The sequence below is a fragment of the Arachis ipaensis genome, chromosome B9 (assembly GCF_059453495.1).
Source record: "Arachis ipaensis isolate K30076 ecotype BB chromosome B9, ASM5945349v1, whole genome shotgun sequence".
Classification (NCBI taxonomy): Eukaryota; Viridiplantae; Streptophyta; class Magnoliopsida; order Fabales; family Fabaceae; genus Arachis; species Arachis ipaensis.
This window is the reverse complement of record NC_142444.1, coordinates 135,232,758-135,296,387: the sequence shown is the minus strand read 5'-3', so window position 1 is coordinate 135,296,387 and position 63,630 is coordinate 135,232,758. Positions and strand designations below refer to the sequence as shown.

The window sequence follows — 63,630 nt, the reverse complement described above, 5'->3', positions numbered from 1 at the left end:
CAGAAATTATGCAAGGCTACTAAAGTACTTTGAGGTGATGTCGGGGTTAAATATCAATTTTGATAAATCTAGTTTGATCCAGTGAATTTATAACATGTGTGACTTATTGGGATGTAAGCAGACTAACCTTTTAGTCAGATATTTGGACATATCATTGGGAGTAAACCCAAGGTTAGTTAAGACTTGGAAGCCGATAATTGATAAAGTGGAGGAGAAGCTCAATTGGTAGAAAGCAAATATGCTCAATAAAACTGGTAAGTTTGTCCTTGTTAAATCAATATTAAATAGTTTTTTGGTGTACTATTTGAGTTTGTATAAGATGACAAAGACTATGGCCGAAAGTTGATTTCGTTGTAGAGAAAATTTTTGTGGAGTAAGGAAGAAGGAAGAAATGGTATGGCGTAGGTTAAGCGGGATGTGGTTTAAGCTCCAAAAAATTTGAGAAGGTTGGGAGTGAGTGATGCCGTCATTAGGAACACAATACCTCTATTCAAATGGTAATGGCGTTTTTCAAAAGAAGAGTGTCCAAAGAAGATCGTTTGCTCTTTGTAATAGTTTGAATCCCAAAGTGATATTGTCAAATCAGGCATTACTGGTTAGAGGGGACCCATGAAAGAATATTTGTAAACTACAGTTTAAGGATCAAAATGTGAGACATAAGATGATGTTTAGATTGTCTATGGAGATAGATGATGGTCGAAAGACTCAATTTTGAAAAAGATGTTTGACTATAAAATAGTTCGTTAAAAGATAGTTTTTTTAGGTTCTTCTCTATTTTAAACTCAAGAGGATCTGTAATAGGAGATTGTGAATTTTGGAATGTGTTAGAGTGGATTTGGAACTTTTAGTGGAGGCGAGACTTATACCAATAGAAGTTGGAATTAGTGTATCAGCTGCATAATGCTTTAAGATCTGCAAAGCTAGTAAACGATAAAGAGGATAAAGTTGTTTGAAAGTTTGACAAGGAAGGAGTTTTACTTCTAACTTTTTTGTTCAGGTGTTGCAGTCCGAAACGATTTGGCAGGATGTAACAAGTTATAGTTTCACTAGAACTATGGAAAAACTTGGTTCCACTAAGAGTGGAATTGTTCATTTATATTATTTTGATAGGTAAAGTGAATACTAAAGAAAGACTATGTAGGTTGGGAATCGTTAATCAGGATGATAAATATGTGTATTGTGTAAAAAAGATATCGAATATATTCACCAGTTATTTTTTGGTTGTGATTTTACTTGTTTGGTGTGTTGTGCATGGTTATCTATTTTTTGGGAGGTTGTGGGTTGTTTCCGAATTCACTGAAAAAATTATTTTAAGAGTTAGACAAATGTCTTTATTAAGAAGGAAGAGTGTAAGAAATGACTTATATTTTTTTTTTCAATTATTTGGAATGTCTAGTTAGAAAAGAATGAGCGAATTTTTCATAATAAAGAAGCAAGTGTAGAAGAAGTTTTGCACAGATCGGTTGCCAGTTATAAAGCGTTGAACAGTGTGGATCCCTTTGGAAAAACTACCATTTGTACTCATAAATTTTGCGAACGCTGACAAAAGTACCCATCAAACAAGAAAATTAACGTTGTACCCATAAAAGATGGGTTCCGTGAGACAATAGTACCCAAACCGTGATTTTTCGTTGACTTTTAATAAAATTCCCAAATTACCTCTTCTATCTTCTTCCCCAAATTCTAAATTTCACAACCCTCATCTTTCGTCTTTCTCTGCCACTGCCAGTCACCATTCCCTCAAGACCCAAGCACCTGATGTCTTCCTCCAACCTTTATCTTCAACTTCCATCTCTCTTTATTCCAATCTTAATTTGTTCCCCAAATCTAAATCCAAATCAACTTTAACATCATTACCCTTGTTGTTTCTTTCTTCTTTGGATGCAACAACAACACTAAGAAAGCACACCCTTGTCAAACTCTTCAACCTCTTCAACCTGAATATTGTTGTTCTTCTTATTTCAAAGCAATAAGTAGCAGAATTCAGCAATCAGAGCCAACAAGAGGCCGGTGGCCACGTTCTCTTTTCAACGGTGACTCCAAACACTGCTCAGCGCCGTCGATCTGTAGAAAAAGGGGCTGCTGTTAGAGTATCTTCATGCCATTTGGTGGACTGATATTCACATCGTAGCCGCCGCCGCTGCTCAGGCTAGGCTTCCGAGGCCACCGCAGAACCCTCTAGAAGGTTATGATGGTAGCAACGTTATTGTTGAAGGATCTTGTTTCACTTTGAGTACTACTGGAGAACAAGGAGGGATGATGGTGGCGGGGTACATTGATGAGGATGAGCTTCTGAACATGTCGAGTATGATTGAAGACATAGCCAGGAAAATGCAGGGTGAAGAAGGACCCACACTCCCAAGCCCACCTTCGACGACAACATCATCAGCAAGTGCTGCTCCTCCGGTGAGTTCCCAGCGAAACTTTTCCTCTACAACAAACTTCTTTTTCTTTTTCTACACCAGATCTACAAATCCATAATATTTGAACAATAACCTCAGATAATTAATAATCCACAGTTTTTAATCTTTTTAATTTTTTGGTGGCTGGCAGCAGCAGAGGAAGACGAAGGATGAGGATTGTGAAATTTGGAATTTAGGGAAGAAGATAGAAGGGGTAATTTAGGAATTTTATTAAAAAGTCAACCAAAAATCACGGTTTGGGTACTATTGTCACACGGAACCCATCTTTCATGGGTACAACGTTAGTTTTCTTGTTTGATGGGTACTTTTGTCAACGTTCGCAAAATTCATAGGTACAAATGGTAGTTTTTCCGGATCCCTTTTGTTGTTGATGGTAATGTCGGAGAGACATTGGAGATATTTCTTTTTTTTTTTAACTTAGTTGTCGTTATTTTGTGTCTTTAATTCTTCTTTTTGCTCTACTTTATTGTGTTGAGCACGTTTGTTTAAAAAAAAAAAACTAAATATAAGAGATCATTGAATTACGAAGGTCATTATTTATATACCTACTCCCAAAATATTGACACCAATTAAATTTAAAAAATATTTTTAAATAAAAAATTATTTTTTTACCTAATTATTAACTGTGATAGCACAAAATTTTAACTGCAAATCTGTTGTGTGTAACATTACAACTAGTGAATCTCAAAATTTTTCTAATAAACATGAATAGAACAATTGGATTTGTCAAGACATTTTTTTTGAAGTGTTGTAAAGTATTAGGAGTTTCACATTGAAATATTGTAAATTATCTACATTGATCTTGTGGTTGACCAAAACTTATAAATTTGAATTTACACAATATTTCCAATTGCTTATGTAAAAAAATTTATGTTAAATGAGAGATCTCTTATCTTTTCAAATAACATTAGCTCATTCTTTTCTTCATCGTTAAAGAATGATAATAGAATATAATACATATAAATTAAATTAAATTAATATTTTGAATGATCAACAATAAATATAGATTCATTTATTTTAATTTTTGTTTGAAAAATAGTACCTTTTTTAAATTAATTTATAATTAATTTAAAAAATACATAAAATAATTTTATATATAAATAATTAAATTTGAGATAAATAGACTAAAAATTTTAAAAATTAAAATGTATTACTTTAGAAATAATTATATATAAATAGTTCAAAAAGACTATGTTAAAATATTTTAAGAATTATTTTAAAATTTTTTAAATGGAATTAATTGTACTTCACTCTAGAGATTGTTTTATATTTTATTTCAGAAAATCTCCACATACAAGTTTTTTTATTATACAAGTCTTACAAGTCCTCAACATCCCTTATCCCTAAAACGCGCTTCTTATGGCACGTATGTTTCACGCGCCTCCTTAACTGATTTTTCAATCACTCAACGCGCGAATATATAACTTCCTTTTTTGAAAGAATTTCGTTTCCTTTTTCGAATTTCTTCAACATTTTCTTGCCTTCTCTCTTCGATCTTTTTTTAGCGTTTCTCTCTGCCTTCTCCTTCGTGTTTTACGTGCATTTCTCTCTGCCTTCTTCTTCTTCATTTACGTGCTTCAAATTTTTTGTTTTGTTTTGCGTTTATCCATTGTTTCTTGACATCAAGCTATGAAATCGTTTTTGAAGATAATGGATCATTCAACTTCAGATTCTCAGCTGAACCAGAGCGAAGTGGATTTTGAAATTGAATCAAATGAAGTTCTTGAGGTGTGATTTAATTTTAGTTAGTAATTGAATCTGAATTTGAATCTGATTAGTAGTTTTTGATTGTGTAGCTGAATAATCCATGAACCTTGCCTTTGATATTTGCTGTTTGTTCTTACTTATTTGAATTGAATCTAATACACTAGTTCTCATTAGAATTAAAATAATTTTGTCCATTTTATATCAGACATTCAGGTGTAGATCAGTAATAATTGGGTGCATTTAAAGAAAGTGTGGGTGCATTTACAGTTTATGACTTTTCATCTGACGGAGAGTGAGTTGTCTTTTTATTTTAGTTGAATTGTTTTAGTTTCTGTTTTAATATAGTGTATTTTGAGTGTATTTTTGCATACCTTTTGTGGTGTTGATGACCAGTTTATCCCCAAGGTTGGGATGACTTTTAACACCTTTGAAGATGCTGCAAAATTCTACAAGGATTATTCAAAAGTTGCAGGTTTTTCTACAACAGTTCGTTGCACAAATAAGAAGGGAAAAGAAATTAAGAATCAATTGATTACATGTAGCAGAGAGGGAAAATGAAAATAAAAAATATCTCCGACCGAAAAGACAAATCCCTCAACTGGTTTAAATTATCTTGCAAGAATTTATATACACGTATTGAAGGATGTTGGTATTTGGATCATTTCGAAGGTCGTGTTGCATCATTCACATCCTTGCTGTCCAGATCAAGCACATATGCTCAAACAGCACAGGGAACTAAGCATGTCCGTGTGTCGTACAATAGAGAATAATGAGGAAGCCAGTATCAGACCTAGCAAAACTTTCCAATCATTTGTTGCAGCAGCCGGAGTTCACCGCAAATTAAATTTTATCGAAAAAGACGTGAGGAATTACATCACTAGAGAAGTGCGGAATGTTTCGAAACAAGAGGATGCAAAAGAATTCGGGAAATACTTATTAAGAATGAAAGTGAAGAATCAGAATTTTTTTTCGAGCTAAACTCAAGGACGATCAGTCCATTAAGCTTGCTTTTTGGGTAGATGCAAGGAGCATAGCTGCTTATGAGTATTTCGGAGATGTTATTTCATTTGACACCACCTACAATACAAACAGGTAACATGCTGTTCTGGTTTATGATGTTGAATTAATGTTGTTTTATGATTCTACTGTAGAGGTGTATATTGGAGGTTTTTGGGTGCATAGGATCATTATTTGGGTGAATTTTTTAATTTTAATTCTGTTTTGTCGTAATCTGTTTCAGGTATAATCTGGTTTGTGGTTCTTTTGTCAGGGTGAATCACCACGGTCAGTCAACACTTCCTGGATGCGCTTTGATGAAAAACGAAGATATTGAATCATTCAAATGGTTGTTTCAATGTTGGCTTCGTTGCATGGGAGAAAATGCTCCGAAAGGGATTCTCACCGATCAATGTGCATCGATGCAAAGGGCTATCGAGACTTGTATGCCCACAACAATTCACCGTTGGTGTATTTGGCACATCATGAAGAAGATTCCAAGCACATTAAACAGCTACAAGGGACACACAAAAATCGAACAAGAAATGAGTCAAGTTGTTTGGAACTCTCATACCAAAGAATCATTTGATAGGAATTGGGATGATTTTCTACTGAAGTATGGTCTTGTGGACAACAAGTGGCTTTCAGGTAATGACGTTTAAAATCTGCAGCAGAGGTGCAAATTGCATGTTTTTGGGTGCATTATAGTCTGATTTGGGTGTATTTTACAGATCTTTATGAAGACCGTCATATATGGGTTCCAATTTATCTGGATCACCACTTCTGGATTGGGATGAGAAGCATACAAAGGAGCGAGAGCATGCATTCATTTTTCAACAAGTTCATTACCCGGAACAGCCCACTTATCCAATTTGTCAAACAATACGATAATTGCCTTGGAAGCAGGGAGCAAACAAAGAGAGAATTGGATGCTGTAGATTTTCACACGGTCATACCGTGTGCAACAAAATCCTCCATTGAAGCTCAGTTTCAACATGTGTACACTCACCAAAAGTTTAGGAAAGTCCAAGCATAATTCAGAGGGAAGGCGAATTACATCACAAGATTAATGAATTTCGCTCTAGGCTATTCAGTATACGAAGTTGGAGAACAAGTTTCCAGCTCAATATTCAACAAGTTTGCGGTTACTTACGACTTAGTAGCAGCCCAAGTGAAATGCCAATACTTATTATTCGAGTCAAGAGGGATATTGTGCCGTCACGCCCTAAGCGTGTTATGCTTTGAACGAGTAACCCAAGTGTCACCGAGATATATATTGGAACGATGGAGTAAGAAGGTAAAGAGGCGACACACTCACATCAAGAGCAGCTAGACGAGCCACTGTTGGAGCCAAGAAGCAAGAGGTTTGATGAATTGGTGTTTTGTTCGCAAAATATATGCGAATTTGCATCAGAATCTGAGGAGCTTACTGCCATTCTGCACCGTGCATACGATAACGTGATGGTTGAGATGGAAGAACTAAAAGCCAAAAGGAAGGGGACATGTTCATTATCTCACGAAGATGCAAACTTGGAATCCGTTAATGAGCTTCAAAGCCCTCCAAGGGTTCGAACAAGAGGACGTCCAAAAAATAGGCTAGGTTCAAAGTTTGACAAACAGATTGCAAATGCCTCAAAGAAGAAGAAAACAAAAGCTCTAAGCGAGGTAAAAGTGATGTTCTTTAAATAGGTGGTAATTGAGTTTAATTATTTTGTTAATAGTTTTGCTAATATGTGAGTTTATTATTTCTAGTTAAACCTTTTTGATGCTGCATCAGTGGTCTAAGCAAATTCCAGCCAATATCACAGACATGTTATGAATTATCAGTTCAGAGATCCAGCAGCAGCGGATAGGTTTTTGGGTGTATAGTTATAGGATATTGGTGTAACGCTCAGCTTTTTGGGTGCATTTCTGAATATTTTTGTGTTTGACATTTTAATTTTATATTTTTCAGATGCTGCTGTTTATGTTAGAAATTAGTGTTCTTTTTAGTTTTTATGGTTTAGGATTTTAGGGTTTTAGGGTTTAGAGTTTAGGGTTTAGGGTTTAGGGTATATATTTGGGTGTATACTGGTTATATTTGGGTGCATAATTAAGGTTTAAGGTTTGAGTTTTAGGGTTTTAGGGTTTAGGGTTTTAGGGTTTAGATGTTTAGGGTTTAGGGTTTAGGGTATTGGGTATTGGGTTTAGGGTTTATGGTTTATGGTTTAGAGTTTAGAGGTTTAGGGTTTAGGGTTTTAGGGTTTAGGGTTTATGGGTTTAGGTTTAGTGGTTTAGTGGTTTAGGGTTTAGGTGTTTAGGGTACATATTTGGGTGTATACGGGTTATATTTAGGGTGCATATTTAGGGTTAGGCTTTAGGGTTTAGGGGTTTAGGGGTTTAGGGTTTAGTGGGTTTAGGGTTTAGGGTTTAGGTGTTTAGGGTTTAGGGTTTAGAGGTTTAGGTGTTTAGGGTATATATTTGGGTGTATGCGGGTTATATTTAGGGTGCATATTTAGGGTTTAGGGTTTAGGGTTAGACTTTATGGATTTAGGGGTTTAGGGTGTAGGGTTTTAGGTTTTAGGGTTTAGGGCTTTGGTTTTAGGTTTTAGGGTTTAAGGTTTAGGATTTACGATTTTAGGGTTTAGGGTTTAAGGTTTAGAGTTTTATAGTTTAGGGTTTAGGGTTTAGGGTTTTATGGTTTAGGGTTATGGTTTAGGGTTATGGTTTAGGGTTTAGGGTTTTAAGGTTTAGGGTTTTAGGGTTTAGGGTTTTACGGTTTAGGGTTTAGGGGTTTAGGTGTTTAGGGTATATATTTGGGTGTATACGGGTTCTATTTAGGGTGTATATTTATGGTTTCGGAGTTTAGGGTTTAGGGTTTTAGGGTTTTTGGGGTTTAGGGTATATATTTGGGTGCATAATTAAAGTAATTGGGTGTATTAGTTGGTTTGATGTTGTTTTTCTTTATTTTCTATGTACCTGTAATTTACAGCTTTTGAATACAGCACAGACAGTTTATTTATGCAAACAAATTTTATAATACAACTGCATTAAATATTCACAAAATTTACAAGTGTTCAAATATTTCAAGACTAGATAAAACTGAAATCAATCACTATCACTGTTAATATCATACGAATCTACTTGACAATATGGACTCAACAAAGCTGCAGATGGCTTTGACAATCTCATTGCTTCACTTCCCCTTATTGCTGTATCTCTATCGGCATTCATCTCATGAAAAACAATTCGGAAAGCAAATTCGACTCTAAAGTGGTCCACCTCCGCCTACAGTTTGAAAGAATATTTTTTTAATCAACTCTGTTAATTTAGAAATGTAATAGAGAGTTATATAGTTTTAAATACAATTACTTGAGTCCAATTGTCCCACTCATATTTCCCCTTTTTAACGTTTTGAGGTTCGATTATTTCAAGCCATTTCATGACATAAACAGCACAATCATAGCTGAAAACCAAAAATAATTTAGCAAATTAAAATAGGACAGTAAGTGAAAACACAATTTTCAGAGTAAAAGATTTGTACGGTATTTTTTGGCCTGAAATGTCAATGTAAGGAGGCTCAATTTCACGATCTTTTATCTTGAGAGGTGCCCCCCGGCATATACCCTAATTCTCGAAATCACGTACCCCTAAAAACAAAAAACAAAGCCGAATATAAGAAGGAATAAGTCTAATAAATTAATACACCCAAAGGATCACAATATACACCTTACTTTAAATTGAAATGCACTCAAATTTCAAAATGCAAAAAACATAATCAACTTACAATAAATTTATTTAGCTTCATTCTGGGTTTAGAGGAACACGTCTTGTGATAGGGGTCAAGTATATAAAATTTTTTCTTTCTTATGTCAGCTACCCACATCCACCAATGCTCTGAATAGCAAATAGGTGCAAAAATCTGAAACATCTCCACATTGAACAGTGTTTTAGTTTAATTCATAGATAACCAAAGAATTGTGATTAGAAGTTTTAGAAATGAAAACTTACATATGGATGTGATGCTAATTTTTTCCGGTCCAAAAAGGGTATAAACATTGGGTAGTCTTCGACATTAAATGGCTTTTTGGATTTTGGCTGTAAGAACTCCCCACCTGGATGATTTCCAATGGCCATGTTCTGCAGCATTTGTGAAACACAAAAAAAAATCTTTTAATACACCCAAAAGATAACAAAATGCACCCAAATTTTAATACATTACACCTTACCACAATATTAGGTGGGAGACAGTAAATTTCGTCCTGGAATCTTTTCATATTTTCTTGGTTGAGGATCAGGTACATAGCAGTAACAATCTAGAAAAATAAAATAGCCAAATTAATTACATCAATCAATATTGCAGTCACATGTCATAACATAATCATTAATCTTATTCTAATCTTACGTTAGCTTCGATATGTGAAGTAGCTTTTAGAGATGCAAAGTGGACTCTTGACAACACCAACGGTTGTTGGGCGTTCAGTGTGCAAAGTGGATCATACTCATGAGTACTGTCGTCCGCGTATGTCCTTATACGTGTGGCCCAGAGGTAACATTTCTCTTTCATTTCGGCCGACATTAAATTTCTCCTTGCAGGAGTTTCAAACTTGTCAAATCTGGCCCGCAATCTGCTTTTCAGTTGGGGGATTTTTACCTTCTGAAAAATCTGATGTTGTCTTTTCTCCACTCTTTGCAATTTCTTCCACCAGCATATCTAATTCTTCTATTAGTATTGTGGTTTCCGGACTTTTTTCCACTTGAGGTTCTAGTTTCCCTACCCCCTCTTGGGTCTGTGTTTCTTCTTGGCTTGAATCAGTCAACCCAAGGCTGAATGATGAAAACGGTAATTCTCTAGGTACATAGGATGTTGTCCGGGCCATCATCAATAGTGCAGCAGCAGTGGCTTCAGGGTCTGGATCACTGCATGTTGACATATATCGTACTATAAGAATAAGAATAAATGAATAATATCGAAAATCAAGTTCTATTGTGATGAACTTACATTTTAGATGGAGCTGGTGGCACCGTTCGTGTGCTTTCATCAACTTTATGGGATTGTGGAGTGCTGCGGGGTTAGAGAAAATGAATCAGATTATAAAAAATTAATTACAGCTCAATTTTCAAGATATATACCCAAATAAGATAACAATATACCCAAACAATAATGAAATGCACCCAAATATTTTTGCGCACCTCTCTGTTGGGGGGTGATGGTACAAATGGTGGCACAGGGTTTGCTGATGTTGTCTGGGATGAAGGCAGACATAGTTGAATTAGAACTCTAAACAAGACAAAAATAAAATGTTAAGAAAGCCCTTTTAAAATAGATTATTAGAAGGTTGAAATTTAGTTATAAAACTTACATATTAAGCGATTGAGAGGATGGTCAAAAAACGATGATTTGTTGTTGAGCTGGGTCACTCAATGATTCTTCTTCCCGACTGAACCTGAAATACACCCAAATAAGATAACAATGCACCCAAATAATAACCAAATACACCTGGAAAGGCTCTTTTTTTGAGAACTTACGTAGTTGCAGATTTTTTTTTCCTGCCTTTTTTTTCTTGAATAAAATATTAAAGGGCTTTTTGTTCTAAAAAAAATATATACAAAATTAGAAGAATATGGTAAAAAAAGAATTTAGAAAATGGTATAAGAAAAAGAAATTACATAGAATCTGAAGATTTGTTTACACTGCTTTGCTCTGTTTGTCCTTGAAACAAAGGATCAGTATCGGTTGCTAGGCTCACCTCTGGCATTCTAAGTATAGAATAAATATCATTTAGTAAATAATACTATTTAGTTAAATCAGGATATCAAAATTCTATCAATTAAAGGAAGAATAATAATCAGCAACCAAAACACCTTAAAAAAGGTAATATACACCCAAATTCAACATACCCTTGCTGATGTTGTCTTAAAAATCCTTCTATTATTTCTGTTCCAATTTCAGTTCTGATAGTACATTCAAAAGTACATGTTAACAAAATATAGTTTTGATAATAGAGTGTAAGATAGGTTTAGAAAGTATCTTACCCATCATAGGAATGAATTTCTTCTTCTGAAGATGAATCCTCAATTATGTGCTTTCTTTTTTTAGATTGCGTCCTAAAAATCAAAAAATTATGAATCAAACAAATACAACAATATTGATGATGAGATACTCTCGAAAGCAGTGCATACTTTTTGGCGGCAGTGTGAATTTTTTTGTTTGATTTTTGTTTTTTAATTGGCAAGGATTCTTCACTCCTGAAATTAAATGAGAAACCCTCTGTTAATACATTAAATTTTGATAGAAACAGGAAAGAAAGTGATGATAATTTGAAAATCTTACTCATCATTGGATTCACTTTTGCTTTCTGAACCGGAATCCTCTAAAATCTGCTTCCTCTTTCTGGATTCCATTCTACAAAGCAAACAATCATTAAGAAAAAAACACCCTAAAACTGACAAAATGCACCCAAAAATATTACTTACTTTTTGGCCGCTCTTTTGGGTTGTTTCCTTCTAGGTTCCTCTGAGTCTTCTTCCGACTCAGACTCAGAGGAAAAATCAACGGTAGTCTCTGATGAATCACTCTCAAACGAAGAACTTGGTTTCTTTTTTTTTTTTATGTTTTTTCTTTTTTATTTCTTTTCTTTTTTTTTTCATTTCTTTCAATTTTTTTTTGTTTCTGCCATCTTGACGATGCCCTAAAACAGTAGAAATGTTAGTTTACAACATCTACAAAAATAAAACACACCCAAATTAGAGAAGGTATTCTGTTTGCTTACCATATGGCCATCTATCTCTGCTCTAATCCTTTCAACCAGCTGCTCTTTGTTCCATTTGCTAACCCAGGGCAGTCCAGGTTTTTCCTCTCCTTTCTTGTCCTTGTTTTTTGCGAGATGGAAATAAATTATCATTAAGGCATAGAGGCACCCTTCAATTGATTTTTTCTTTTTCAGACGGTAATTTGTTATGCCTTTAATGATGAAATTCAGCACATGGGCTCCCCAGTTGCCCTCTGTTATTTTCTCCATCTCAAAAATTAGAGCTATATGCACGGGAGATACTTTGGTTATTGTACTTGGTAACAAGAACGCCATCTGAATATAGAGGATGAAAATCCTCTTGAACATCAGCCGATCTTGTTCGTTTTCAACACCGATACTCATCATGTCATCGGTCAGCTTCTTTAGAGTGTTGCCTTGGAACCTTCTAAAAATGAGTTTGTTCTCTTCAGAAAGATTCTTATAACTCACTTTATCAGGAAATAGATCTCCTACAAAAAAGAAAATAATTTATTATTTGAAATGCACCCAAATATGATTCATATGCACCCAAATATCTCTTATATGCACCCAAATATCACTCATATGCATCCAAATATCACTCATGTGCACCAAATATCACTCATATGCACCTAAATTTATTACTTGATTACATGAAATCAGAATAAGATATTACGAAGAATATATTACAGAGAATAGAACTATAGAAATTTTTTGTAATAAGTTACCTGATGCATTGAGGCCAAAGGCAGTCTCTATTGTTTTGGGTTTAACCTTAAAGGAACCATAGTTTGTTTCCAGTGTGTTTTTACCCAATTTAAAGGAGTTAGCCAACTCCTTAATAGTTTGTGAGGCACATTCATTGGTGGGATGTGCATGAGTCCACCAAAACCTAATTCATGAATGATCGCTTTCTTTGGCTCGCTCATCTTTTCAAATTTTTCGCTCAGTAGTCTGGTGGCACACTTCAAGTATTTGGTTTGCTATAAACAAAGCAAAATTAGAGTCATTTAAATAACCTATATTTATATTAGGAAAAATTGACTTGTTCTAAGATATATATATATATATATATATATATATTCGCTTATGTTGTATTTTTTTTCAGCTTGGTTTTTGGTTGTCATTTTTACTGCAAGGAAAAAAATACTGTCAATAGATAAAAAATGCACCCAAATACCAGAGATATACACCCAAAAACCAGTCACGTACACCTAAATACCTGCCACATACACCCAAACCCAGTCCTATAAACATTTTGTTTTTTCAATTAAACGAAATTAAATGAGTTCAAATCATATTTAACTCAACCAAACAAGCAAAATCATAAATTAAACGAGTTCAGAATGATATTTAAGTTCAAAATGCCACTAGAAGCACAGTTACATTCAATACTAATATATACACCAAAAATGCGCCATACAGAATTTATATGTATACAAACCTACTTAAAAAATATCCAAACATTCACAAAACAGAGTTTATATGTAAACACCAAAAAATTATTTCACTAGAAGTAAGTAAAATAGCATAAACGACTTGAAGTGTTTCATCAGAACGGTAATATGAGATCTAAACCAAGAACAGTGAAACAGAGAGAGAAATACGACGATATAGTGCTTCGATTTCGAAATCAGAAACAGAAATGTGAAAAAACTAGAAGAAAAATGAAACAATACCTTGAATAATATTTGTTCGTTCTTTTTGGTGTTTTTTGATGGAGATTTGAATGTTTCCTTCTTGATTTCTTCTACTTTTCGCGAGAAGTTGGACGGTTTCTTAAGAGCTTTGTTTTGTTTCGAATGTGGATTGAATCTCGACGGTTTGGGTATTGATTGAGGAAGAAGAGGAAGAGTCTTTCATTATTAACACGCTTTAGAAAATGAAACGGTTGAGTAAGACGCGTGATTTTTACGTTCGAGTGTGAGGAGTGTGGTTCGCGTCGTTTTTGTTAGGTTTAGGGCAACTTGTAGAACTTGTAACTCAAAAAGACTTATATGTGTAGTAGAGTTTTATTTTTGTGATTAATTTATTCAGATCGTACATATATACACTTAATAATTACGTTGCAAATTAATGTCTTATATCAGTTGTCACCGATAATAACTAATGAAAAAAAAATATATTATCTATCATAAATAAATATTAGAAACCGTTTTATATATTTAAAATTTAAGATATTAAAATATCTAATTTTAAATATCCGTTTTGGATAATTTCTCTTATTTTAGAGCAAAACAACGGTAATAAAATATCTAAAATAATGTTTTTTTTGGTGATTATCTAAAATAATGTTTAATTTATGTATTTTTTGAAATAGAGACACAAAAATATAAATATTAAAAATATGAACACAAATTATATATATATATATATATATATATATATATATATATATATATATATAATAGACAAAAAAAACCTGTTTAAAAATACAATAGTACTACTAATCTTTTAATAAAATCGAAGCAAGGCTAGGTCATTCTAAATTCCAATACATAAAAGAAAGAAGAATGCTAGGGGACAATAATTTTAGTGTTTTGTAACTATTAATTGGTTATTAATAGTATTTTTAATGGTGTGAGATTATATTTAATAATAAAAAATTACTCAATTTTATTTTAATAGTTAAGTGTTGGTCAGAAAACACAAAAATTACTGACCTCCTAAATTTTTATTAAAAAAAATATAATAGATACTCTTATAATAATATTTTTACATAAAAATAATATTATAAATAATTAAATTAATTGATATATTTAAATAAATATATTTAATTAATTATCTAAAAATTTATAATTGTCATCTTTATATAAAGATATCATGCTGTGAATATTCCCAAGAAATATAGCCTAGCCTACTAATCTCTTGACAGATTCACTCACTCCCAGCCCCTCGTCGTCTCCCTCACTGGTTGCGGTGTCTTGCCCTCACCCACGACCCAACCACTCCTCAGTACTCACACACACTGCCCCTGGTTCTTTGGGTGCCGCCGCTCGCGTCTGCTCCACCGTGCTCTGCCTTGCTTGCTCGTCTTCCTTGTCGTCAGTCCCCTTCTCTTCGCCCTCTAAACTTAACTTCCTCCATAACCGCCGTGCTTACATCCGGTAATCTCTCTCCCCTCTCTCCCTCCTCTGATTTGTGTTGGATTTTAATAGATTTATTTGTGGTCTCTTAGAACATCCACGGCAGACAATAATAACTAGACTACACCTTATAGTTTGTACTTGTAATTTATTGGAGTGCTTCATCTCTCTTTTGCTAATTATACTTTCAGTTAAACATCTTTCTTCATTTTTATTTAATTAGATTGTGTAAATTGTAATATTATATATTGTATATATACCCAATTAATAAGAATTATGGAGAGAATTGGGGAATGGGAAATGGGATCCGTGTGGGGACTGCAGGGAGACGGGGAATGGGGATAGGGTTCAATTATCTCCCGCGGCGGGGATTGGGCCGGAATGGGGAGGGTTTTGGGGTTCTGGGACGGGGAGCAGGGAGGCCTCCCCCGCCCTCGCCCGGCCATGTTGACATCCCTAAAGCAACATATGACGGTGTTAAAGGTGTGTCTTGATTAAAGGGTGCTCATAGTTGCGATTTTATTACCATGATTGAATAATGTTTGGATGTAGATTAGTTTGGTTTTGATAGTAACTTTATGTTGTTTCCTCATCTGGTTTACCTTGAATTCCCCTTCTTTGTATTGGCTTTTCTCATTTTCCTTCCTAGATTTTTCAGTAAAACGAATTATTCTTTTTTATCTTCCTTCGGAGTTGATGTAAAAACTATGAGTTTACTACCTTGGCAGTTTGGCAATTGTGTGAGCGACATATGAAGGTGTTAAAGGTGTGTCTTGATTAAAGGAGTGCCCAGCGGATACTGATAGTTGCGATTTTATTACCATGATTGAATAATTTTGGATGTAGATTAGTTTGGTTTTGATAGTAACTTTAGGTTGTTTTCTCTTCTGTTTTGCCCTGAATTCCCCTTCTTTGTATTGCCTTTGCTCATTTTCCTTCCTAGATTTTTCAATAAAACGAATTATGCTTTATCTTCCTTCGAAGTTGATGTAAAAACTGAGAGTTTATTACCTTGGCAGTTTGGTGAATCTGAGAGAGCAATGACATACCTGCTTCCTCCACCACTGATATTACCATGCCCATGTGGATGGTGGAATCACATCCTTGCACCACCAAGCTCAACCGCAACAACAATGAACCCTGTTCAGAGGCGTGGTCTTAGTGGAAGTGGGCAGCCAGGGGAGGATTTTGTTGGTAGGAGTAGGAGTAGGAGCGTGAGGTGCATGGCCAATCCTAGGAGAGTGAAGATGGTGGCGAAGCAGATTCAGAGGGAGCTTTCTGATATGCTCCTCACAGACAAAGTCTTGCAGTTCGCGGTTCTTCCAGAAGCTTCCTTGGGCGCTGACCGCTACCTCTCATCTCTGACCACCATAAGTGATGTTGAAGTCTCTTCCGACTTGCAGGTATACTGTTTTGTGTCTTTTCCATCATCAACAACTTATATTTGGATGATTCCTTGCTCACCTAATTGATTTGGAACAGCATCAATTTCTGTGCTTTGTTTACGTGTAATTTGATTGCTCAACAATGATAGGTGGTTAAGGTGTATGTGTCCGTTTTTGGAGATGAAAGAGGGAAGGAAGTTGCGATGGCTGGATTGAAGTCTAAGGCCAAATACGTCCGCAGTGTGCTCGGCAGGCGTATGAAGCTTCGCTTGACTCCTGAGATACGCTTTATAGAGGATGAGTCTTTTGAGAGAGGAAGCAGGGTAAGATTATATGGTTACACATCTGTTGCTCCTTCCACATTCTCTTCCTCCTCTCTTCTTTATCAAGATCCCAAATTTTGCAATTTTCTTTAGAATATATGTAACATAGCTCATAATAAACTTGCTTGTTACTCTTTCTTGTATTCTGGTATAAACATATATGTCATCATTCACCAGCATGCTTCTGTAGCAAGTGCTCACTTATGCATGGCATTTTTTTGCCCCAAGTTTGAGCAACTTTTAGGACACTTTTGTTTTCTTTTCTGTGAGCGATTACTGATTTGATGCATCCACCATTTCAAAATTTCAGGTGATTGCAATATTAGATAAAATAAAAAATGAGAAGAGTTTGGAGAATCAAAACGGGGAGCTCTTGGATTCATCAGCGCATGATGATGATAATTGGGATGATGTAGATCCTGATGAAGGTATCATTTACGTGGACTAGCTGCCTCTCACGGTGCGTCATTATTTTGGCTGTTGATAGACAAACCATTCAGAGTTGATAGGTATGTTTAATCAAGCATTCATGATTAATTTCTGATGGCTAGTTTTAGTTTACTTTTATTAACTAGACTAGACTTTCTTTTGGGGTTGGAGGGGAGGGGAGGGGCGTTGTGCGACGTACGAGTTTGCTTAGCTTTAGAATGTCCGATTATGGCACCCCAATAGTGTCGTTGCTGTTGCTATTGAAGTTTTCCTACAACTGTAGAGGTCTCTGCATAACCAGAATTTAGTGCAAGAGATTTCGTCATATGTTCAGTACTGAATTCATTACTTATTTGAAGTGCAGGGAAAGTTGGCTATAGAGTGGGGCTATAAGTTTGGTAGAGATTGATGCCATGCCATTACCCGATCATGAAGCCAACCCAATGTCAACACAGTTGCCCACCCTCGCTAAGAATCATATCGTAAGGTTTTCTTCTCCTTATGTAACTGTTACCCAGGTTTGGGATGTCAGTATACAAATAGTTTTTCTTTGGTAAGTGGAAACTGGAAATGATAATATTTGCATTTCCCAAGAACTTTATGGTTAATATTGCTGACCAGATTTAGGTGTCTAACAATATTGCATGTAAATTGTAATTCTAGAGTTTATTTGGTTGTGATTTGGTCTTGAGTTCTCAGGATTAGCCACTTGTTACTTTTCGATGGCGGCTTATGGGATACAGATAGTAGCAGAAAATCGGAAGAGGGTATATGATCAAATGTGAAGAACACTAGGGAATGAGATCACCATCGATAAATAGCGTTAAAGAATTGTAACTTAAAAACTCCCGAGACAGCAAGACCTCTTTCTGACCACCGGAACTTGTCTCTTGAAGAAGCAATTTCTCATTCGAACTAAAATTAGAAAATATTCTGCTTGCATTTTAAAACTTAACTCTTAAGTATAAATTTTAAAATTTATATTTAATCGTTTTAATTGCATAAATACGAAAATCGGTAAGCATGTTACTAGTTCCTAATAATTGTGAATAGTGATAAATATTTGGTTACATCTCTTGCTTTGAAAATATACTAACACAACTTTGCTTTTGTGAATAATATTTATATCAAAATAACATTGTTTGTCAACATAAAATAATAAACAATCACCATATAAAAATATTTTATGAAAGGTTTTAGAAAGGAAGAGAATAAGGATTGCATATATCTTATAATTAAAGACATGTATAATGAGCTATAACTAGTGTGAAGACTCAATGTGGTGTAATAGAGAGATTTTTTATTGATATAAGATTACATCAGGGATTATCTTTAAGTCTTTACTTTTTTACATTAGTCTTGAGAGTACTCACAGAGCATATCGAAGAGCTTGTGCTATGGTGTATATTTTTTGCTGATGATATCGTTTTTATGGAAGAGTCAAGGGAAGACCTAAATAAGAAGTTGGATTTATGGAGAGAAGCTGTAGAAGTGTATGATCTGCGCATAAGCCGTAGTAAGAGTCAAGGGAAGAGTCAAGGGAAGACCTAAATAAGAAGTTGGATTTATGAAGAGAAACTATAGAAGTGTATGGTCTGCGCATAAGCCGTAGTAAGACAAAATATATGGAATGTAAGTTCGGCCGCCAAAGGAAAAACTCATACAGAGGTGTAGATTGGAGAAAACATCATACGAATAGTTAAAAATTTTAAGTATCTTAAGTGCATCATACAGGATAATGGAGAGATTGAACATGATGTAAATAATAGGATCCAGTCAAATTAATGGAGTGTGTTTGGTTTTATATGTGACAAAAAAATGTCTTTAAAACATAAAGGTAAATTCTATCGCACTGCTATCAGACTGACTATGTTTTATGGTACAGAGTGTTGGGTGGTTAAAGAGGAGTACAAACATAAACGTGACAGAGATGAAAATGTTGAGATGAATGAGTGATCATATGCGATAGGATAGAATAAAGAACGAAGATATAAGAAAGAGAGTCAGAGTAGCACCTATTGTGGAAAAGATGGTAGAACCGCGTCTCAGGTAATTTAGACATGTGAGAAGAAGACCGATAGAGTGTACTTAGTCAGGAGAGTGGATGAGATGGAAAATAGACAAGAGGTGAAAGATAGAGGAAGATCATCAATGAGATGGTAAACGGGATCTATATGTAAATGATTTCTCTGTAGACATGATATATGATAGAGTTTAATAATGTCATTTAATTAATGTAACCAATCTAATTTAGTGGAATAAAGTTTTGTTGTTGTTGTTGTATTACCAATACTAACAAAATAAACGATTATGAAAGATACCCTTACGGATATATGTTCCTATCTTTATTGTCTATCCTCTATCTCCTATGGTCCTTATGATTGCTGCCCACTTTTCCTATTTGGGACTCTCTCGGATCACTAAATGGCAAGACCTCTTTATCCAAAGATTCTTATCGCTTTAACATTAGTTGAGATTCTTTTTGGGTTTATTGCAAAGCATCTCCAGTCAACAATAGTAATACCAATAACATTATTTGAGAAAGTTCAGGACATGCAGTTCTTGACGTGACCTTCCATGTATTCTTACTGCACTAGCTCCCCGTGAGCCCATGTCTCCAATAAAAGAATCAATATGATTCTTTCCTTCAAAATAAGCAGTCCACACCTGGTTTCACAAATGTACACACACGTTGAGCAAACTCGTTGAGAAAAATTTAAAAGTAATATTTAGGGTTAAGTACGATTTTGATTTCTAAGGTATAGGTTAAAAAATTTTTTCGTTCTCAATATTTTTTTGCATACAAAATCGTCTTTAAGATTTAACTTAATTTTAAAATCGTCATTCGAACCAAAATATCCTTCTTCTTCTACACTAAATTTCCCAATTTTTTCTTTCCATCACAGCAGCATCTCTTTTTTTTTCTTCTTTTTCATCATTAATAGCACAATAAGAACATATCAAAAAAACACAAGAAATCAAAGAACAATGAAATCAGAAGAACAATAAAATTAGAAACACAACAACAAATTCAAAGAAATAGAATCAGAATCAGAAGCATAGCAACAATAAAAGTAGAATCAAAATCAAAAGCAGAAGAAACAGAAGCCATCAACCTCTGGCCGCTGCCGCCCTTAATGCGCTGGTTCTACCCTCCTTTTTTTCTTCTTCTGCTTCCTTCCAACCGCCACCCACCGTCGATGTCCGTCGAAAGCCAGCAGCCACCACAAGCGCCGCCTCTCCCTTCACAGAACACGTCACAGCGCCGCGTGCCATGTCGAGGGATTCGAAGCTGAAAACGACAAACTCGAAAACGCTTCTATCGATCCCACCATTCTCCACTCTCTACCTTCCCAATCTCTCACAACTGACCTCACTCTTCCTACCCCCATCGATCCCCAACACAATCCCAAACCCGCACCCTCCGATCTCCCGAAACTGCTGCCCACCACCTTCGATTTCTGGGACAAGGATGAATTCAAAGGCCTCCCATCGAACATCCCTCCTCTGATCACAATGCTTCCCACTCCAATCCTACTTCCCTTCCCACTTATTATAAATCCCACATAATTAGTGAATAATTAGATAATAAATTAATTATTAATAAAAGAAATTAGAAAATTGAATTTTACAATTTAATGAAGTAGAATTAATTAGAATATGAATTTTGACACTAATTTTAAAGATTTTGGCCTAAAATTAGGCCGAGCAGACCGAATTAGATCCAAACTGGGTCCAAGGGCCAAAGCAATCCACTTATGCATATAAGCTTGAGCTCATTTGCCTTTTTCTTCATATGAGAAGCACTGGAACGCTCAGCAAAAGGGGGGGGGGGGGGGGAAGAACACTCCCAAGTTACAAACCCTTGAATTGAATTCAAATCCACATAACTCTCAACTTCGAGTTTCGATTGCCGCACCGTTTGCAGCCACGCATTCACCGCGTCGAGCTCTACAAAGCCCAGTAACTAATTTCGGTAAGAAAACTTGTTTTCATCTCAGCCTCTCATCCTCCCTAATTTTCAAAAATTTAGGAGTTTGGTTATTGAAATTTGATGTTTGGTATTTAGGCTCAAATTAAGCTTGAGGGATTAGCGGGTTTTGTTCAATTGAGGCACGGGTAAGGTAAGAATTCTCAAACCCTAGTAAATTCCATAATTATTTGTGTTTGAGTATTGAAATTTTATATATGGATGTAATAAAATGTATTAGAAAGTGTATATGTGATTTTGGAACACAATTGTGGAGGTTGGAAGATTGGTTGAACCGTGAGTGTTGAAATCTTGGAGGTTGAACCGTGAGTGTTGAAATCTTGGAGGCTGAGTTTTGGTGCCAATTTGAGGTGTCTTTGGTTTAGGGAGAAATTGTTCAATGTATGGTTTTGGTTTTCCGTATGTAATATATAATGTTTTGTGAAAACTTAGGCTAGACGACCGGATGGGTTGAATTGTGTGTTTTGTGCATATTTAGTGCTTTTAGTTAATGTAATATGTGTTGATTTGATGTGGATATTCGTTAGGTTGGTGAATGATATGAATGTGGTGGATGGTTGATGAAATGATGATTTTAATGCACAAGAATGATATATTGATGATTTAGCACAAGGTTGTATTGAATGTGAATTTGTTGAGGTTAAACTTGTTGAAGTTGTGTATTGGGGTGCTATGAAATGAATGTGAGTATTGGGATGTGGTTTGGTATATTTTGATGCTGTTTAAAAGCTTGGAGTGCTGGTTTTGAGCTATGGAATTGTTAAAAATAGAGGTTTGAGATTTGTTGAGAAAAGCTGATTTTTGACCGAACTTCGGCGAGCTATAACTCGGCTCACGGACTCCCAGACTTTTTCAAACTTGTCATAAATGAAAATTGGGTCCGTGAAGTTGACGCCGTTCGAAGAATGAACTAAAAATGGTTTCTAATGGAAAAGTTATATGCGTTGGAAGTTTGGTGTGTAAAGGCGGATTCTGCAGCACTTAACAAGTTATACGCGAGCACACACGCGACGTGGGCATTTTATTCTGTTTAATGTCCCGCGTACGCGAGAGGGTGCATGCGTATGCGAGAATGTAAATGTAAGGGGTTGTTTATGCGAACACTTGCACGCGACGCGGGCATTTTATTCTGTTTTAATGTCCCGCGTACGCGGGAGTGTATATGCGTATGCAAGCAGGGTAAAAATGCACCCCGCGTACGCGAGACCATCCATGCGTACGCAGGACCCTGTTTTTCAGCAACATTTTATATTGTGATTTTAACATGATTTCAAACTTCTAAACTCTTATTTTTTACTCTCCAAGACCCTAAAACTTAATTGTAATGATAATGAAGGGTGTTGAACTATGAAGAGGGTGGTAACTTGGAAGTGAAGAAAGTTTGAGATATGATGAATTATGATTGAAAAGTGCGAAAATGTTATATAATTGATGAATATTGGCCACAATGATATTGAATAAATGAATATGAATGATATATTGGCTTGTGCACTTCTTATTATCTGAGATACGAGTTTTTCTGGGTAGATGCAGTGGCTTGCCCGTACTTGCTCTAGGTCGAGACTCGACACTCTGTTGATCCTACGTCGCAAGATGTGGCTGGAAACTTTAACTCCCCGGAAATTCTCCCAATGAGCTGAATTTGATTATGATTGAGAAAAAACTATGCATAGACTCTTGGGGATGCGCGCACTAGGGACTGTCCAGGGTTAGCTATCGGACATGTCGGGCTGGCTTTATAACCGACAGATGAGACTCATCAGCTATATGACAGGCCTACATCATATGCATATGTGTGTTTTGTTTGATTGTGCATTAATTGGGCTTGCCTATGTGATTATTATGCTTACCTACTATATTTGCTACTTGCCGTATCTATATCCTACTTGTGTTTGCTTTGTCTGTATTGCTTGTCTGTGTACCGGAGTTTTGGAGGATTGGAAGAAGGCGAGAAGTTGAGGGAATAAATAAAATTGAGTTAGACTTAGGAACCTTAGATAGCTCACCTTGTATTAAGGTTTTAAACTTTAACTCTAAGCTTTATATCTGAAAGTCGGAGTTCTAGGATCGCCTCTAGCTTTTTCGGGACTTTATATATTATGTATGCTGACACCATTACTATGCTGAGAGATCTGAGACACTGATTAGAGGTAATTGTAAAATGACTGGTAAAACTTTAAATGCCTTATTTGATACTGGAGCATCACACTTGTTTATAGCATTCGAGAAGGCTAGTGAGTTAGGACTGAAGATAGTTGTATTAGCCTATGAATTGAGAGTGCATAATGCTACTTCTAAAGCTATTGTGACTAGATTAGGCTGTCCCCAAGTTCCGTTCTGAGTTAAACAACGAGATTTTGTCTATGATCTGATTTGTCTGCCGATGACTGGTCTTGATCTCATTTTATGATTGGATTGGTTATCTAAGAATCGTGTTCTGCTTGATTATTTTGAACGGTCGTTGCAATTTATTTCGGAAGGGTCGGAAGGATCGGTTATGGCGAAGGGTTACTATCTGAAATCCGTTATAATAAACTATAGTGGGTGTGAATGTCAGGGTGTTATGCTATTAGCTGCAAATGTGTCGGGAAAGGAGTAAAGTTTAGATCGGATTCTGATTGTGAACGAATTTCCTGAAATATTTTCAGACGACATTCCCGAATTTCCTCCTTCTCGAGAAATTGAATTTGCGATTGAGTTGGTGCTTGGAGCTGGGCCAATCTCAATTGCTCCTTATCGAATGTCGCCGTTGGAATTGACTGAACTTAAATCTTAGCTGGAAGAACTGATGAGTAAAATTCCATCTGATCGAGTGTTTCTCCGTGGGGAGTGCCAGTATTACTAGTGAAAAAGAAGGATGGGAGTATGAGTTCGTGTGTGGATTATTGACAACTGAACAAGGTCACTGTGAAAAATAAATATCTATTACCAAGAATCGACGATCTGATGGACCAACTGCAGGGTGCTGGAGTATTTTCTAAGATTGACCTTAGATCTGGTTATCACCAGATAAGGGTAAGAGACGAAGACATTCCGAAGACTGCTTTTAGAACTCGTTACAGCCACTATGAATATACGGTAATGTCTTTCGGGTTAACCAATGCCCCGTTGGTGTTTATGGACTACATGAACCGGATTTATTGTCCGTTCTTGGACAAATTCGTCGTCGTCTTCATTGATGACATCCTCATCTATTCCAAAATCGAAGAAGAATATGCAGAGCACTTGCGAATTGTGCTACAGATTCTGAAGGAAAGAAAATTGTACTTGAAGCTATCTAAATACGAATTCTGGAAGGATAAGGTGAAGTTTCTTGGTCATGTGGTAAGTCAACAAGGAATTGTTGTGGATCCTACTAAAGTTGAGGCGGTAATGGACTGGGGGTGACCAACTTCTGTGATGAAAATCAGGAGTTTCTTAGGTTTGGCGGGTTATTACCAAAGGTTTATCAAAGGTTTTTCACAACTTGCGTTGCCTTTAACTAAGCTGACCAGGAAAGACGCGTCGTTTGCACCTCTGAATACGAGAAAATTTTTCAAGCATTGAAGCAGAAATTAACTACATCGCCTGTGTTGGTGTTGCCTGAGCCTAACGAACCTTTTAAGGTATACTGTAACGCATCATTGAAGGGTCTGGGGTGTGTGCTGATGCAACACCATAATGTCGTGGCATACGCTTCACGGCAGTTGAGACCGCACGAAACGAATTATTTGACTCACGATCTAGAACTTACTGCGGTTGTGTTTGCTCTGAAAGCTTGGAGACATTATCTATATGGCATCAAGTTTCAAGTCTTCTTGGACCACAAGAGTTTAAAGTATCTTTTCGATCAGAAAGAACTAAATATGGGTTAGAGGAGGCGAATGGAGTTGCTAAAGAATTATGATTTCGAGTTAAACTACCACCCAGGAAAAGATAATATCGTGGCAGACGCTTTGAGCCGAAAGTCGTTATGTGTTGCTTGGATGATACTTCGAGAAGAATAGTTGCTAAAAGCGTTTGAGAATCTGAACTTGGGTGCCAGAGAAGTGTCTGAAACTATGTGTTTAAGTCAATTGCAAGTTTCAAGTGATTTTAAGTCTGAAATCTTAAAAGCTTAACAAGACGATTAGGAGTTACAGAAAATGTTGTCAGCAATTGAGAAAGGAAAGTGATGGGGAGTTTCGTGGGATGGAGACGGAATATGGAGGTACAAGGGTTGGATTTGCGTGCCGAATGTTGGGAATTTGAGGCAAGATATCTTGAAGGAGGCACAAAGGAGCGGGTTCTCTATCCACCTGGGAAGTACCAAGATGTACCATGATCTGAAGGCGATGTTTTGGTGGCCAGGAATGAAGGGTGATGTAGCGTCGCACGTTTCTAAGTGCTTAACCTGTCAGAAAGTCAAAATTGGACACCAGAAACCATATGGAACCCTTCAACCTTTAGAAATTTCACAATGGAAATGGGAGAGCATCGCAATAGATTTTTCGTCAGGTTTGCCAAGAACTCGAGCTGGATTTGACACTGTTTGGGTGATTGTGGATCGACTGACAAAGTCGGCTCACTTTTTACCCGTTTGAATGAATTGTACCTTAGAAGAGCTAGCATGTTTGTACATCAAGAAAATTGTAAGGTTGCATGGCGTGCCTACCATCATAATCTCCGAGATAGATCCTGGTTTCAATTCTAGATTCTGGGGAGCTTTCCAACGGGCGTTTGGGACTCAGTTGAGCTTAAGTACGGCGTACCATTCTCAAACTGATGGCCTATCAGAAAGGACAATCCAAACGTTAGAGGATATATTGAGGGCTTGTGTTTTGGACCAGCTGGCGAGCTAGGATCGGTATATGCCGCTAGTGGAGTTTGCGTATAACAACAGTTACCATGCGAGCATCGGAATGACTCCGTATGAGGCGCTGTATGGAAAAAAGTCCCAATCTCTGCTAAGCTGGTATGAAGCTGGGAAAACAAGCTTGTTAGGGCCTGAGTATGTAGCTGAAACTATCGAACAAATCAAGAAATTATGAAACTGAATGCTTACTGCTCAGAGCCGCTAGAAAAGCTACGCCAATCAAAGGCAAAAGCCTTTAGAGTTTGAGGAAGGAGAGCATGTTTTCCTAAAGGTCACACCAACAACCGGATTGGGTAGAGCGATAAAAACCAAGAAGCTAAACCCTCGTTATATCGGTTCGTTTCAGATTCTAAAGAGAATTGGACCGGTAGCTTTCTGAATAGCCTTACCCCCGCATCTTTCGAACCTGCACAACGTGTTTCACGTGTCGCAGCTTCGGAAGTATACTCCTGATGCCAGTCATGTCCTGGAACCTGAATCGGTTCAAGTAAGAGAAGATTTGACACTTCAAGTAATTCCGGTTAGAATTGACGACACCAGCATCAAATGATTACGCAGAAAAGAGGTTTCATTGGTTAAAGTCGCTTGGAGTCAGGATGGAATTGAGAAACATACTTGGGAATTCGAATCCGAAATGCGGAAGGATTATCCATATTTATTTTCAGGTAACTAAATTTGATTTTGTGAGCAAAATTCTTATTTAGGTGGGTAGGATGTAAACCCCGCGTAATTAGTGAATAATTAGCTATTAATTATTAAACAAAGAAATTAAAAAATTAAATTTTATAATTTAATGAGGTAGATTTAATTAAAATATAAATTTTGACAATAATTTTAAAGATTTTAGTCCAAAATTAGGCCGAATCGAGTCCAAACCGAGCCCAAGGGCCCAACCAATCCACTTATGCATATGAGCTTCAGCTCATTTGCCTTCTTCTTCATATGAGAAATGCTAAAACGCTCAGCAAAAGAGGGGAAGAACACTCCCAAATTACAAACCCTTGAATTGAATTCAAATCCACATAACTCTTAATTCTGAGCTCCGATCGCTGCACCGTCTGCGGCCACACATTCACTGCATCAAGCTCTACAAAGCCCGGTAACTAATTTCGGTAAAGAACCTTGTTTCATCTCAGCCTCTCATCCCCCCCTAATTTTAAAAAATTTGGGAGTTTAGTTATTGAAATTTGATGTCTTGGTATTTAGGCTCAAATTAAGCTTGAGGGATTAGCGGATTTTGTTCAATTGAAGCATGGGTAAGTTAAGGGTTCTCAAACCTTAGTAAATTCCTTGATTATTTGTGGTTGAGTATTGAAATTTTATATATGGATGTAATAATATGTATTAGGAAGTATATATGTAATTTTGGAACACAATTGTGGAGGTTGGAAGCTTGGTTGAACCTTGAGTGCTGAAATCTTGGAGGTTGGGAACTTTAGAGGCTGGGTTTTAGTTCCAATTTAAGGTGTCTCTGGTTTACGGAGAAATTGGTCAAGGTATGATTTTGGTTTCTCGTATGTAATATATAATGTTTTGTGAAAACTTAGGATAGGTTGAATTGTGTGTTTGGTGCATATTTAGTGGTTTTAGTTAATGTAATATGTGTTGTTTGATGTGGATATTCGTTAGGTTGGTGAATGATATGAATGTGGTGGATGGTTGATGAAATGATGATTTTAATGAACAAGAATGATATACTGATGATTGAGTATAAGGTTTTATTGAATGTGAATTGTTGAGGTTAAACTTGTTGAAGTTGTGTATTGGGGTGCTATGAAATGAATGTGAGTATTGGTATGTGGTTTGGTATATTTTGATGCTGTTTAAAAGCTTGGAGTGCTGGTTTTGAGCTATGGAATTGGTAAAAATAGAGGTTTGAGATTTGTTGAGAAAAATTGATTTTTCACCTAATTTCCGCAAGCTATAACTCGGCTCACGGACTCCCAAACTTTTCCAAACTTGTCTTAAATGAAAATTGGATCCGTAAAGTTTACGCCATTCGAAGAACGGACTAAAAAGATTTCTAACAAAAAAGTTATGCGCGTCGAAAGTTTGATGTGTAAAGGTTGATTCTGCAGCACTTAACAAATTTTTGCCATTGTGCAGAACTCGCGTACGCAAACACAGACGTGACGTGGGCATTTTATTCTGTTTTGATGTCCTGCGTACGCGAGAAGGTGCATGCGTACGCCAGAATATAAATGTAAGGGGTTGCGTACGCAGACACTCGCACGCGATGCGGGCATTTTATTCTGTTTTAATAACCTGCGTACGCAGGAGTGTACATGCGTATGCAAGTAGGGTTAAAATACACCCCCTCGTACGCAAGACCATTCATGCGTACGCAGGACCTTGTTTTTCGGCAACATTGTATTTTGTGATTTTAACATGATCTCAAACTTCTTAACCTCTATTTTTTACTCTACAAGATCCTAAAACTTATTTGTGATGATAATAAAGGGGGTTGAACTATGAAGGGGTGGTAACTTGGAAGTGAAGAAAGTTTGAGATATGATGAATTATGATTGAGAAGTGCATAAATGTTATATAATTGATAAATATTGGCCACAATGATATTGAATGAATGAATATGAATGATATATTGGCTTGTGCACTTCTTATTATCTGAGATACAAGTTTCCTTGATAGATGCAGTGGCTTGCCACCACTTGCTCCAGGTCAAGACTCGATACTCTGTTGACCCTACGTCGCAAGATGTGGTTGGACATTTTAACTCTCCGAAAATTTTTCCAATGAGCTGAATTTGATTATGATTGAGAAAAAGCTATATATAGATTCTTGGGGATGCGCGCATGAGGGACTGTCCAAGGTTAGCTACCGGACATGTCGGGCTGGCTTTATAACTGATAGATGAGACTCATCAGCCATAGGGTAGGCATACATCATATGTATGTGTGTTTTGTTTGATTGTGCATTAATTGGGCTTGCCTTTGTGATTATTATGCTTACCTGCTATATTTGCTACTTGCCGTATCTGTATCCTACTTGTATTTGCTTTGTCTGTGTTGCTTGTCTATGTACCGGAGTTTTGGAGAATTGGAGGAAGGCGAGAAGTTGAGGGAATAAGTAGAATTGAGTTAGACTTAGGAACCTTAAATAGCTCACCTTGTATTAAGGTTTTAAACTTTAACTCTAAGCTTTATATCTGAGTGTCGGAGTTCTAGGATCGCCTTTAACTTTTGCGGGACCTTATATATTATGCATGCTGGCACCATTACCATGCTGAGAACCCCGGTTCTCATCTCATGCGTCTTTTTCAGATGCAGGTCGAGAACCACCTCACTAGGCGTCTGGACTTACTCTGCAGCGAAGTGGGGCTCTTGGATGTTGTATCTTGTTATGTTTAAATATATCTATATGCATAGAACTCTCCGTATATATATGTTTTACTTTTATGCCTCATAAAGGTTTGATGGAGACATAGGGTATGTTTTGAGCATTTTGTATCTTGGGATTATATATATATATATTCTCCGGCCAACCGTAGTTTCGCAGGTTGAGCCTGGAGCTTGACTATTTTGTATCCTTGACACTCCGATCCTATTATATATGTATGTATCTAAACTTTCTTTGTATGCAAGTAATCATTGTCTTGAGCGTTGTGCTTTTATTTTTCACGATTTGCTTAAACCAACTTTCAAAAGCTTTATGTGGTAGGGTGTTACATTATGGTATCAGAGCAGTTCGTTCCTGTAGAGCTTGAGGGACGGACTGACTATATTTCTGAACATACTCTGGGTGTTTATACATGCTAAATTAGGTTATCTAACTGATATATGTGGCATGAATGTTCATGAGCATGTACTTGGGACTTTGAAGTACTAGACTTATGATATTGAAACTGATTAACTTGATATCACTTGTTTAGTGTGAACAGGGACCAATTCAACTTTATATCTCCAATGTCACAACACACTCACCAATTGGAAAATGAAACGTGTGAGTCTCGCGTCGCCATCTCTCAATCAGAGCATTAACCAATGCCGACTGACATTGGATTACTTCAATATGAAAAACATGATAAAAATCAGTCTCCCGTAAAATGCCCCTCCACAATTTGATTGTACGGATCCGGTAGCATTAAATGATCACATATTAACATCCGTAAACTCTACAAATGTAGACATATATCACATTAATCAAATATAACCATAATTAATTAATTAATAATATTTAACATCTCATTCTCATTATCACATAAACAATAAAATATAATTATATTAACAATTATATTATTAACTACTCAAAATATATTACATTTATATTTCAAAAATTTCACATTCTACTTATTAGCTTCTAACAATAATTAATAAAACTAAAATAAATCTAAAATATAAATCTAATTATTATTATTACATCCATTAAAACTATATTTTCTAATATCTAAATCCTATTTATTTTATAATAATAATTATTCATTATTTTATATTTATATAACTAGAATATAAGATTAAACTCCTCAATATTATTGTTATATATATATATATATATATATATATATATATATATATATATTATGTACCGCAAAAAAATTTGTTTATAATCATAAATAATTTATTAAATTCATATTTATAATTTACTGTTATTAACATAATTAATTTACTACCTAAACTAGACTAAACTAACTGTCACAATAATAATAATAATAATAATAATAATAATAATAATAATAATAATAATAATAATATACCGCAGTTAATTAATACTTACTCACTTCACTAACTAAATTATTATATTTAAACAACTTCAAAATTTTAACTAACTTTCAGTCCAATGCAATAAAATAAATATTAATTACACATCTATCTAATAACAATACACACTAATTAATAATTAAATATCTAAATAATATATTTATAATAAAAATTAATTTAATTATTATTCAAAAATCTTTAAAATTTATTTTATTTTGCTGTTGGCTTCTAACAATTAATAACAATATTAATATTAATATTAATACATACCTACAATCTATTTAATAATAATTACTACAATAAACTAATCTTTAATGTTATCATTATTATTTATATTAAATCAAATTATTTGGTAATAAAAAATTTATATAATTAAGATGACTAAAATAATTAATAATGTAAAATTTTGGATTATTAACTTTTTTTTTTATTTTTGGTCTCCTTGACATTGTTAATTGTTGATTTTTGGTTTTTCTTGCAGCTGCTTCTTGTTGAATTTTTTTAGGTTCAATGAAAGAAGAGAAGGGAGAAATGTGGGATTGGGTTGCTGGAGAGTGAAGAGATGAGTGGGTGGGGTTAGTTGGTTTCAAAGTGGGTCTACGGACTTGGGCCTACATACAAGATGCGTGGCTGTTGGTATGCAAATCAGATGGTCCGATTTGTGTACTCCAAATCCTGTAATCGGACCATCCGATTACTCTCCCTCAAATCAGACTGTCCGATTTCTTCATCGCAGTCACTACACCTCTGTGAAACACGCCGACCCCAATAACGCAGCTATACACCATGCTTACCTCCATATCAAAATTAAAAAAGTGTACAGTTGTGTTTATAAAAAATTGATAGTTAAAAATCGTTATATGATAATTCAGTTAAATTTATTAAATTATTTGACGGTTATTAAATATTAATTTTATATAAAGATAATTGTATGTAAATTTTTATTTTTATTTTTTAGGACTTAACTATGTTATATCTTTACTCTTTAGACATAAATTAAGATAGTTATTAATAAAATTTTTTAATTTTTATTTAAGAAATATCTAATAAATATATTAAAAATTTAATTTTTTATTTTTTAAATTAATAAATTTACCTTATGTGAATATTTGTCAGCTGAATCATATTTTTAGGGGTAAGTATTATTTTGGTCCCTAACGTTTAGAGTCGGAATTAAATTTGTCCCAGCGTTATTTTGGATTTAAAATCGTCCCCAACGTTTTAAAACGGTATTAAAATCGTTCTTTTTAATTTTTTTTAAATGACAAAAATTCCCATTTTTCACCGGTTCACTACTCCTCTTCTTCTTATTCTATTAACAAAATTAAAACTACAAATCCTTCTTCTTCTATTAACAAAATTTAAAATTATAAATCCTTAAATATAATTAACAAAACTCAAGATTGTGATGAAAAAAATAAGAACAAAAATTAAGAAATTAGAAATTGTGATGAACAATATCAAATTCTCAAATTCAACAACAACAACAACAATATGTTCAGATTTAAAAACAAAAACAAAAAGAATGAGAAAAACAACAGCATCTAGAAGCAATCCAGAAACAACAACAGAATAAAAATAAGAACAAAAATTATTTTTCAAATCCAATAACAACAACAATAACAACAACAACAACAACAAATTCGGATTAAAAAAATAAAAACAGAAAATGAAAAAAGCAACAGCAATCCGGAAACAAGAACATAACAAAAACAAGAACAATGATTAGAGAAGGTGGTTGCAATAGCAGCAGCGACGTAGGGAGGGGAGCAGCTCGGCAACGATCTCCTTCAGCCTCGACGGAAACCGTTGCAGGATTTGTGATGAATTTGAAAATTAGGGATTGTAATGAATTTGAAAATTAGGGATTGTGATGTATAAGAACAGGAATTAGGAACTTGAATCTTAATTTACCTGTGATGGTAGTGACTGTGGAGCTGCGTGGTGGTGGTGATAGTGAATCTAGATAGCGGAGAGTAGGGAAGGAAGGGAAAGGGAGGTGATAAACCCCAATTTTGTGGTTTATCTTGTGCTTAATTTAGGGAATTTTATCGACTTTTCTCCCATTTATTCAATGAAATAGCATGATTTTGTAATTCTCCCTTAATTTGTGCTTAAGTGTAAAAATATACTTTTTAGGCCATTAATTTGCTAATTTTAATTCACCTTTGATTCCACTAGATGCCTTAATGTGTTTGTTAGTGAATTCAGGTTGAAAAGGCTAGGAATGGATCAAAGGAGGGAAGAGAAAAGCATGCAAAGTGAAAAATTCATGGAAAAATAAGGATTTGGAGTGCATATATCGACGCGCACACGTGACAGACGTGCACGCGTGATAGATGCGCACGCGTGGAGATGAGGTCGCCAGGCGATGCATATGCGTGACATGACGTGTACGCGTGACCCATGCGTACGCGTCACAGCAGGCACGTGACCTCATTAAAGTGAAAACACTGGGGGAAATTTCTGAGCTTCCCAGGCCCAAATCCAACTGATTCTAGAGACTATTTCATGCAGAATTGAAGATTGGACAAGGTGAGAGCACTTAGATTAGTTATGATGAGCCTTTAGTTAGTTTTCTAGAGAGAGAAGCTCCCTCTTCTCTCTAGAATTAGGTTAGGATTAGGTTAAATTCTCTTAGATCTAAGTTTAATTTCATGTCTTATCTTGTTTTCTTTATAATTTCTTGTTCTATTGTCTTGATTTCCCTATTTCCTGTAAAACCCAGTTAATTAATGACTAATTAATCCGCAAATTAAAATATATTCTAGAAAATGAGAAAATGAAGTTTTTTGGTTTAATGTGATAGAGAAATTTAAAATGAGAATTTTGACATCAATTTTAAAGAAATCGGCCCAAGATTGGGCCGAATGGGCCGAACCAGGCCAACCAGACCCAAGTTGGGCCCAAGGGCCTAGCCAAGCCCTCATTCATTAAAGAGAGTTCAACTCTCTCTCTCCCTCAAACAAACACACACGCTGAACATAAAGGGAGAGGGGGAGAAGAAACATAAACCCTTGTTCCAACTTCCATTGATCACAAATTTTGATCCGGAGCTCCGATTGACACACTGTTTACGGTCACGCGACCGTGGTGTTGAGCTCTACAAAACCCACACAATCAATTTTGAGGTAAGCCATAGTTTCATCTTCGAACTCACAGCCCTAGATTTCAAATTTATTGGGCAACAATGTTGAAATTGTGAGCTTCTTTGTGTTATAGGATCAAATTAACTTGAAGGAAAGGCTTGTTCTTGCTCCCTTGATCCTTACGTAAGGTAAGAGATCTCAAACCCTAGTGAAAATGTTGAATTTAAGGTGTTGGGTACTGAGTTATTGTGTTTTGGTGTGATATTGTGGCTTAGGTATTATATATATATGTGTGTTATATGTGTGTGTGTGTGTGTGTGTGTGTGTGTGTGTGTGTGTGTGTGTGTGTGTGTGTGTGTGTGTGTATTTGAGAAGTTTGGGAAGGAGCTTTGTGCTTGGAAATCTGATTTTGGGAGCTTTGAAACATTAGAAGTTGAGAAAAAAGTGAAAATTGAAGTGTTTCGGGTGGAACGGGAATCAGTCAAGGTATGGTTTCTGGTTCACGAAATTGTGATCTCTAAAACGGCGCCAAAAACTTGGTACGCACGAATGTAATCTCAACTCTTTGTCACTACTCCGCACAACTAACCAGCAAGTGCACTGGGTCGTCCAAGTAATAAACCTTACGTGAGTAAGGGTCGATCCCACGGAGATTGTGGGCTTGAAGCAAGCTATGGTCATCTTGTAAATCTCAGTCAGGCGGATTCAAATGGTTATGGAGAATTGATAATTAAAAGATGAATAAAATATAAAATAAGATAGAGATACTTATTGGTGCACGAAATTGTGATCATCAATGGCGCCATCAACATGGTACGCTCAATTGTAATCTCAACTTTTTATCACAACTTCGCACAACTAACCAGCAAGTGCACTGGGTCGTCCAAGTAATAAACCTTACGTGAGTAAGGGTCGATCCCACGGAGATTGTTGGTATGAAGCAAGCTATGGTCACCTTGTAAATCTCAGTCAGGCGGATATAAAATAGTTATGGAGTTTTCGAACATAAATAATAATAAATAGAAAGTAAAGATAGAAATACTTATGTAAATCATTGGTGAGAATTTCAGATAAGCGTATAGAGATGCTTTCATTCCTCTAAACCTCTGCTTTCCTGCTGTCTTCATCCAATCAGTCTTACTCCTTTCCATGGCAAGCTTTCTGTAAGGGCATCACCGTTGTCAATGGCTACATCCCATCCTCTTGTGAAAATGGTCCAAATGCTCTGTCACGGCACGGCTAATCATCTGAGGTTCTCGATCATACTGGAATAGGATTCACCCTCCTTTTGCGTCTGTCACTACACCCAGCACTCGCGAGTTTGAAGATCGTCACAGCCATCCCTTCCGAGATCCTACTCGGAATACCACAGACAAGGTTTAGACTTTTCGGATCTCAGGAATGGCCATCCATGGGTTCTAACTTATACCACGAAGACACTAATAACTTGGACTCGGTCCCCTGTATTAGATATCCAAGAGATAATCATCCAATCTAATGTGGAACGGAAGTGGTTGTCAGGCACGCGTTCGTGGGGGAATGATGATGATTGTCACGTTCATCACATTCATGTTGAAGTGCGAATGAATATCATAGAAGCGGAATAAGTTGAATTGAATAGAAAAACAGTAGTACTTTGCATTAATTCATGAGGAACAGCAGAGCTCCACACCTTAATCTATGGAGTGTAGAAACTCTACCGTTGAAAATACATAAGTGAAAGGTTCAGGCATGGCCGAATGGCCAGCCCTCATAATCTAAGAACCAGGCGTCCAAAGATGATCCAAAGATGATCCAAAGATGTCTAATACAATAGTAAAAAGTCCTATTTATACTAAACTAGTTACTAGGGTTTACAGAAGTAAGTAATTGATGCATAAATCCACTTCCGGGGCCCACTTGGTGTGTGCTTGGGCTGAGCTTGAATGTTACACATGTAGAGGTCAATCTTGGAGTTGAACGCTAGCTTGTAACGTATTTCTGGCGTTCAACTCTGGCTTGTGACGTGTTTCTGGCGTTTAACTCCAGACAGCAGCGTAGAACTGGCGTTAAACGCCCTTTTACATCGTCTAAACTCGGCCAAAGTATAGATTATTATATATTGCTGGAAAGCCCTGGATGTCTACTTTCCAACGCAATTGGAAGCGCACCATTTTGAGTTCTGTAGCTCCAGAAAAGCAACTTTGAGTGCAGGGAGGTCAGAATCCAACAGCATCAGCAGTCCTTCTTCAACCTCTGAATCTGATTTTTGCTCAAATCCCTCAATTTCAGCCAGAAAATACCTGAAATCACAAAAAAACACACAAACTCATAGTAAAGTCCAGAAATATAAATTTAACATAAAAACTAATAAAAACATCCCTAAAAGTAACTAGATCCTACTAAAAACATACTAAAAACAATGCCAAAAAGCGTATAAATTATCCGCTCATCACAACACCAAACTTAAATTGTTGCTTGTCCCCAAGCAACTGAAAATCAAATAGGATAAAAAGAAGAGAATATACTATAAATTCCAAACTATCAATGAAACATAGCTCCAATTAGATGAGCGGGACTTGTAGCTTTTTGCCTCTTGAATAGTTTTGGCATCTCACTTTATCCATTGAGGTTCAGAATGATTGGCATCTATAGGAACTCAGAGTTCAGATAGTGTTATTGATTCTCCTAGTTCAGTATGATGATTCTTGAACACAGCTATTTTATGAGTCTTGGCTGTGGCCCTAAGCACTTTGTTTTCCAGTATTACCACCGGATACATAAATGCCACAGACACATAATTGGGTGAACCTTTTCAGATTGTGACTCAGCTTTGCCAAAGTCCCCAATTAGAGGTGTCCAGGGTTCTTAAGCACACTCTTCTTTTTGCTTTGGACCATGACTTTAACCGCTCAGTCTCAAGTTTTCACTTGACACCTACACGCCACAAGCACGTGGTTAGGGACAGCTTGGTTTAGCCGCTTAGGCCCGGATTTTATTCCTTTAGGCCCTCCTATCCACTGATGCTCAAAGCCTTGGGATCCTTTTTATTACCCTTGCCTTTTGGTTTTAAGGGCTATTGGCTTTTTGCTCTTACCTTTTGGTTTTAAGAGCTTTGGCTTTTTCTGCTTGCTTTTTCTCTCTTTTTTTTTCTATTTTTTTTTCTCGCTATTTTTTTCTGCAAGCTTTGTTCTTTGCTGCTTTTTCTTGCTTCAAGAATTATTTTTATGATTTTTCAGATTATCAAATAACATGTCTCCTTATCATCATTCTTTCAAGAGCCAACATATTTAACATTCTTAAACAACAACTTCAAAAGACATATGCACTGTTCAAGCATACATTCAGAAAACAAGAAGCATTGTCACCACATCAATATAATTAAACTAAGTTGAATGATAAGTTCGAAACTCATGTACTTCTTGTTCTTTTGAATTAAAACAGTTTTCATTTAAGAGAGGTGATGGATTCATAGGACATTCATAACTTTAAGACAAAGTTACTAAATACTAATGATCATGTAATGAAGACACAAATAGATAAGCACTTAACATAGAGAAAACGAAAAACAGAGAAAGTAAGAACAAGGAATGAGTCCACCTTAGTGATGGGTGCGTTTCCTTCTTGAGGAACCAATGATGTCCTTGAGCTCTTCTATGTCTCTTCCTTGTCTTCGTTGCTCCTCCCTCATTGCTTTTTGATCTTCTCTTATTTCATGAAGGATGATGGAGTGCTCTTGATGTTCCACCCTTAATTGTCCCATGTTGGAACTTAATTCTCCTAGGGAGGTGTTGATTTGCTCCCAATAGTTTTGTGGAGGAAAATGCATTTGAGGCATCTTCGGGATCTCATGGTGATGAGCTTCATGTGCCTCTTGAGCTCCATGAATGGGCTCTCTTGCTTGCTCCATCCTTTTCTTAGTGATGGGCTTCTCTTCCTCAATGGGAATGTCTCCTTCTATGAAAGCTCCAGCTGAGTAACATAGATGGCAAATAAGATGAGAAAAAGCTAGCCTTGCCATGGGGGAGGACTTTTCGGCTATTTTGTAGAGTTCAAGGGAGATGACTTCATGAACTTCTACTTCTTCTCCAATCATTATGCTATGAATCATGATGGCCCGATCCACAGTAACTTCGGATCGGTTGCTAGTGGGGATGATGGAGCGTTGTATGAACTCTAACCATCCTCTAGCTACAGGCTTGAGGTCCAGTCTTCTTAGTTGAACCGGCTTGCCTTTGGAGTCAATCTTCCATTGAGCTCCTTCCATACATATGTCCATGAGGACTTGGTCCAACCTTTGATTAAAGTTGACCCTTCTAGTGTAGGGGCGTGCATCTCCTTGCATCATAGGCAAGTTAAATGCCAACCTCACATTTTCCGGACTAAAATCTAAGTATTTCCCCCGAACCATGGTGAGATAATTCTTTGGGTCCGGGTTCTTACTTTGATCATGGTTCCTAGTGATCCATGCATTGGCATAGAACTCTTGAACCATTAGGATGCCGACTTGTTGGATGGGTTTTGTTAGAACTTCCCAACCTCTTCTTGGATTTCATGTCGGATCTCCGGATACTCATTCTTCTTGAGCTTGAAAGGGACCTCAGGGATCACCTTCTTCTTGGCCACAACATCATAGAAGTGGTCTTGATGAGCTTTGGAGATGAATCTTTCCATCTCCCATGACTTAGAGGTGGAAGCTTTTGTCTTCCCTTTCCCTTTTCTAGAGGATTCTCCGGTCTTAGGTGCCATCAATGGTAATGGAAAAACAAAAAGCTTATGCTTTTACCACACCAAACTTAGAATATTGCTCGCCCTCGAGCAAGAGAAGAAAGAAAGGATGAAGAAGAAGAAGAAAATATGGAGAAGAGGGGGAGAGGTGTATTCGGCCAAGAAGAGAAGAGAGGGTTGTGTTGTGTGAAAATGAGGAAGAATGGAGGGCTTTATATAGGGAAGAGAGGGGGGGTTAGGTTCGGCCATTTAGGGTGGGTTGGGTGGGAAATTGATTTTGAATTTTGAAGGTAGGTGGAGTTTATGAGGTAGGTTTATGGGGAAGAGTGGATGGATGTGAGTGGTGAAGTGGTGATAGGGAAGAGAGATTGAGGTGATTGGTGAAGAATTTTGGGAAAGAGTGTTTATGGGATTGTGTGAAAGAAGGGTGAGAAGAAGTGAGTGGAGGTAGGTGGGGATCCTGTGGGGTCCACAGATCCTGAGGTGATCCTGTGGGGTCCACAGATCCTGAGGTGTTCAAGGATTTACAACCTTGCACCAAATTAGGCATGTAAAATGCCTTTGCACATAACTCTGGGCGTTCAGCGCCAGATTGGTGCTTGTTCTGGGCGTTGAACGCCCATTTGTTGCCCATTTCTGGCGTTGAACGCCAGAACCATGCTTGTTCTGGGCGTTCAGCGCCAGCTCTTCTCCAGGGTGCAATTCTGGCATTCAAACGCCCAGATGCGGCCCATTTGGGCGTTCAGCGCCAGAACCATGCTCTGTGCTGGCGTTTAATGCCAGCCAGGTGCTTCTTACTGGTGTTTAAACGCCAGTAAGGTCTTCCTCCAGGGTGTGATTTTTCTTCTGCTGTTTTTGATTCCGTTTTCAATTTTTATATTTATTTTGTGACTCCACATGATCATGAACCTAATAAAACATGAAAGAACAAGAAAATAAAAATTGGGTTGCCTCCCAACAAGCGCTTCTTTAATGTCAATAGCTTGACAGTGGGCTCTCATGGAGCCTCACAGATGTTCAGAGCATTGTTGAGACTCCCCAACACCAAACTTAGAGTTTGGATATGGGAGTTCAACACCAAACTTAGAGTTTGGTTGTGGCCTCCCAACACCAAACTTAGAGTTTGACTGTGGGGGCTCTGGTTAACTCTGTAATGAGAGAAGCTTACTGTGCTTCCTCTCCATGGGTACAGAGAGAGATCCTTGAGTTTTAAACACAAGGTTGTCCTCATTTAATTGAAGGATCAATTCTCCTCTGTCCACATCAATCACAGCTCTTGCTGTGGCTAGGAAGAGTCTTCCAAGGATGATGAATTCATCCTCATCCTTCCCAGTATCAAGGACTATGAAATCAGCAGGGATGTAAAGGCCTTCAACCTTTACTAACACGTCCTCTACTTGTCCATAAGCCTATTTTCTTGAATTGTCTGCCATCTCTAATGAGATTTTAGTGGCTTGCACCCCATAGATTCCCGGTTTCTCTATTACAGAGAGGGGCATGAGGTTTATCCCTGAACCAAGGTCACACAGAGCCTTTTCAAAGATCATGTTGGCTATGGTACAAGGTATTACGAACTTTCCAGGATCCTGTTTCTTCTGAGGCAATGTCAGTTGATCCAGATCACTTAGTTCATTAGTGAATAAGGGAGGTTCATCTTCCCAAGTCTCAATACCAAATAGTTTGGCATTCAGCTTCATGATTGCACCAAGGTACTTAGTAACTTGCTCTTCAGTAACATCCTCATTCTCTTCAGAAGAGGAATACTCATCAGAGCTTATGAATGGCATAAGGAGATTTAATGGAATCTCTATGGTCTCTAGATGAGTCTCAGATTCCTTTGGTTCCTCAAAGGAAAACTCCTTATTGATCACTGGACGTCCCAGGAGGTCTTCCTCACTGGAATTTACGTCCTCTCCTTCCCTTACAGGTTCGGCCATGGTGATCATGTCAATGGCCTTGCACTCTCCTTTTGGATTTTCTTCTGTATTGCTTGGGAGAGTACTAGGAGGGATTTCAGTGATCCTTTTACTCAGCTGGCCCACTTGTGCCTCCAAATTTCTAATGGAGGACCTTGTTTCATTCATGAAACTTACAGTGGCCTTAGATAGATCAGAGACTAAGTTTGCTAAATTAGAGGTATTTTGTTCAAAGTTCTCTGTCTGTTGCTGAGTGGATGATGGAAAAGGTTTACTATTGTTAAACCTGTTTCTTCCACCATTATTAAAGCCTTGTTGAGGCTTTTGTTGATCCTTCCATGAGAAATTTGGATGATTTCTCCAGGATGAGTTATAGGTGTTTCCATAAGGTTCACCTAAGTAATTTACCTCTGCTATTGCAGGGTTCTCAGGATCATAAGCTTCTTCTTCAGAAGATGCCTCTTGAGTACTGTTGGATGCAGCTTGCATTCCATTCAGACTCTGAGAAATCATATTGACTTGCTGAGTCAATATTTTATTCTGAGCCAGTATGGCATTCAGAGTATCAATTTCAAGAACTCCTTTCTTCATAGGCGTCCCATTACTCACAGGATTCCTCTCAGAAGTGTACATGAACTGGTTATTAGCAACCATGTCAATGAGTTCTTGAGCTTCTGTAGGCGTTTTCTTTAGGTGAATGGATCCACCTGCAGAAGTATCCAATGACATCTTAGCTAATTCAGACAGACCATCATAGAATATATCCAGGATGGTCCATTCTGAAAGCATGTCAGAAGGACACTTTTTGGTCAGTCCTTTGTATCTCTCCCAAGCTTCATAGAGGGATTCACTTTCTTTCTGTCTGAAGGTCTGAACATCCACTCTAAGCTTACTCAGCTTTTGAGGAGGAAAGAACTTGGCTAAGAAAGCCTTGACCAGCTTATCCCAAGAGTTCAGGCTATCCTTAGGTTGAGAGTCCAACCATACTCTAGCTCTGTCTCTTACAGCAAAAGGGAAAAGCATGAGCCTGTAGACTTCAGGATCTACTCCATTAGTCTTAACAGTATCACATATCTGTAAGAATTCAGTTAAGAACTGAAAAGGATCTTCAGATGGAAGTCCATGAAACTTGCAGTTCTGCTGCATCAAAGAAACTAATTGAGGTTTCAGCTCAAAATTATTTGCTCCAATGGTAGGAATGGAGATGCTTCTTCCATGTAAATTGGAATTAGGTGCAGTAAAGTCACCAAGTATTCTCCTTGCATTATTATTATTTTTGGCTGCCATCTCCTCTTCTTGTTCGAAAATTCTTGAAAGGTTGTCTCTGGACTGTTGTATTTTAGCTTCTCTTAGTTTCCTTTTCAGAGTCCTTTCAGGTTCTTGATCTGCTTCAACAAGAATATTCTTGTCTTTGCTCCTGCTCATATGAAAAAGAGGGACAGAAAAATAATAATAATAATAGGGATCCTTTTTACCATAGTATAGAGGTCCCTGTGTGAATAGAAGAAAAGAAGAAGAAAAAATTTGAACTCAGAAAGAGAGAGGGGGTTCGGATTTTTGGTGAGTGAGGAAGAGATGTTAGTAAATAAATAAACAAATAGAAGAAGATGAGAGGGGGAAGTGAATTTTCGAAAATAATTTTTGAAAAAGAGTTAGTGGTTTTCGAAAATAGTTTTGAAAAAGGTTAGTAATTTTCGAAATTTTTAAAATCAAAAATTAAAATAATTAGTTAATTAAAAAGAAATTTTGAAAAAGAGGGAAGATATTTTCGAAAATTAGAGAGAGAGAGAGGGAGTTAGTTAGGTAGTTTTGAAAAAGATAAGAAATAAACAAAAAGTTAGTTAGTTAGTTGAAACAAATTTGAAAATCAATTTTGAAGAGATAAGAGTATAAGAAGTTAGAAAAGATATTTTAAAATTAAATTTTTTGAAAAAAGATAAGATAAGAAGATATTTTTGAAAAGATATGATTAGTCTTGAAAAAGATTTGATTTTTAAAATCACAATTAATGACTTGATTCACAAGAAATCACAAGATATGATTCTAGAACTCAAAGTTTGAATCTTTCTTAACAAGCAAGTAACAAACTTGAAATTTTTGAATCAAAACATTAATTGATGATGTTATTTTCGAAAATTAGGAGATAAATATAAGAAAAAGATTTTTTGAAAAATATTTTTAAAATTTTCGAAAATGAATAAGAAAAATGAAAAAGATTTGATTTTTGAAAAAGATTTTGAAAAAGATAAGATTTTTAAATTGAAAATTTGATTTGACTCATAAGAAACAACTAGATTTTAAAAAGTTTTGAAAAAGTCAACTCAAATTTTCGAAATTTATGAGTGAAAAAGGGAAAGATATTTTTTTGATTTTTGAATTTTTAATGATGAGAGGGAAAAACATGAAAAAGACTCAATGCATGAAAATTTTGGATCAAAACAATGAATGCATGCAAGAATGCTATGAATGTCAAGATGAACACCAAGAACACTTTGAATGTCAAGATGAACATCAAGAACTTATTTTTTGGAAAATTTTTTATATGCAAAGAAAACATGCAAGACACCAAACTTAGAAATCTTTCATGTTTAGACACTATGAATGCAAGAATGCATATGAAAAATAAGAAAAGACACAAAACATGAAAACATCAAGATCAAACAAGAAGACTTACCAAGAACAACTTGAAGATCATGAAGAACACTATGAATGCATGAATTTTCGAAAAATGCAAGATGAATATGCAATTGACACCAAACTTATAACATGACACATGACTCAAACAAGAAACACAGAAAATATTTTTTTGATTTTTATGATTTTCTAAATTTTTTTTTGAAAATTGATTGAAAAAGAAAAATAAGGATTCCAAAATTTTTAATATGAATTCCAGGAATCTTATGCTCTTTAGTCTAAAGCTCCAATCAAAGGGTCAGGCATGGCTTAATAGCCAGCCAAGCTTTAGCATGAATATGAGTGTAATTCATTCAATTTTAAGCCAAAACCTCAGTCCAAAAGAATTTAGACATGGCTCTACAGCCAGCCAGGCTTCAACATGCTTCATGAAACACTAGAATTCATTCTTAAAAATTCTGAAGAAAAATATATTTTTAAAAACAAATTTTTTATTTTTTATTTTTTTTCGAAAACAGATGAGAAATTTTTGAAAGGTTTTTGAAAATTTTTTTTTTGAAAAGAAAACGAGAAGAAAGTTACCCAATCTGAGAAACAAAATGAACCGTCAGTTGTCCAAACTCGAACAATCCCCAGCAACGGCGCCAAAAACTTGGTGCACGAAATTGTGATCATCAATGGCGCCATCAACATGGTACGATCAATTGTAATCTCAAATTTTTATCACAACTTCGCACAACTAACCAGCAAGTGCATTGGGTCGTCCAAGTAATAAACCTTACGTGAGTAAGGGTCGATCCCACGGAGATTGTTGGTATGAAGCAAGCTATGGTCACCTTGTAAATCTCAGTCAGGCGGATATAAAATAGTTATGGAGTTTTCGAACATAAATAATAATAAATAGAAAGTAAAGATAGAAATACTTATGTAAATCATTGGTGAGAATTTCAGATAAGCGTATAGAGATGCTTTCGTTCCTCTGAACCTCTGCTTTCCTACTGTCTTCATCCAATCAGTCTTACTCCTTTCCATGGCAAGCTTTCTGTAAGGGCATCACCGTTGTCAATGGCTACATCCCATCCTCTTGTGAAAATGGTCCAAATGCTCTGTCACGGCACAGCTAATCATCTGAGGTTCTCGATCATACAGGAATAGGATTTACCCTCCTTTTGCGTCTATCACTACGCCCAGCACTCGCGAGTTTGAAGATCGTCACAGCCATCCCTTCCCAGATCCTACTCGGAATACCACAGACAAGGTTTAGACTTTCCAGATCTCAGGAATGGCCATCCATGGGTTCTAACTTATACCACGAAGACACTAATAACTCGGACTCGGTCCCCTGTATTAGATATCCAAGAGATAATCATCCAATCTAATGTGGAACAGAAGTGGTTGTCAGGCACGCATTCGTGGGGGAATGATGATGATTGTCATGTTCATCACATTCATGTTGAAGTGCGAATGAATATCATAGAAGCGGAATAAGTTGAATTGAATAGAAAAACAGTAGTACTTTGCATTAATTCATGAGGAACAGCAGAGCTCCACACTTTAATCTATGGAGTGTAGAAACTCTACCGTTGAAAATACATAAGTGAAAGGTTCAGGCATGGCCGAATGGCCAGCCCTCATAATCTAAGAACCAGGCGTCCAAAGATGATCCAAAGATGTCTAATACAATAGTAAAAAGTCCTATTTATACTAAACTAGTTACTAGGGTTTACAGAAGTAAGTAATTGATGCATAAATCCACTAACGGGGCCCACTTGGTGTGTGCTTGGGCTGAGCTTGAATGTTACACGTGTAGAGGTCAATCTTGGAGTTGAACGCCAGCTTGTAACGTATTTTTGGCGTTCAACTCTGGCTTGTGACGTGTTTCTGGCGTTTAACTCCAGACAGCAGCGTAGAACTGGTATTCAACACCCTTTTACGTCATCTAAACTCGGCCAAAGTATGAACTATTATATATTGCTAGAAAGCCCTGGATGTCTACTTTCCAACGCAATTAGAAGCGCGCCATTTTGAGTTCTGTAGCTCCAGAAAATCTACTTTGAGTGCAGGGAGGTCAGAATCCAACAGCATCAGCAGTCCTTCTTCAACCTCTGAATCTGATTTTTGCTCAAGTCCCTCAATTTCAGCCAGAAAATACCTAAAGTCACAGAAAAATACACAAACTCATAGTAAAGTCCAGAAATGTGAATTTAACATAAAAACTAATAAAAACATCCCTAAAAGTAACTAGATCCTACTAAAAACATACTAAAAACAATGCCAAAAAGCGTATAAATTATCCGCTCATCACTTATGCACTTCATTGGTGAGAATTTCAGATAAGCATATGAAGATGCTTTGTTCCTCCTGAACTTCTGCTTTTCTATTGTCTTCATCCAATCATTCATACTCCTTTCTATGGCAAGCTGTATGTTGGGTATCACCGTTGTCAATGGCTACCTCCCGTCCTCTCAGTGAAAATGGTCCAAATGCGCTGTCACCGACGACTAATCAGCTGTTGGTTCTCGATCATGTTGGAATAGGACCCATTGATCCTTTTGTGTCTGTCACTACGCCTAACACTAGCGAGTTTGAAGCTCGTCACAGTCATCCCATCCCAGATCCTACTCGGAATACCACAGACAAGGTTTAGACTTTTCGGATCTCAATAATGGCCGCCAATAATTCTAGCCTATATCATGAAGGTTTTAATCTTAGATTAGAAACCCAAGAGATACACATTCAAGCTTGTTTGCATGTAGAACGGAAGTGGTTATCAGGCACGCGTTCATAGGTGAGAATGGTGATGAGTGTCACATAATCATCACATTCATCATGTTCTTGTATGCGAATGAATATCTTAGAGAAGAAATAGGCTTGAGTTGAATAGAGAAACAATAGTACTTTGCATTAATTCATGAAGAACAGCAGAGCTCCACACTTTAATTTATGGTGTGTAGAAACTCCATCGTTGAAAATACATAAGTGATGAAGGTCCAGGCATGGCCGAATGGCCAGCCCCCATAAAGATCTAAGATAGCATAAGACCTATCAAAGATTGATCAAAAGATGAAAATACAATAGCAAAAGGTCCTATTTATAGAGAACTAGTAACCTAGGGTTTACAGAAATGAGCAAATGATGCAGAAATCCACTTCCGGGGCCCACTTGGTGTGTGCTTCGGCTGAGCATTGAAGCTTTCACATATATAGACTTTTCTTGGAGTTAAACGCCAGCTTTGGTGCCAGTTTGGGCGTTTAACTCCAGCTTTTATGCCAGTTCTGGCGTTTTGATGCCAAAATTTTTATGCTGACTTGAAACGCCAGTTTGGGCCATCAAATCTCGGGGAAAGTATAAACTATTATATATTGCTCAAAAGCCCAGGATGTCTACTTTCCAACGCAATTGAGAGCGTGCTAATTGGGCTTCTCTAGCTCCAGAAAATCTACTTCGAGTGCAGAGAGGTCAGAATCCAACAGCATCTGCAGTCCTTTTTCAGCCTCTGAATCAGATTTTTGCTCAGGTCCCTCAATTTCAGCCAGAAAATACCTGAAATCACAGAAAAACACACAAACTCATAGTAAAGTCCAGAAATGTGAATTTTGAATAAAAACTAATAAAAATATACTAAAAAGTAATTAAAACATACTGAAAACTACCTAAAAACAATGCCAAAAAGCGTATAAATTATCCGCTCATCACAACACCAAACTTAAATTGTTGCTTGTCCCCAAGCAACTGAAAATCAAATAGGATAAAAAGAAGAGAATATACTATAAATTCCAAAATATCAATGAAACTTAGCTCCAATTAGATGAGCGGGACTAGTAGCTTTTTACCTCTGAACAGTTTTGGCATTTCACTTTATCCTTTGAAGTTTAGAATGATTGGCATCTATAGGAACTCAGAATTTAGATAGTGTTATTGATTCTCCTAGTTCAGTATGTTGATTCTTGAACACAGCTACTTTATGAGTCTTGGCCGTGGCCCTAAGCACTTTATTTTCCAGTATTACCACCGGATACATAAATGTCACAGACACATAACTGGGTGAACCTTTTCAGATTGTGACTCAGCTTTGCTAGAGTCCCCAATTAGAGGTGTCCAGGGTTCTTAAGCTCACTCTTTTTACTTTGGATCACGACTTTAACCGCTCAGTCTCAAGCTTTTGGCTTGACACCTTCACGCCACAAGCACATGGTTAAGGACAGCTTAGTTTAGCCGCTTAGGCCAGGATTTTATTCCTTTGGGCCCTCCTATCCATTAATGCTCAAAGCCTTGGATCTTTTTTACCCTTGCCTTTTGGTTTAAAGGTTTACTGGCTTTTTCTTTTTCTTTCTTTTTCTTTTCGCCATTTTTTTCACAAGCTTCTTATTTTTCATTGCTTTTTCTTGCTTCAAGAATCAATTTTATGATTTTTCAGATCATCAATAACATTTCTCCTTTTTCATTATTCTTTCAAGAGCCAACAATTTTAACATTCATTAACAACAATATCAAAAATATGCACTGTTCAAGCATTCATTCAGAAAACAAAAAGTATTGTCACCACATCAAAATAATTAAACTAGTTTCAAGGATGAATTCGAAATCATGTACTTCTTGTTCTTTTGTTTTTAGATCATTTTTCTTTTTAAGAAAGGTGATGGATTCATAGGACATTCATAGCTTTAAGGCATAGACACTTAGACACTAGTGATCATGTAATAAGACACAAACATAAATAAAACATAAAGCATAATTTTCGAAAAATAGAAAAATAAGACCAAGGAAATTAAAGAACGGGTCCACCTTAGTGATGGCGGCTTGTTATTCCTCTTAAAGATCTTATGGAGTACTTGAGCTCCTCAATGTCTCTTCCTTGCCTCTGTTGCTCCTCCCTCATGACTCTTTGGTCTTCTCTAATTTCATGGAGGAGGATGGAATGCTCTTGGTGCTCCATCCTTAGTTGTCCCATATTGGAACTTAATTCTCTTATGGAGGTGTTGATTTGCTCCCAATAGTTTTGTGGAGGAAAGTGCATCCCTTGAGGCATCTCAGGGATTTCATGATGAGGAATTTCCTCATGCTCTTGGTGAGGTTCATGAGTGGGCTCTCTTGTTTGCTCCATCCTTTTCTTAGTGATGGGCTTGTCCTCATCAATGAGGATGTCTTCCTTTATGTCAATTCCAGCTAAATTACAGAGGTGACAAATGAAATGAGGGAAGGCTAACCTTGCCAAAGTAGAGGACTTGTCCGCCACCTTGTAGAGTTCTAGGATATAACCTCATGAAATTCTACTTCCTCTTCAATCATGATTCTATGGATCATGATAGCCTGGTCTATAGTAACTTCAGCCCGGTTGCTAGTGGGAATGATTGAGCGTTGGATGAACTCCAACCATCCCCTAGCCACAGGCTTGAGGTCATGCCTTCTTAGTTGAACTGGCTTCCCTCTTGAATCTCTCTTCCATTGAGCGCCCTCTTCACAAATGTCTATGAGGACTTGGTCCAACCTTTGATCAAAGTTGACCCTTCTAGTGTTTGGGCGTGCATCTCCTTGCATCATGGGCAAGTTGAATGCCAACCTTACATTTTCCGGACTGAAATCTAAGCATTTCTCCCGGACCATTGTAAGCCAATTCTTTGGATCCGGGTTTACACTTTGATCATGGTTCTTGGTGATCCATGCATTGGCATAGAACTCTTGAACCATTAAGATCCTAACTTGTTGAATAGAGTTGGTGAGAATTTCTCAACCTCTTCTTCGAATATCATGTCGGATCTCCGGATATTCACCCTTTCTGAGCTTAAAGGGGACCTCGGGGATCACCTTCTTCTTGGCCACAACTTCATAGAAGTGGTCTTGATGCACCCTTGAGATGAATCTCTCCATCTCCCATGACTCAGAAGAGGAAGCAATTGCCTTTCCTTTCCTCTTTCTAGAGGTTTTTCCGGCCTTTGGTGCCATAAATGGTTATGGAAAAACAAAAAGCAACGTTTTTACCACACCAAACTTAGAAGGTTTGCTCGTCCTCGAGCAAATGAAGAAAGAAAAGAGTAGAAGAAGAAAATGGAGGAGATGGAGGGGGTTTAGTAGTTCAGCCAAGGGGGAGAAGTATTGTGTATGATGTGTGAAAATGAAGGAGTGAAGATTGGTTTATATAGGAGTGGAGAGAAGGGTAGGGTTCGGCCATGTATGGGTGGGTTTGGGAGGGAAAGTGGTTTGAATTTGAATGGTGAGGTAGGTGGGGTTTTATGATGGATGGATGTGGATTGGTGAAGAGATTATGGAGAAGAGAGTAGGATTTGATAGGTGAGGGGTTTTTGCGGAAGGGTGTTATGGGAAGGTGTGAAGAAGAGAGAGAGAGAGATGAGGTAGGTGGGGATCCTGTGGGGTCCACAGATACTGAGGTGTCAAATATTTCTCATCCCTGCATCATGTGGCATGTAAACGCCCCCTTGATTGCCAATCCTGGCGTTAAACACCAGGTTGCTGCCCATTTCTGGTGTTTAACGCCAGCTTATCTTCCCTTTTTGGCGTTAAACGCCAGCTTTTTGCCCTTTTTCTGGCGTTAAACGCCAGTCTGGTGCCCATTTCTGGCATTAAACTCCCAGAATGGTGCCAGACTGGGCGTTTAATGCCCATTCTGCTACCTGGTGCACGAAATCGTGATTGGTCATTCCCTAGTAACGGCGCCAAAAACTTGGTACGCATGTTTATAATCTCAATTCTTTTTCACAACTTCGCACAACTAACCAGCAAGTGCACTGGGTCGCCCAAGTAATAAAACTTACGTGAGTAAGGGTCGATCCCACGGAGATTGTCAGCTTGAAGCAAGCTATGGTCACCTTGTAAATCTCAGTCAGGCGGATTCAAATGGTTATGGAGATTTGATAATTAAAATATAACTAAAATATAAAATAAGATAGAAATACTTATGTAATTCATTGGTGAGAATTTCAGATAAGCGTATCGAGATGCTTTTGTTCCTTCTGAACATCTGCTTTCCTACTGCTTTCATCCAATCATTCATACTCCTTTCCATGGCAAGCTGTATGTTGGGCATCACCGTTGTCAATGGCTACTTCCCGTCCTCTCAGTGAAAATGGTCCAAATGCGCTGTCACCGCATGGCTAATCGTCTCTCGGTTCTCGATCATATTGGAATATGATCCATTTAACTTCTTGCGTCTGTCACACGCCCAACACTCACGAGTTTGAAGCTCGTCACAGTCATCCCATCCCAGATCCTACTCGGAATACCACAGACAAGGTTTAGACTTTCCGAATCTCAAGAATGCTGCCAATAATTCTAGCTTATACCACAAAGACTCCGATCTTTCGGAATGGAGGCTAGGAGATAAACACTCAATCCAAGGTAGAACGGAAGTGGTTGTCAGGCACGCGTTCATAGGTTGAGAATAGTGATGAGTCTCACGAATCATCATATTCATCATGTTGAAGTGCAAGCGAATATCTTAGAATAGGAATAAGCTTGAATTGAATAAGAAAAAAATAGTACTTCGCATTAATTCATGAGGAACAGCAGAGCTCCACACCTTAATATATGGTGTGTAGGAACTCTATCGTTGAAAATACATAAGTGATGATGGTCCAGGCATGGCCGTGAGGCCAGCCTCCATTGTCTAAGGACTAAACATTCCAAAGATGATCCGAAGATCTAAAATGATCCAAAGATGTAAATACAATAGTCAGAAGTCCTATTTATACTAAACTAGTTACTAGGGTTTACAGAGATAAGTAAATGATGCAGAAATCCACTTCCGGGCCCACTTGGTGTGTGCTTGGGTTGAGCATTGAGCTTTCATGTGTAGAGACTCTTTTTGGAGTTAAATTCCAGGTTGTAGCCTGTTTCTGGCGTTTAACTCTCATTTGCAACCTGTTTCTGGCGTTTAACTCCAGAATAGGGCAGGAAGTTGGCATTTGAACGCCAGTTTGCGTCGTCAAAACTCGTGCAAAGTATAGACTATTATATATTGCTGGAAAGCCCTAGATGTCTACGTTCCAACGCAATTGAGAGCGCGCCAATTGGGTTTCTGTAGCTCCAGAAAATTCATTTTGAGTTCAGGGAGGTCAGAATCCAACAGCATCTGCAGTCCTTCTTCAGCCTCTGAATCAGATTTTTGCTCAAGTCCCTCAATTTCAGCCAGAAAATACCTGAAATCACAGAAAAACATACAAACTCATAGTAAAGTCCAGAAATGTGATTTTTATTTAAAAAATAATAAAAATATACTAAAAACTAACTAAATCATACTAAAAACTACTTAAAAACAATGCCAAAAAGCGTATAAATTATCCGCTCATCACAACACCAAACTTAAATTGTTGCTTATCCCCAAGCAACTGAAAATCAAATAGGATAAAATGAAGAGAGTATATTATAAATTCCAAAATATCAATGAGACTTAGTTCCAATTAGATGAGCAGGATTAGTAGCTTTTTGCCTCTGAACAGTTTTGGCATCTCACTTTATCCTTTGAAGTTCAGAATGATTGGCATCTATAGGAACTTAGAGTTTAGATAGTGTTATTGATTCTCCTAGTTCAGTATGTTGATTCTTGAACACAACTACTTTATGAGTCTTGGCCGTGGCCCTAAGCACTCTGTTTTCCAGTATTACCACCGGATACATACATGGCACAGACACATAACTGGGTGAACCTTTTCAGATTGTGACTCAGCTTTGCTAGAGTCCCCAATTAGAGGTGTCCAAGGTTCTTAATCACACTCTTTTGCTTTGGATCTCGACTTTAACCGCTCAGTCTCAAGTTTTTCACTTGACACCTTCACGCCACAATCACATGGTTAGGGACAACTTGGTTTAGCCGCTTATGCCAGGATTTTATTCCTTTGGGCCCTCCTATCCACTGATGCTCAAAGCCTTGGATTCTTTTTACCCTTGCCTTTTGGTTTAAAGGGTTACTAGCTTTTTTGCTCTTGCCTTTTGGTTTTAAGAGCTTTTGGCTTTTTCTGCTTGCTTTTTCTTTTTCTTTCTTTTTTTTTCTTTTATTTTCGCCATTTTTTTTCGCAAGCTTTGTTTTTCACTACTTTTTCTTGCTTCAAGAATCAATTTTATGATTTTTCAGATTATCAATAACATTTCTCCTTTTTCCTTATTCTTTCAAGAGCCAACATATTTAACATTCATAAACAACAAATTCAGAAATATGCACTGTTCAAGCATTCATTCAGAAAACAAAAGTGTTGCCACCACATCAAAATAATTAAGCTAATTTTAAAGATGAATTTGAAATCCATGTACCTGTTGTTCTTTTTTTTTAGAACATTTTTCATTTAAGAAAGGTGATGGATTCGTAGGACATTCATAGCTTTAAGGCATAGACACTAGACACTAATGATCATGTAATAAGACACAAACATAAACATAAAGCATAGAGAATGAAAATAGAAAAATAAATAGACAAGGAGATTAAGGAATGGGTCCACCTTAGTGGGGGTGGCGCCTTCTTCCTCATGAAGAACCAATGGTGTTCTTGAGCTCCTCTATGTCTCTTCCTTGCCTTTGTTGCTCCTCCCTCAGAGCTCTTTGATCTTCTCTAATTTCATGGAGAATGATGGAGTGCTCTTGGTGCTCCATCCTTAGTTGTCCCATGTTGGAACTTAATTCTCCTAGGGAGGTGTTAATTTGCTCCCAATAGTTTTGTGGAGGAAAGTGCATCTCTTGAGGCATCTCAGGAATTTCATGATGAGGAATTTTCTCATGCTTTTGTTGAGGTCCATGAGTGGGCTCTCTTGTTTGCTCCATCCTTTTCTTAGTGATGGGCTTGTCCTTATCAATGAGGATGTCTCGGCCACAACTTCATAGAAGTGGTCTTGATGGACATTTGAGATGAATCTCTCCATCTCCCATGACTCAGAGGTGGAAGCAATTGCCTTCCCTTTCCTCTTTCTTGAGGTTTCTCTGGCCTTAGGTACCATTAATGGTTATGGAAAAATAAAAAGCAACACTTTTACCACACCAAACTTAAAAGGTTTGCTCGTTCTCGAGCAAAAGAAGAATGAAAGGATGAGAAAAAGAAGAGATGGTGGAGATTGAGGTGTGTGAATGGTTCGGCTAGGGGGGTTTTGGTGGTTATGATGTGTGAAAAGGAAAAAGTGATGGTTTGAATTTGAGTGGGTGGGTGGAGGTTGGTTGTATGATGGTTTTGGAGGAGTAATGGAGGTGATTGGTGGAGGTTATTTTGGGGAAGAGAGATAGAGGATATTGGTGAAGGATATTTGGGGAGGAGTGAATGAAAAGGTATGAAGAGGAGAGAAGAAGAGGAGGGGTAGGTGGGGATCCTGTGGGGTCTACAGATCCTGAGGGGTTAAGGATTTAGCATCCCTGCTCCATTTAGGCGTGCAAAACACCCTTAGAATGCATGTTTAGCGTTAAACACCAGCTTGCTGCTTGTTTCTGGCGTTTAACGCCAGCTTTTCTACCATTCTTGGCGTTAAACGCCAATTCCATGCTCTGTTCTGGCGTTAAACGCCAGTTTGATGCTTCTTACTGGCGTTTAAACGCCAGTAAGCTCTTCCTCCGGGGTGAGCTATTTTTAATGCTCTTTTTCATTCTGTTTTTTATTTTTCAGTTGTTTTTGTGACTTCACATGATCATCAACCTAAAGAAAACATAAAATAGCAATGGAAAATAAATAGATATAATTAAATAACATTGGGTTGCCTCTCAACAAGCGCTTCTTTAATGTCAATAGCTTGACAGTGAGCTCTCATGGAGCCTCACAGATAATCAGAGCAATGTTGGGGCCTCTCAACACCAAACATAGAGTTTGGTTATGGCCTCCCAACACCAAACTTAGAGTTTGAATGTGGGGGTTTTGGTTGACTCTATTCTGAGAGAAGCTTCTCATGCTTCCTCTCTATGGTTACAGAAGGAGAACCTTGAGTCTTAAATACAAGGTAGTCTTCATTCAACTGAAGGACCAACTCTCCTCTGTCAACATCAATCACAGCCTTTGCTGTGGCTAGGAAGGGTCTTCCAAGGATGATGGATTCATCCTCATCCTTTCCAGTGTCTAGGATTATGAAATCAGCAGGGATGTAAAGGCCTTTGACATTTACTAGCATGTCTTCTACCTGTCCATAAGCCTTTTTCATGGATTTATCTGCCATCTCTAATGAGATTCTTGCAGCTTATACCTCAAATATTCCCAGTTTCTCCATTACAGAGAGTGGCATGAGGTTTATCCCTGACCCCAGGTCACACAGAGCCTTCTCAAAGGTCATGGTGCCTATGGTACAAGGTATGAAGAACTTCCGGGATCCGGTTTCTTCTGAGGTAATGTCTGCCTCATTAATGCATTCAGTTCATTGGTGAGCAAGGGGGGTTCATCCTCCCAAGTCTTATTACCAAATAACTTGATATTCAGCTTCATGATTACTCCTAGATATTTAGCAACTTGCTCTTCAGTGATGTCTTCATCCTCTTCAGAAGAAGAATATTCATCAGAGCTCATGAATGGCAGAAGGAAGTTCAATGGAATCTCTATGGTCTCTGTATGAGCCTTAGATTCCTTTGGTTCCTCAAAGGAAAAGTCCTTTCTGTCTAGAAGACGTCCCATGAGGCTTTTCTCACTGGGACTCACGTCCTCCTCACTCTCTCCAAGTTCGGCCATGTGGTCATGGTTTTGACCTTGCACTCTTTCTTGGGATTTTCTTCTGTATTGCTTGGGAGAGTACTGGGAGGAGTTTCAGTAATCTTTTTACTCAGCTGACCCACCTGTGCCTCCAAATTTCTAATGGAGGACCTTGTTTCATTCATGAAACTTAGTGTGGTCTTGGATAGATCAAAGACTATGGTTGCCAGGCCAGAATGGCTCTGTTCAGAATTCTCTTTCTGTTGCTGAGAAGATGATGGAAAAGGCTTGCTATTGCTAAATCTATTTCTTCCACCATTAATATTGAAGCCTTGTTGAGGCTTCTGTTGGTCCTTCCATGAGAAATTTGGATGATTTCTCCATGAAGGATTATAGGTGTTTCCATAGGGTTCTCCCATGTAATTCACCTCTGCCATTGCAGAATTCTCAGGATCATAAGCTTCTTCTTCAGAAGATGCTTCTTTAGTACTGTTGGATGCAGCTTGCAATCCATTCAGACTCTGAGAAATCATATTGACTTATTGAGTCAATATTTTGTTCTGAGCCAATATGGCATTCAGAGTATCAATTTCAAGAACTCCCTTCTTCTGAGGCGTCCCATTGTTCACAGAATTCCTATCAGAGGTGTTCATGAACTGGTTATTTGCAACCATTTCAATGAGTTCCTGAGCTTCTGCAGGGGTTTTCAGATGAAGAGACCTTCCTGCAGAATGGTCCAATGATATTTTTGACAACTCAGATAGACCATCATAGAATATACATATGATGCTCCATTCTGGAAGCATGTCAGTAGGACACCTTTTGATCAATTGCTTATATCTTTCCCAAGCTTCATAGATGGACTCAACTTCCTTCTGTCTGAAGGTTTGAATTTCCACTCTAAGCTTGCTCATCTTTTGAGGTGGATAAAATTTGGCCAGGAAAGCACTGACCAGCTTTTCCCAAGAGTTCAGGCTTTCCTTAGGTTGTGAATCCAACCATGTTCTAGCTCTGTCTCTTACAGCAAAAGGGAGAAGAATAAGCCTGTAGACCTCTGGATCAACTCCATTGGTCTTGACAGTGTCACAGATTTGCAAGAATTCAGCTAAAAACTGATGAGGATCTTCCATTGGAAGTCCATGAAACTTGCAATTCTGCTGCATTAGAGAAACCAATTGAGACTTATGCTCAAAGTTGTTTGCTCCAATGGCAGGAATTGAGATGCTTCTTCCATAGAAGTCAGAAGAGGGTGCAATAAAGTCACCAAGCAACTTCCTTGCATCTCCACCATTGTTATTGGGTTCGGCCATGTCTCCCTCTTTTTCAAAAATTTCTGTTAGGTCCTCTCCAGAGGGTTGTGCTTTAGCTTCTCTTAGCTTCCTCTTAAGAGTCCTTTCCGGTTCAGGATCAGCTTCAATAAGAATGTCTTTATCCCTGTTCCTGCTCATATGAAAAAGAAGAGAACAGAAAAGAAGAAGAATCCTCTATGTCACAGTATAGAGATTCCTTTATGTGAGTAGAAGAAGAGAAGAATAGAAGAAGGAAAGAGAAGATGAAGAATTCGAACATAATTAAAAAGAAAACAAAAATATTTTTGTTTTTATTTTAAATATTAGTTAGTATTCGAAAATTAAAAAGAGAAATAAAATTAAAATTAAAATTTGAAACAATTGGTTAATTAAAACGAATTTTGAAAAAAAAAAGTGAGGAGTTTTCGAAAATTAGAGAGAGAAAATTAGTTAGGTAGTTTTGAAAAAGATAAGAAATAGCAAAACAAACAAAAAGTTAAGTGGTTAATTGAAAAAGATTTGAAAATCAATTTTGAAGAGATAAGAAGTTAGAAAAGATTTTGAAATTGATTTTGAAAAAGATGTGATTGAAAATTATTTTGAAAAAGATTTGAAAAGGAAATTAAAAAGATTTGATTTTGAAAATAAAGTTGATTACTTGACTAACAAGAAACTAAAAGATATGATTCTAAAATTTAAAGATTGATCCTTTCTTAATAGGCAAGTAACAATTTGAAAATTTTAAACCAAAATATTAAATGCTAGCAAAGAATTCGAAAATATGAAACAAAATAAGAAAAGGATTTTTGAAAATCAATTTGAAATTTTCGAAAATATGAAAGAAAAAATGAAAAAGGTTTGATTTTTGAAAAAGATTTGAAAAAGATAGAATTTTTAAATTGAAAATATGATTTGATTCATAAGAAACAATTAAATTTTAAAATTTTATAACTAAATCAATTCAAATTTTCAAAATTTATGAGAAGAATAAAGGAAAGATATTTTTTTATTTTTGAATTTTTAAGAAGAGAGAGAAAAACAACAAAAAGATTCAAAACATGAAAATTATGAATCAAAACACACAATGCATGCAAGAACACTTTGAATGTCAAGATTCTGTAACAGCCCAGATCACCCGCTAGCACGATATTGTCCGCTTTGGCACACAAGGCCTCACGGTTTTGCCTTTGACGATAGGGATGCTAGCCGAAGCCCCCCACACTCACTCGTCAAAACACGTCATGCTAGGGAGAGGTATCCACACCCTTATAAGGCATGCTTCGTTCCCCTCTCCAACCGATGTGGGTCTTACAATCCACCCCCCTAAGGGAGCCCAGCGCCCTCGCTGGCACATCGATCCGGGTTCCGGCTTTGATACCATCTGTAACATCCCAGACCACCCGCTAGCAGGATATTGTCCGCTTTGGCACACAAGGCCTCACGGTTTTGCCTTTGACGATAGGGATGCTAGCCGAAGCCCCCCACACTCACTCGTCAAAACGCGTCATGCTAGGGAGAGGTATCCACACCCTTATAAGGCATGCTTCGTTCCCCTCTCCAACCGATGTGGGCCTTACAATCTTGAAGATCATGATGAACAACAAAACTTATTTTTTAAAATTTTTAAGAAAAGAAAAATATGCAAGACACCAAACTTAGAAATTTTTAAACTTTAGACACTAACAAATTAAAAATGCATATGAAAAATAAGAAAAGACACAAAACATAAAAATGCAAGGATCAAACAAAGAAGATCATCAAGAACAACTTGAAGATTATGAAGGACACATGCATGAATTTTCGAAAATTTTTAGAAAATTTAAAAAAAAAATGCAATTGACACCAAACTTAAAAATTGACACTAGACTCAAACAAGAAACACAAAATTATTTTTGGTTTTATGATTTTTTTAAAATTTTTTTTGTATTTTTCGAAAATTGTTTGGAAAAAGAAAATAAGGATTTCAAAATTTCTAATAAGAATTCCAAGAGTCATGCAATGTTAGTCTAAAACTCCGGTCCAGGAACTAGACATGGCTTACTAGCCAGCCGAGCTTTCAGGGAAAGCTTCGGTCCAAAACACTAGACATGGCCAATGGCCAACCATGCTTTAGCAGATCATTACATACAACAACTAGATTGATAGAAATCAACAAGCTCTTGTGATGATAAGTTAAAACCTCGGTCCAAAAGATTAGACATGGCTTCACAGCCAGCCAGAATTCAACAGATCATCAGGAAACTCTAGAATTCATTCTTAAAAATTCTGAAGCCATAGAATAATTTATTTTTTTTGAAGATTTTTCAAAAATAGAAATAAAAAAAACAAAAAGCTTAAAATTAAAATAAAATTACCTAATATGAGCAACAAGATGAACTGTCAGTTGTCCAAACTCGAACAATCCCCGGCAACGACGCCAAAAACTTGGTGCACGAAATTGTGATTGTTCATTCCCTGGTAACGGCGCCAAAAACTTGGTACGCACGTTCATAATCTCAATTCTTTTTCACAACTTCGCACAACTAACCAGCAAGTGCACTGGGTCGTCCAAGTAATAAACCTTACGTGAGTAAGGGTCGATCCCACGGAGATTGTCGGCTTGAAGCAAGCTATGGTCACCTTGTAAATCTCAGTCAGGCGGATTCAAATGGTTATGGAGATTTGATAATTAAAATATAATTAAAATATAAAATAAGATAGAAATACTTATGTAATTCATTGGTGAGAATTTCAGATAAGCTTATGGAGATGCTTTTGTTCCTTCTGAACCTCTGCTTTCCTACTGCTTTCATCCAATCATTCATACTCCTTTCCATGGCAAGCTGTATGTTGGGCATCACCGTTGTCAATGGCTACTTCCCATCCTCTCAGTGAAAATGGTACAAATGCGCTGTCACTGCACGGCTAATCATCTGTCGGTTCTCAATCATATTGGAATAGGATCCATTGATCCTTTTGCGTGTGTCACATGCCTAACACTCGCGAGTTTGAAGCTCGTCACAGTCATCCCATCCCAGATCCTACTCGGAATACTACAGACAAGGTTTAGACTTTTTGGATCTCAAGAATGCTGCCAATAATTCTAGCTTATACCACAAAGACTCCGATCATTTTGAATGGAGGCTAGGAGATAAACGCTCAATCCAAGGTAGAACGGAAGTGGTTGTCAGGCACGTGTTCATAGGTTGAGAATAGTGATGAGTATCACGAATCATCATATTCATCATGTTGAAGTGCAAGCGAATATCTTAGAATATGAATAAGCTTGAATTGAATAAGAAAACAATAGTACTTTGCATTAATTCATGAGGAACAGCAAAGCTCCACACCTTAATCTATGGTGTGTAGAAACTCTACCATTGAAAATACATAAGTGATGATGGTCCAGGCATGGCCGTGAGGCCAGCCTCCATTGTCTAAGGACTAAACGTTCCAAAGATGATCCGAAGATCTAAAATAATCCAAACATGTAAATACAATAGTCAAAAGTCCTATTTATACTAAACTAGTTACTAGGGTTTACAAAGATAAGTAAATGATGCAGAAATCCACTTCCGGGCCCACTTGGTGTGTGCTTGGGCTGAGCATTGAGCTTTCATGTGTAGAGACTCTTTTTGGTGTTAAACACCAGGTTGTAGCCTGTTTCTGGCATTTAACTATGATTTGCAACCTGTTTCTGGCGTTTAACTCTAGAATAGGGCAGAAAGTTGGCGTTTAAACGCTAGTTTGCGTCGTCAAAACTCGTGTAAAGTATGGACTATTATATATTTCTGGAAAGCCCTGGATGTCTACTTTCCAAAGCAATTGAGAGCGCGCCAATTGGGCTTATGTAGCTCCAGAAAATCCATTTCGAGTGCAGGGAGGTCAGAATCCATCAGCATCTGCAGTCCTTCTTCAGCCTCTGAATCAGATTTTTGCTCAAGTCCCTCAATTTCAGCCAGAAAATACCTGAAATCACAGAAAAATACACAAACTCATAGTAAAGTCCAGAAATGTGATTTTTATTTAAAAACTAATAAAAATATACTAAAAACTAACTAAATCATACTAAAAACTACTTAAAAACAATGCCAAAAAGCGTATAAATTACCCGCTCATCACTACCCTTACTGGCGTTTAAACGCCAGTAAGCTTCTCCTCCAGGGTGTGCTATTTTTTATACTATTTTTCATTCTATTTTTTCTTTTTCAGTTGTTTTTGTGGCTTCACATGATCATCAACGTACAGAAAACATAAAATAACAATGAAAAATAAATAGATATGATTAAATAAAATTGGGTTGCCTCCCAACAAGCGCTTCTTTAATGTCAATAGCTTGACAGTGGGCTCTCATGGAGCCTCACAGATACTCAGAGCATGATGATGGCCTTCCAACACCAAACTTAGAGTTTGAATGTGGGGGCTCTATTTGACTCTGCATTGAGAGAAGCTTTTCATGCTTCCTCTCTATGGTTACAGAGGGAGATCCTTGAGCCTTAAACACAAGGCAGGACTCATTCACTTGAATGACCAGCTCTCCTCTGTCAACATCAATCACAGCTTTTGCTGTGGCCAGGAAGGGTTTGCCAAGGATGAGGGTTTCATCCATACTCTTCCCATTGTCCAGGATTATGAAGTCAGCAGGGATGTAGTGGCCTTCAACCTTTGCCAGAACATCCTCTACAAGTCCATAAGCTTGTTTTCTCGAATTGTCTGACATCTCTAGTGAGATTCTGGCAGCTTGTACCTCAAGGATCCCTAGCTTCTCCATCACAGAGAGTGGCATGAGGTTTATACTTGACCCCAGGTCACACAGAGCCTTCTCAAAGGTCATGGTGCCCATGGTACAAGGTATTGAGAACTTTCCAGGATCCTGTCTCTTCTGAGGTAATCTCTGCCTAGTCAAGTCATCTAGTTCTTTGGTGAGCAAGGGGGGTTCATCCTCCCAAGTCTCATTAGCAAATAACTTGGAATTTAGCTTCATGATTGCTCCAAGGTACTTAACAACTTGCTCTTCAATAATATCTTCATCCTCTTCAGAGGAAGAATACTCGTCAGAGCTCATGAATGGCAGAAGTAAATTCAATGGAATCTCTATGGTCTCTTGGTGCACGAAATTGTGATCATCAACAATGGCGCCAAAGACTTGGAGCTCTCAAACGTGAATCACACTTTGTCACAATTCCGCACAACTAACCAGCAAGTGCACTGGGTAGTCCAAGTAATACCTTACGTGAGTAAGGGTCGATCCCACGGAGACTGTCGGCTTGAAGCAAGCTATGGTCATCTTGTAAATCTCAGTCAGGCGGAATCAAATGGTTATGGAGATGTGATAATTAAAAGATAAACATAAAATAAAGATAGAGATAGAGATAGAGATACTTATGTAATTCGTTGGTAGAAATTTCAGATAAGCGTATGAAGATGCTTTGTTCCTCTTGAACCTCTGCTTTCCTATTGTCTTCTTCCAATCATTCATACTCCCTTACATGGCAAGCTTTATGTTGGGCATCACCGTTGTCAATGGCTACTTTCCGTCCTCTCAGTGAAAATGTTCCAAATGCGCTGTCACCGCACGGCTAATCATTTGTCGGTTCTCGATCATGTTGGAATAGGATCCATTGATCCTTTTGCGTCTGTCACACGCCCAACACTCGCGAGTTTGAAGCTCGTCACAGTCATCCCTTCCCAGATCCAACTCGGAAAACCACAGGCAAGGTTTAGACTTTTCGGATCTCAGGAATGCTGCCAATAATTCTAGCTTATACCACAAAGACTCTGATCTTTCGGAATGGAGGCTAGGAGATAAATGCTCAATCCAAGGTAGAACGGAAGTGGTTGTCAGGCACGCGTTCATAGGTTGAGAATAGTGATGAGTATCACGAACCATCATATTCATCATGTTGAAGTGCAAGCGAATATCTTAGAATAGGAATAAGCTTGAATTGAATAATAAAAAAAATGGTACTTTGCATTAATTCATGAGGAACAGCAGAGCTCCACACCTTAATCTATGGTGTGTAGAAACTCTACCGTTGAAAATACATAAGTGATGATGGTCCAGGCATGGCCGTGAGGCCAGCCTCCATTGTCTAAGGAATAAACATTCCAAAGATGATCTGAAGATCTAAAATGATCCAAAGATGTAAATACAATAGTCAGCAGTCCTATTTATAATAAACTAGTTACTAGGGTTTATAGAGATAAGTAAATGATACAGAAATCCACTTCCGGGCCCACTTGGTGTGTGCTTGGGCTGAGCATTGAGCTTTCATGTGTAGAGACTCTTTTTGGAGTTAAACGCCAGGTTGTAGCCTATTTCTGGCATTTAACTCTGATTTGCAACCTGTTTCTGGCGTTTAACTCCAGAATAGGGCAGGAAGTTGGCGTTTGAACGCCAGTTTGCGTCGTCAAAACTCGTGCAAAGTATGGACTATTATATATTGCTGGAAAGCCCTAGATGTCTACGTTTCAACGCAATTGAGAGCGCGCCAATTGGGCTTCTGTAACTCCAGAAAATTCATTTCGAGTGCAGGGAGGTCAGAATCCAACAGCATCTGCAGTCCTTCTTCAGCCTCTGAATCAGATTTTTGCTCAAGTCCCTCAATTTCAGCCAGAAAATATCTGAAATCACAGAAAAACATACAAACTCATAGTAAAGTCCAGAAATGTGATTTTTATTTAAAAACTAATAAAAATATACTAAAAACTAACTAAATCATACTAAAAACTACTTAAAAACAATGCCAAAAAGCGTATAAATTATCCGCTCATCACAACACCAAACTTAAATTGTTACTTGTCCCCAAGCAACTAAAAATCAAATAGGATAAAATGAAGAAACTATAAATTCCAAAATATCAATGAGACTTAGTTCCAATTAGATGAGCGGGATTAGTAGCTTTTTGCCTCTGAACAGTTTTGGCATCTCACTTTATCCTTTGAAGTTCAGAATGATTGGCATCTATAGGAACTTAAAGTTTAGATAGTGTTATTGATTCTCCTAGTTCAGTATGTTGATTCTTGAACACAGCTACTTTATGAGTCTTGGCCGTGGCCCTAAGCACTCTGTTTTCCAGTATTACCTCCGGATACATACATGCCACAGACACATAACTGGGTGAACCTTTTCAGATTGTGACTCAGCTTTGCTAGAGTCCCCAATTAGAGGTGTCCAGGGTTCTTAAGCACACTCTTTTGCTTTGGATCTCGACTTTAACCGCTCAGTCTAAAGTTTTTCACTTGACACCTTCACGCCACAAGCACATGGTTAGGGACAACTTGGTTTAGCCGCTTATGCCAGGATTTTATTCCTTTAGGCCCTCCTATCCACTGATGCTCAAAGCCTTGGATTCTTTTTACCCTTGCCTTTTGGTTTAAAGGGTTACTAGCTTTTTTGCTCTTGCCTTTTGGTTTTAAGAGCTTTTGGCTTTTTCTGCTTGCTTTTTCTTTTTCTTTCTTTTTTTTTCTTTTATTTTCGCCATTTTTTTTCGCAAGCTTTGTTTTTCACTGCTTTTTCTTGCTTCAAGAATCAATTTTATGATTTTTCAGATTATCAATAACATTTCTCCTTTTTCCTTATTCTTTCAAGAGCCAACATATTTAACATTCATAAACAACAAATTCAGAAATATGCACTGTTCAAGCATTCATTCAGAAAACAAAAGTGTTGCCACCACATCAAAATAATTAAGCTAATTTTAAAGATGAATTTGAAATCCATGTACCTGTTGTTCTTTTTTTTAGAACATTTTTCATTTAAGAAAGGTGATGGATTCG

General features: G+C 37.2%; 1 protein-coding gene and 2 non-coding genes across 5 annotated transcripts; all 3 read left to right on the top strand.

Annotated features, from left to right (window-relative positions):
• The first annotated feature begins 14,721 nt into the window (after positions 1-14,721).
• On the top strand, positions 14,722-29,334 carry LOC107619175 (ribosome-binding factor A family protein). 3 transcript variants are annotated; one of them, XM_088500301.1, is made up of 6 exons: positions 14,722-14,985; positions 15,984-16,367; positions 16,499-16,672; positions 16,983-17,181; positions 17,466-17,583; positions 29,208-29,334. In XM_088500301.1, the coding sequence occupies exons 2-4, from the start codon at positions 16,005-16,007 to the stop codon at positions 17,118-17,120; spliced, it is 675 nt and encodes a 224-aa protein (XP_088356427.1). In that variant the 5' UTR covers positions 14,722-14,985; positions 15,984-16,004; the 3' UTR covers positions 17,121-17,181; positions 17,466-17,583; positions 29,208-29,334. The 3 variants fall into 3 exon arrangements, with proteins under 3 accessions (XP_088356427.1, XP_088356428.1, XP_016176899.1); XM_088500302.1 differs by lacking the exon at positions 29,208-29,334 and adding an exon at positions 17,801-18,051; XM_016321413.2 differs by lacking the exon at positions 29,208-29,334 and having other exon boundaries at positions 17,466-17,781.
• Positions 29,335-41,136: 11,802 nt separating this feature from the next.
• Positions 41,137-41,244, top strand: LOC148546442 (small nucleolar RNA R71). Its single transcript, XR_015900387.1, has one exon. It is a non-coding gene; the product is annotated as a small nucleolar RNA R71 (small nucleolar RNA).
• Positions 41,245-55,383: 14,139 nt separating this feature from the next.
• On the top strand, positions 55,384-55,491 carry LOC148546441 (small nucleolar RNA R71). Its single transcript, XR_015900980.1, has one exon. It is a non-coding gene; the product is annotated as a small nucleolar RNA R71 (small nucleolar RNA).
• The last annotated feature ends 8,139 nt before the right edge of the window (positions 55,492-63,630 follow it).

Coding starts and splice junctions, on each gene's coding strand:
- LOC107619175 (XM_088500301.1), top strand. CDS start 16,005: ATGACATACCTGCTTCCTCCACCACTGATATTACCATGCCCATGTGGA. Junction 16,368..16,498: donor AAGTCTCTTCCGACTTGCAG/GTATACTGTTTT, acceptor CAACAATGATAG/GTGGTTAAGGTGTATGTGTC. Junction 16,673..16,982: donor CTTTTGAGAGAGGAAGCAGG/GTAAGATTATAT, acceptor TCAAAATTTCAG/GTGATTGCAATATTAGATAA.